The sequence below is a fragment of the Nicotiana tabacum genome, chromosome 6 (assembly GCF_000715075.1).
Source record: "Nicotiana tabacum cultivar K326 chromosome 6, ASM71507v2, whole genome shotgun sequence".
In the NCBI taxonomy this organism is placed as follows: Eukaryota; Viridiplantae; Streptophyta; class Magnoliopsida; order Solanales; family Solanaceae; genus Nicotiana; species Nicotiana tabacum.
Genome location: NC_134085.1, coordinates 46704867 through 46776955, shown reverse-complemented (window position 1 = coordinate 46776955; position 72089 = coordinate 46704867). Strand labels below are relative to the sequence as shown.

Below are 72089 nucleotides of genomic sequence, written 5' to 3'. Positions count from 1 at the left end.
CATTTTTTATCAAAACTTGGAGAGAAGGTTAGAGTCTGCTTAACAAAATGGCTCAGAATTCGGGGTGGACGACGAGGAATGCACCTATCACTCTAGTAGTGAACTTAGTGCCTTTTGACCCATCAAATTCCATGGTTGAAAATGTGGCAACCCTCTTGACACAGATGAGCATACTCACCAAAAAGGTGGAGGAATCAGGGCAGAAACAACAAGTGCACATTGTAGATACTACCAATAGGGGCTTGTGCACATCTTGCATTAGCCAACCAGTTGGTAATCCTTGGAATGCAGAACATGATCATCATCATCAGCACCTTGAAGACATGAACTATGTGTCAAACTATGGAGGCCAGAGATAAGGCAATCAGAACTGGAGTCAGCAAACTCAGCAGCCATACAGACCACCTCAGCCACAGTACAACGCTGGAAGCATGGGAGGTATGAGACCTCCCAACAATATGGCACCTTATCCAAGGCCACAGGGGTACAACAATCAGCAGCAAGGGTATCCCCCACCTCAGCAACAACATGGTGGAAGGCAAGAAGATGGGTTCACTAGACTTGAAGCAATGATGCAGCAGGTTATTGGGTCCAATGCAAAAATAAATGAAAGAGTAGATGCACATGACGCAGCAATCAAAAATATTGAAGTGCAATTAGGCCAAATTTCAATGTCTCTGAACAATTGTCCTTAGGGGACATTACCTGCAGACACCCAGATTAAACCAAAAGATCAGGGCCCAAAGCAGCTGATGGCGGTAAGTCTCCGTAATGGCAGGGATCTAGATGTAGAACAAGAGAGAGCTCGAGAAAATATACAGGCTGAGACATTCATTCCAGTGCCCATTGAGCTGGATGAGTCTACGATATTGACAGAGGTGACAGTCCAGCCTGGTCAGGAAGAAAAGAACATTCAGCAGGAGACCGAGAAAGTAGCTGAGCCAGTTAAAGAGCCAGTAGTTGAAATAGTAGCTAATAAAGAGAAGTCCCAAGTGATTGGGAAGAAGAGACCTCCTACACCCTTTCCACAGAGGCTGGCCAAACATCAAAAGGAGGAGCAGTATAAAAAGTTCTTTGAAATGATCAAACAAATCCAGGTAAATATTCCACTGATTGAAGCTTTAAAGGAGATGTCTGGGTACGCAAAAATGATGAAGGACTTGATGTCCCGGAAATTTGATTTTCAAGACTTGGCTACGGTTACACTTAATCAGACCTGTAGTGCAGTGGTGACGAGACCTATTGCTGAAAAGCTGTCTGATCCAGGTAGCTTTACAATTCCATGCACTATTGGGAATTTCGCCTTTGCTAAGACGCTATGTGATTTAGGGGCCAGCATTAATCTTATGCCCCTGGCTATCTATAAGAGGTTGGGCATTCGGAGAGCTAGACCCACCTCCATGTTGTTGCAGCTGGCCAACAGGACTGTGAAGCGTCCGGTATCCTTGATGATGTGCTTATTCAGGTGGGAAAATTTGTGTTCCCTGCAGATTTTGTGATCTTGGATTGCAAAGTGGATAAAGAGATTCCTATAATCTTAGGAAGACCATTCTTGGCCACGGGGAGAGCTTTGATTGACTGTGAGGCTGGGGAGCTCAAAATGAGACTCAATGATGAGGAAATAACATTCAATGTGCAGAAGTCTATGAGGCGACCAAGCGAGTTCGCCAATTTCTCTCTTATTGATGCCGTGGATGTAATTGTAGAGTCTGATGATGAGGTGTTGACAATTGAGGACCCCCTTGCTGCATGTTTGATGAACTTAGATGAAGTGAATGGTGAGGATTTGGCAGAATGGGTGTTGGCATTGGAAGGTAGAGGGTTCTGGGAGAGAAATCTAGAGTTTGAGCCCTTGCACATAGAAAAGAGAGAAACTCCTCCAGCTAAGCCATCCATTGAAGAACCACCAAAGCTAGAGTTAAAGCCATTGCCACCCCACCTCAGGTATGAATTTCTGGGACCTGACTCCACATTACCTGTTATTATCTCATCTAGTTTGTTAGATGTGCAGGTTCAAAAACTTTTACAGGTACTAAAGGAGTGCAAAACTGCCATGGGGTGGACTATGGCAGATATCAGGGGGATCAGCCTCGCCTACTACATGCACAAGATTTTGCTGGAAGAGGGGCACAAACCTTCCAGGGAACATCAGAGGAGGCTGAACCCCAACATGAAGGAAGTGGTGAAGAAGGAGGTGATAAAGTGGTTGGATGCGAGAATTATTTTCCCAATCTCTGACAGCAGCTGGGTGAGCCCAGTGCAATGTATTCCTAAAAAGGGTGGCATTACAGTTGTGATAAATGACAACAATGAATTGATCTCAACAAGAACCGTTACAGGCTGGAGAATTTGTATGGACTATCGAAAGTTGAATCTAGCCACCTGGAAAGACCACTTCCCACTTCCCTTCATTGATCAGATGTTGGAAGATTGGCAGGGAGGTCACACTTCTGTTTTCTGGATGGGTACTCAGGGTACAATCAGATCTCCATTGCACCGGAGGACAGAGAGAAGACCTCTTTCACATGCCCGTATGGCATTTATGCCTTTAAACGGATGCCCTTTGGCCTATGCAACGCACCTGCCACATTCCAACGGTGCATGATGGCCATATTCACTGACATGGTTGAGGACATAATGGAGGTGTTCATGGATGACTTCTCAGTGGTGGGGAATTCATTTGATGAGTGCCTGATAAATCTGACGCGTGTGCTGAAACGGTGCATCGAGACTAACTTGGTTCTGAACTGGGAGAAGTGCCATTTCATGGTACAAGAAGGCATAGTCTTGGGGCACCGGGTGTCAAGCAAGGGAATAGAGGTGGATCGCGCGAAATTTGATGTAATAGCAAAGTTGCCTCCACCAACTTCAGTCAAAGACATCAGAAGCTTCCTGGGACATGCCGGTTTTTACCGGAGGTTCATAAAAGACTTCTCCAAAATCGCCAACCCTCTCTGTAAGTTGTTAGAAAAAGATCACCCATTTTTGTTTTCTGATGATTTCAGGATAGCATTTGAGGAGTTGAAAAGAGACTGGTCACATCACCCATCATTGTTGCCCCCAACTGGGAGCAACCATTCGAACTAATGTGTGATGCCAGTGACTATGCAGTGGGAGCAGTGCTGGGCCAGCGGAAAGACAAACTGATGCACCCAATCTATTATGCTAGTAGAACTCTGAGTGGAGCCCAGTTGAACTACACTGTGACTGAAAAGGAGATGTTGGTTGTAGTGTTCGCGTTTGACAAGTTCCGATCCTACCTGATAGGGTCCAAGGTAATTGTATATACTGACCATGCAGCTCTCAGGTACTTAATAGAAAAGAAAGAATCTAAGCCATGCCTGATTCGTTGGGTGTTGCTATTGCAAGAGTTCGATCTTGAGATTCGTGACCGTAAGGGCACTGAGAATCAAGTCGTTGATCATCTATCACGACTTCAGGGAGCTGAAAATGTAGTTAAGGTTGAGGAAATACTGGAAACTTTTCCAGACGAGCAGCTGCTCGCCACTACTCATCAGGAAGCGCCATGGTATGCAGACTTTGCTAATTATCTGGCCAGTGGTATAGTTCCTCACGACCTTTCATCGGTCCAAAGGAAAAGATTTTTTGTGAAAGCCGCAAGTATTACTGGGATGAACCTTATCTGTTTAGAATATGCCTTGATAATATGATCCATAGATGCGTCCCCGAGATAGAGCAATTTTCTATTTTGCAGGCTTGTCACGCATCGGCGTATGGTGGACACTTTGGAGGGGTTAGGACAGCGGAAAAAGTGTTAGAGGTTGGATTCTTCTGGCCGACAGTGTTTAAAGATGAGCACCTATGGGTGAAGGGATGCAATGAATGTCAGCGGACCGGGAATATTTCCTGATGCCACGAGATGCCCATGTACCCAATTCAAGAGGTGGAAGTGTTTGACGTCTGGGGGATTGACTTCATGGGTCCCTTCGTCAGCTCCTATGGCAATAAGTACATTATTGTTGCTGTAGACTATGTGTCCAAATGGGTGGAAGCTGCGGCGTTATCCACCAATGATGCAAAAGTGGTGGTGGAATTTCTAAAGAAGAACATATTCACCCGCTTTGGGACACCACGAGCAATTATCAGTGATGGAGGCACTCATTTCTGCAACAGGGCCTTTGAAAAGTTGCTTGCTAAGTACGATGTGCGCCACAAGGTGGCTACTCCTTACCACCTGCAAACTAGTGGGCAGGTTGAAGTGTCCAACAGAGAAATCAAGAGTGTGTTAACTAAAACTGTGAACGCCACAAGAACTGATTGGGCGAGGAAGCTAGATGATGCACTCTGGGCTTACAGAACTGCCTTCAAAACTCCAATTGGTATGTCAACATACAAGTTGGTGTTTGGGAAGGCCTGCCACCTGCCAGTGGAACTTGAACATAAAGTGTGGTGGGCATTGAAACAGCTGAACTTAGACATGGAAGTTGCGGGCACGTCAAGAGTCACTGAATTGCATAAGCTCGAGGAGTTCAGATATCTTGCTTTTGAGAGCACAAAATTGTACAAGGAGAGAATGCAGAGGCTGCATGACCAGAACATTGTTGAGAGAAATTTCAAACCCGGGGACATGGTATTGCTATACAACTCAAGACTACGTCTGTTCCCAGGTAAACTTAAGTCATGATGGTCTGGACCATTTCGAGTAGTTGAAGTTTTCCCTTCAGGAGCTATTGAGATTGCCACAGAGAATGACTCTCGTACATTCAGAGTCAATGGTCAAAGATTGAAGCCATATTTGGGCATAAGCGAGAAAAAGGAAGTGTCTGAGCTGCACTTGACTGAACCACAGAGGTCGAGCGAGCCTTAAATGCGCTCATCCTGCGTCGTGCCGCGACGTTAAATCAGGCGCTGTGTGGGAGGCAACCCACGAAACTGTTGTAAGTGTAACACATTATATGAAAAAAAATCAAAAAAATCAGACAACTGCCCAGACTGCGGTTCCACCGCGACCGTGGTCAAATTGCGGTCAGAGAACCCCTCTGAACTTCGTTCACCGCGTTTCCACCGCGACCGCGGTAGAACCACGGTGGGAACCCCTCTCTGAACTTCGTCTACCGCGGTTCAACCGCGACCGTGGCAGAACCGTGGCAGACCCCGTCGGGCCCAGGTATGCAGAAATTTTTTAATTCACCCCCCCTTTCTAATTCACCTAACCCTGCACCCACCCCAAAATAATTATTCCCCCTCCCTATTCAGAAACAGAATGCCCCCCCCCCCCAAAATAAAACCCAAATCCTCTCTTCTCTTTTTCTCTCAAATTCCTCCCTCACTCCCAAAGAAACCGCCATTGTTATCTTCTCCACACCTCCTTTCACTACTACCCACCCCTTCCAACCTTCATCAAGTAAGTGTTCTCTTCTTTTTTATTCTATTTCTTCTTCTAATTAGTGTAATTTAGTCTAAACTAGTTTAGTTAAACTCTAGGTAGGAATAGTGTAGATTTTCTTTCAATTTTTGCTTCTTCTCTATTTTTATTGTTGTATTTGCTTCTTGTGGATTTGTTTGGTGCTAAAATGGTTGGTCGTTCTTATACTTCGATTGTGGGGGTTGTTTAGATGATTGGAGACCTAGAAATAATTTTTGCGGTATAGTTTGGTGGAGGGCCCTTTTTGGCCGAAAATTTGGGGCTTGTGGTGCTATTTTGAGGCATTTTGTGCCTATCCTAGGTTGTGGTGGTGTTGTATTTGGTGAATGGTGGTGTTATATTTAACGTGAATCACTTGAGGGAGTAAGTGTGGGGTGTTGTATGCCAGAATTTGTAAGAAAGTTGTGGGGCCATTGTGGAGGTTGTAACCTGGAACACCTCACTAGTTGGGGGTTTGGCATAGTGTATGAATGGAATAAATGGGGGATATTATTTGGTGCCATCGGGTGGTGAAGTCTGAGTAACCATCCGACTGACACATGTAGGATATATTTGATGGTTCTCTTGTATTCTTTGCAGGTCATATGGCTCGTAAGAAGCAAAAGAGATCGGCAGGCACGTCCCAACAGCCTACATATGATGCCTCACGGTTCGAATCAGAATTGGCAGAGGACGACTTTCATGCCAAGGCCTCAAAGAGCTTCATCCCTGAGATTCCGATTGACAGGGCAACCCTCCATGCAGAAAAGGAGGAGATGTATGAGGAAATCCGGCGGAGGGAAATGGAGTTCTTATTTGATGAACCTGAAATAGTGAACAGGATGCTTGTAAGAGAGTTCTACGCGAACTGCCCATCACATACGTTGCGGGAGGTGACTGTGCAGGGCAAATGGGTAGATGCCTCAGTTGAAACTATTCAACAGGTGTTGCGGCTGCCCCAGTTTACTGGTGATGTCGACTATTACCAGGACGCACCAGGAGTCACTTGGGATATTATGACTGATGCACTCTGTGCAGGGGGGCAACCAATCTGAATACGTGACCATATCACCCTGAACTCCAATTCATTCACCCATTTGGCTAAGTGTTTGGCTCACTGTCATTTGCAGCCGGTTCTTGCCCTCAGGTAACACGACTGACGTGAACTTCCAAAGAGCCCTCTTGACGTAGTGCTTCGTCACAAAGAAAGATTTTGATGCGGCAAGACTTATTGGTGATGAAATGATCATACGGTCCCCGATGAGGTCAAAGGGATTCTACTTCCCCTCCCTAGTGACTACATTGTGCCTGCTGAAGAATGTCCCCACCAATCCTACTGATGGAGCGTTGCCCCCTAAAGCAGCTTTCAAAGCTTCGGGCATCAGAGTGGGCAGGAGTGCACGCACAACCATTCAGATCGATGATAAGGATGATGACCCGGTTCCCATGGCACCATCCAGGAGATCCTATGACAGTGCCAGACTCAGTCGGCGCCCCCATGCTGGGGCAGGCTTATCCAGATCGCAGTCCACCCAGCCTATGTTGCATACTATGGAGGAAGAGGTCACGGATCTCCTCACCTCAGTGGAGGGCCTACACACGCATATGGATACCATGTCTCAGCGGCAGGCCAGGTCAGAGAGCCGGTTTATGTCCTGGTTCCGTGCTTTGGAGAGAGCTTGCCATGTGGACCACAGTATCGTCTCCGGCTCTGATTGAGGCTCAAGAAAGTCTTCTTACCCTTCTGCTCGTTATTTTTTATATGACATGGGGACATGCCATAATTTTTAAGTGTGGGGTGGGAGACTTGCTCGGGTAATGTATTATAGTGTATATAGACATGGTGTATGTTGTAGTATTTGATTGGTGTTGTTGTGTATAATTGATTGTACTCACACTAGAAGTAACTGACTTGGCCCAACGACGGACACTTGTCGACGGGTCTCTTGAGGGTCAAAGTCGGATTTAAAAAAAAATGTAGAGGACTCTTCCTGAGGACGGACCACTTGGACAGTACTCTTGAGGGAAGTAGTCCATGTAGTTTCTTTATTTTATTTTATTTTTTCTTTTTTAGGTAGTGTAGTAATTTTTCCTTGGTTTTTCTTTTGACCACGGTTCTTTTCCAAGGGCTTTTCTTGAACCGGGTTAGGTAGATTTTTCGTTTGTAGTTTTAGGACCAAAATGGGTGAAGGCTAGAATGCAACCCTTGATGTACACACCTGAGAATAACAAAAACGAACATGAGGGTGCGACGTCTAGGCTCGTTTGTAGACTCGTAAATCTATGCCTTAATTTGCACATCATGTCTTGCTTGAACGCTCGTATGAGTGTGTTGATAAACTGATTCGGAATGAGTTACATGCCAAGTGTGTGTGAGCTATTACTTGTATTCTGTGCTTGCATGTGATACCTAGAACTTGCCCTGTGTGTTTGCAAAGCGAAATAGAAGCTGTTTGGTTTTAGAGATGATTGAGGCATTTCTTTGTGTAGCCTGTATATTTGTGAATCCACCTGTATATATTGCCATAGTTAACCCCTTTGAGCCTGAAGCCTGTTCTTTGATCACCCTATAATGACCTATATCCCTGTGTTTGAATAGTTTGACTGTTTGAACCTGTACCTCCTAGAAGCACTTGAATTACTAAAGAACGTACAAAAGTCAAAGTGCGGGGTGGTAAGGAAGTAGGAAAAAGGGGAATCAGGAAAGAAATACTTGAATGGTGCAATGGATTTGTAAAAGTCTCAAAAAAAAAAATAGTTGCACCTAAAGAAAAGTGGGGATCACCTATGAACTAAAATATGGAAGAACGAGTAGGCTGAGCATGAAAATTGAAATAAAAGGAAGTGTGTAGTAAAAGTACTTAGGGAGGTTAGTCACTATATCCAAATATATCCTACTCGTCCCTTAACCTACATTACAACCAAATAAAGACCTCTTGATCTTTGACTGAATAGCTCGATTAGTAGAGTACTACACTAGGGGCAAGCTTATGGTGTGTTTTTGTGGCATGTGAATGTTCTTTGCTGAGAGTGAGTGAATTCTTCCTATCTTTGGTTCCTTGTTGCTTGAATTTTATGTGTGTGGAACTTCTCTCAGAATTATGATGTGAGGGCATGTGACTCAGGAAGAAAAAGTGAGATTTCACCTCTGTTAGAGTAACTAGAGTGAGCATGAGTATTTCATGGTGTTAGAGTCTTCATCTGAGGCGTGACTGTTGCACTGCTTAGGTTGCTCCTTCATAATGGCGAGTGTGGCATAAAAAAAAAATTGGGTAATGCATCGAACGATTAGGCCTAGAAGTGTGGTTTAACTTGCTCGAGGACGAGCAAAGGTTTAAGTGTGAGTTGTTGATAATAGGTGAATTTAACTATAATTGGGCCCTAAATAACCACCTTCTTGTATAGTTTGGATGATAAAAGTGATAACAAAATGCTTTTATTAGTGTTTTTCATGCTTTGCAGGTTATATATGACCAGAGAAGGCTATAGAGTACTTTTGGGATCAAATATGGAGAAAAAGAGGCCGATCATAAAATTCCGTCAAGTAAACCATGCGAAATAGCTCAAGTCAGAACTGAAAGAGGACTGCCGTGGTTCCACCGCGACCGCGGTAGAACCGCGGTAGAAGATGGCTGCAGACAAAGTGAGAATCAGAGAACATGTTTGGCCGCGGTTTGACCGCGACCGCGGCAGAACCGCGGCGGAGGCGGAGAACTTCAGGGACTAAAGTGCAAAATACGGGATTTTTAGCCCAAAACCCTATTTTAAACATTAGACTTCGCCCAAGAGAGACATGTATTGATTTGGAGAGTATTTTGGCAAGGAAAAACAATTGTGAGAGATCACCCAAAACATCTTTCTTCTTTTCTTTGATTTTTCTTGCAAGTTTTATGATGAATATTGTTTTAGTTTGTTTACCCATAGTTATGAGTAGCTAAATCCTTTGTCTAAGGTTTTGATGGAACCTATTGGGGGATGAACTTCTTGTTTATGTGAATACAAATTGCTAGTCTCAATCTTTATTTGTTCAACTTTGTGCATGTTGTAGTTAATTGACAGGATCCTCAATTAGCTGTGCCTATTTAGTGTGCATAACTCGGGAGAGAGTGCATATTTAGGTTATTGTTGAACAACACCACTCCCAAAGTATAAGAGGGATCTATAACTATGGGTTTAAAGGCGAGATTAGGGATAACGAAGCCTTGAGTGCAATCTAAAGTGAACCGTGTTAATTAGAGCTAGCTAGTGTATCTCGGGAGAGTGCATTGAGTATATTACTGTGATTACTCGGGAGAGATTTACGGTAAGATGAGCGTTCATGATTGATAGAAAGGTGTTGGTCAATTTGTATGAAGCATAAACAAAAGGGATTCCATCAATAGGGGAAGTCATTACCTTAGCGTTTTCTCATTATTGTTTACAACCTTAGCATCCTTAGTTTACATCTATTTATTTACTTGCAATTTTAGTTATTGAAGACACCATCAACTGTGATTCAAACGTTTGGGGAAATTGGTTCTCAAGAGTTTAGTGGGTCTAAAGATAGTGATTGATAGGTTAACTCTCTGTGGATTCGACTCTGGGCAGAATACTCCGGTTATATTTGCAACGTCCGCAGAGTCCTTTTTATAAGGCATAGTTGGGCGTGATCACCTATCAAAACAAGAAACGTGCTTCTTCAGTGCCCAAACAAATCCCCACTCCTCTTATCTTTCTTAATTAATGTTAAAGGAGTTAATTACATTGAAATCAGAAACGGAAAATTCTCATATTCATAAATTGATTCTACTGCCTCTTCAAATTAAAGAATGTAGCAACACATTTTTCTTGTATTATCTGCTACGTTTTAGACATTGAGGACTCCAGCAAGAAAAGAACATTTCTGCTCAAGGCGGCTTTGTTTTAGATCATTTTCACGTTCAATTGTTGAGCTTTATTTGAATTTCATTATTTTCCTCACGTATTTTTTCACTTCAGGTGAAGTATTTGTTGCCTTCTTTCCTTAGTTATCATGGAATTTTCTTTTTTAATATTTTACAATTTTATTCAGAATTGGGTTACTTATCAATTATATGGTATATCGATATATTGTTGTCGTATGTGTGATTCAACTTCTTAATGCAGGAAAAAAGTATTTGAATAAGATTTTGTGCTATTTATTTAATTAGCAACATCTATTTTCATGTCAAGAAACCCTTTTTAATGTTGATATAGTATTGTTGTATGTGGGATTTAATTTCTAAATGCTGGAAAAAATTATTTCAATAAGATTTTATGCTATTTACTTAATTGGCATCATTTACCTTCATGTCAAATAGCCCCTTTTTTGCCAGCATATCAAGTACGCCCACTATTGTTGTAATTAAAGAGAGCTAAGAAACTGATGTCAATATTTTACATAAATATTTTTAAAATAAATAAAAATTAGAAGTACTGAATTTTTTTATGTATTTTAGAAGCAATATTTTCTAGCAATGATGAGGTTTATATCTCGAAATATTCTGATTTAAGTAATAATCTGTGATCTTCTTTCTTTTTATTTTAGGTTGACACTCTCAACGAGATGTTCAACCGTTCAAGGGTAACAAACATATGGTTTGATGTTACTTCTTTTTTGTGTTTTGTTTCTCTGGATTTACACAATTTATATTCTTATTTGCATGTTGATTATGTTCTTGAGACTTGACATCTCTCATAGGCCAAAAAAACTAATTATCTTCTTTTCTCTAGCTTTTATATTTTTTCACTTCATGTTAGAAGCTCATTAGAAAATTAATCCTTTCATAAGAACTATTTCTTGCATAAGTCTCATCAAGGAATTAGGATTGTTTTGTGGTATGCCTTTATATTTTCTTTTACTTTTTTAATTCGCGTGAGGCAAGTTTTGTTTGTTATCTTAAATTTCGTTACGTTATACTTATATTGGGGTGTTATTTTTTTTTTGTTTCAGCATGTGATATACTCTTATATCTTCTTTATCTCTTCTTCCTACTAAAACAACTGAAAATCTTTTAAGTTGAAATTACATTATAAAATATGATCTTCCAAATCACTACCCCTACATATAAATAGGAACATGGACATTTAGAGAGATAGAGACATTAATTTCTAACGGAACATAATTTAGATAGAGACATTAATTTCTAACGGAACATAATTTAGATAGAGACATTAATTTCTAACGGAACGTAATTTAGAACGGTTGACGGTAAAAAAGACGAGGAAGATAAGAAAATAGAATTGAGATAAGATTATGTTTTTGAGTTGGAAAAAAAAAAGGGCTGATGAGTTGAATTTCTTTTGGGTTTATATAAAGTCATTATAACCTTCATGATCAAATTCCTAAAAGTATCTGGTAAAGGCTAAAATGGAATAGAGAGATTAACTTGAGATACTTGTGTCTTTTTATATATTCCAAAATCTATTATAAAATTATCTTATTTGTTTTATACTATCCGATTTCATTTTGCCAGACAATCAATTTCGTGAATTTTACTTTTAATCATGGAGATTCTTCTCTTTCAAGAAAGTAAATTTCTTGGAGAAAATAGAAGGTAAGGCAACATTAGTAAAACTTTCACAAAAAGACTGCTATTCACTACATTACTAGAACCAGGAACACAAGAAGAAAAAGGGTTGAACATTCACAACAGAATTCAGTCATGCATTAATACTCGTAACTATTGCAATTAATTTATTATCTACTCATATGAGAAGTTGAATAATCATTCAAGAATTAATGAGAACACTTCAGTGGCGGATGACTTTTGCGCTTCCTAAACAAATCAATTATTATTTTTCATTTAGTAAGAGAATTCTAAGGGTGGGGGATGGGGGTTAATTAATATATATCAAGAGCAAGGAATGAGAGAATAAAAAGCAAAATAAAAAAGAGAAAAAACAAGCAAACACCTTTCTTGGTTTATGAGGTGTGTCACGTTATTAATGCAATGACCAACTTCATATTATATAGATATGGATATTAGTATATGATTTCATAAATTTACTTATATGATTTTTATGACCGCGCGAAGCGTAGATAAATTTACTAGTTATTAGTATAAAAGTTGCAGTAATCAATAAAGTCACAAAATTTACTAGCAAAATTAATTAAACTTTGGTTGGTGGAATTTTATTTTTCAAAAGTTGAAGGCAGTAGATTATTAGTATTTGACCTAAAAAAATAGAAAAGAAAATTTTTAACTCATAAAATTAAAACTCTATATCAAAATTATTCAAATTCGTGTGTATACATATATTGTTTTCTTCAAATTCAATGATCGTTTTTTCAACTATTTTAGCGATTATGATAGAGATAAAGCTCTTTAACTCACAAAATTAAAACTCTGTATCAAAATTATTCAAAAGCTATATTTTTCTAAATATCAGAGGACAAAAAACAAATAACATTGGGTTTTTGTTTAATATTAATTAGTATGTATATTAATTAATTAGATTCATGTATATTATTTTCTTCCACAACAAAAAAATATATATGAATTTTGTCACACCCCTCTTTTTAACAAGCCTCACTTAACCCTCTTAAAAAAAAAGATTTAGTAAAGAGCTTGAAAAGGATTTTTCAATTAGAACGTGACAAAAATTGTATTCAAAAGGAAAATAACTCAGAGTCGCCACCTGACTTTAATTCGGTGTGTCAGGTCACCGTTTTTAAAAAAAATAATTTTTCCTTTTAAAATATTTTAGACTCTAAAACCAAGTCCGCACCAGAGATTCGGGTAAGAGGGTTCATTTGACTCGGGGAGAGGTGTTAGGTACTCCCTGAGTCCCGTAACTAGTACGGTTGCATACTCGATCTAGTTGGCTTTCAGAATATTCGAATTGAGGTAAACAAACACAGCAAAAATAAACACACAAAAGGGCTCGAGGTCGTCCCCTCCTAATAAAAGAAAAAAAAATAAAAATAAAACAAAATACTATAAGCTCTACCTTGGCCTCCAAATACAAGTTCTACGGGACATTCCCCGGAATAAAATATATGCAAGTCCTTCGGGGCATTCCCCGGATAAATTTAACTAAGGAACGACCTCTCACCTCAAAATCCAAACAAAATTCTAAGGTTTGCCTACCCGAATATGGTCAGCCTAAGCAAGCTCCTAGCGGATAGTGTATAAAATAAAGTAAATGAAATAACTACATAAAAGAAAACTCTAAACCATGCTCATGTTTTGTTTTTAACTTCTTATTTCATGCATTTGACCGAGCCCAATCCTAAAACATGAGAGCAATTAGTTACTAATGGGCTTTGGTCATTCTCCCTCCCATGAGCCAACAATCATTCAAAGAAACAGATAAGCCAAGAAAAACGAGACCCAAATCACACGGGAACAGAGCCAACAAAGTGACAATAAGATAAATATATGATGGATTAAATTACGATAAGGGCCACTTGGAGTTTCGCTAAACCTATTTGCACATCACATTCCTCAATTTAAGGCCCGAATTGCAACAAGATTCTTTTAGCCTAAACCTCACTAATAGCCAAGTTCGCATACCCAAATATTACAAATTAGCGCAAGTAAAGATTGTATGCTAGAAAGAATTCTCAATGCATTGTTATTATCTCTAAAGAAATAAAACTTATCCTGACATGAAGGAGCAATTCCAACTATTCACAGGGAATACACCGAAAGTGCAGATATGACACCCTTTCAATACAAAATTGTTCACATTAGCACTGTCAATTGTGAGAGTCCAATACAATAGTAGATTAGGCGTTGCTTCAAATAAGAGCTAATTCATGGCTTAAAATCACTAGCTTAAATCATATGAGCTTGAGTGACTGCACTCCAAATTAACGTGAATAGCAGAGGCAAAAATGCACATGCCAAACCTTAACCAATAATTTTCTTTTAAAACCAAGGACACTTAAGGTGGACACAAAGGATATTCACTCATGAATTTCAATCCAAAACACATGATAACCCCATAAAATGAGTAATTCACTCAATATTCGAGAAAACATCATATATTAAGGAAGATACTACTTCTGAGCAATTCCAGAATCAGACAAAACTTAACCCATTAACACTTAAGCCTTAAACGGATATGAGCATACTCAAACAGTGAGGGAAAAATCATTTAAATTAACCTGTGGCACCTAACTGCTCATATGAGCAATGAAAGCATGGCAGTCATCTTTACACAAGTTAACCAATTCTATGACCTTAAAGCCGACTAAACCCCAAAGATCTTTTCATAATTTAATCCATCATATACAAAGTAAAGAGAATAAGGAAAGAGATGAACCTGAAATCACAGCTTTCCAATATATTCAATTCTCCAACGATTACAACTTCGTTAGAACTTCGACGGCCGAACTCGAACAGGAAATAGAACAAAATAACATCAACTGGGTTAGCGAACACCCAATTAGAACCGCAAACTCCGAACCGGCAGGCAAACCTCGACTCCTCAACGTTTCAGTTTAACTCCATGTTTAAGAATCACAACCAAAATGTTGGAAAGAAGAAACAGAAGTGCGAAATTAAAATAAGTAATCAGAAAATCTTTTTTCTTTTTTTTTTGAATTAAAGGCAAAACACACGAAAAATCTGAAAAATAGAATGATGAAAGGAAAAACCCACTTCGAAGAACCCCCCCCCCCCCCCCCATCTCTGTCCAGGCCCAAATATATAGCCCTCTCCCGAAGCTTCTCTCCTTCCTTTGCAAGAAATCGCAAAAGCCCTTCAAAAATTCGAAAATCCCACTAAAATTATGAAAATCTCCTTCTTTTTGGTAAAAATCTGGGCAAATAGAGGGGTATGATTAATTTCATTAATCATATCCTACCCTTCGTCCATCATCTACCGTTGAAAGAGATTCACGTGTGAGAGAGCAAAACAAGACGCGGATTCGAACCAAAATCGGTTATTTGTCAGGCCACGTGGAAGAAAGAGAGAAGGGAAAGGGGACCATGAGTTAACCCGGCCGATTCCAGTGAGTTTGGAGGCGGGCAGAGGCTGGAAAAAGGGGGGCGCCGATTTGGGTAGTCTTTAGGGTTAGGGATTTGGGTTATAAGGTCGTATTTATATGGGGGTGGGATAAGACATGGGCCATTGGATTATATGAGATGAATGGCTAAGATTTAGAGGGGGAAATGGGCAGGTATATGGGTCGTTTGGGTTAAAAACGGGTCAGGGGTGTTGGGTTGCTGATTTGGGCTTCAAAATGTGCGAAATTGGGCCAAAAAGGACTGAAAATTCAAATTAAATACCTATAAAAACTCTAAATTAATTTTGATAAACTATTAGTATTAAAAATAAAACTAAAAATTAAAGTTGGAACTATTTTTGGTATTTTCAAAGATTATATTAGGATTAAAATATGCTAAAAGTAATATATCTTTCTAAAAATACCTAATATTAAATTAAATAGAAAGTGAAACTATTTCTATATTTTTTTTCAATTTTTTTGTGCCTTAAAATAGAATTAAAATTAATAATAAATTAAAATCCTATAGAAATAAACCCAAATAAATATCCTAAAAATACTATGACTATTAGAGGTGATTCTAATGCGTGGGTCAAAAATATATGTCTATAGCTGCCCCTCTTTGACGGAAAACACAAAGTGTTTTCAGAAAAAGAACAACAAAATATGTTTTTTGACTGACCCTTATTTAGAGAGACCAAAACTAAAAGAAAAAAGAGCGTGACCGAGCCCTGGTGTTTGAGTTGCCTACATATCCTTGGCTATAAAGGAATCAGCCACGTGTAGTTCAGAAGTGCGTGAGATGATGGAGTATACCGAGGTGGAGAGTTGAGTGAAGTGACGTCGGAGTTCCGGTCCGCAGTACCTGCCATTACATAAAAAATAAAAGGGAAAAATTACAGCAAAAGTAAAAGAAAAATACAAGATCCTATCTGCTTCTTGTCTTGAATCTTCCTTGAATCTCTATTTGATCTTCAACATAAGACTGAAAAGTGGACCCTGTTCTTCAGGCGGGCTCCTGATGCTTCTTGAATTTGCGAATTGAAAGTAACTCTGAAATAAATTCCCTCGTTCTCCATATGAGTGTCTGATTTCCAAAACTTGAATTGTATTCCCTCGTTATCCAGGTGGGCGCCTGATTGCTAAAACTTGAACTGTATTCCCTCGTAATCCAGGTGGGCGCCTGATTACTAACACTTGAACTGTATTCCCTCGTTATCCAGGTAGGTGCCTGATTGCTAAAAGTTGAACTGTATTCCCTCGTTATCCAGGTGGGCACCTGATTGCTAAAACTTGAACTGTATTCCCTCGTTATCCAGGTGGGCACCTGATTGCTAAAACTTGAACTGTATTCCCTCGTTATCTAGGTGAGCACCTGATTGCTAAAACTTGAACTATATTCCCTCGTTATCCAGGTGGGCGCCTGATCGCCAAAAACTTGAATTGTATTCCCTCGTTATCCAGGTGGTTACCTGATTACCAAAAACTTGAATTGTATTCCCTTGTTATCCAGGTGGGCGCCTGCCATTACAACAAAACAGATAAAACAAAAGAAATTTTCTGCCCCAGTTCGGAATTTGGGCAAATCTGTGAGCGTTAATCGAATCATATTACCTAAAGTGATCTAAGAATTTAAAAGCTAAATCCCATTATCCAGGAGGGCCTTGAAAACTTCAAATTAAATCTCATCTTAAGAGTGACAACTTTAAAGCTAAATTATATTTCCTAAAGGTAGAACTTACGCTAAATCTTGTTATCTATGAAGGTCTTTAAATTTAACTAGGTCCCATTCTCCAGGAGGGTCCTGAACCATGCTCTCTTCTTGGAGGATTCTGAATAGAATTTCTTACCCCTGAACCACGCCTTCTTCGTGGGAGGGTCCTTGTGGATTAAAAAATTTTCTTGCCCCTGTTTCAGACAAATAAAATCTTGTTAGTTTGAAAACGTGGTAGTTAGTTTGTGGCATCATTGCTGAGCATCTGCTTCTGCCATTGCCATGCTTCATTCTGATTAGCTGCTTCGGGCTAGCAAGGAGTTGTTTGAACTTTTGATTGGAACTGGGCCACAAAACCTCTGAATGACTTGAATCTCTTAAACTCATTTGTTGCGTTGTGTTTTCATTCTGAAAGTTACTGAATCCTTGCATTTTCTCAAAATTCAAGATTCACTTGATTGCCTGAACCCCAGTTATCACCATACTTCTTGTTCTAAATCATGTCAATTGTGATGGGCCTGGCTGAACTCCGCTTTGTGCAATTTAGAAGTTGGTAGTAAGCTTTGAAATCATTTCCTGCTTGTTCAACAAAGGCTAATTCGAAAGATACTCATAAAGATAGGCTCAAAGAGCAAAGAAATGATTTTTGACAAAAGGAACAAAGGAAAATTTGAGCACAGATGACTATGTGAAGAAGAATGGGAAAAAGAAGATTTACTGAGTGAAGCGGCTAGCTCCAATGATCATGACATGCATTTCGGACTGATCAGTCTAATCTGTCCAACCAATCATAATTCAGTTCATGTCGTGTCTTCATACCTCAAAAACCGGGCTTTCACTAATCCAATTTCTCTGTAAAGTCATGAGCCTCATTCGACTTATAGTGTCCCGAAGGGTTTTCACCAACAAGCCTCTCTCATTTGTTCATCTCTCAACTCACCATCGCCTTACGGTGCCTGCGAGATTTTCACCAATAAGACTCTCTTATTTTAAATTTTCTCTCAGCTCACCATCGCCTTACGGTGCCCGCGAGGGTTTTTACCAATAAGACTCTCTCATTTTAAATTTTCTCTTAGCTCACCATCGCCTTACGGTGCCCGTGAGGGTTTTCACCAATAAGACTCTCATTTTAAATTTTCTCTCTTGTGCCCATGAACAAAGTGTTACCCATGATGTAAATCATACCTCTATCTCGCTTGACCTGGCATTCTCAAAGATTGATCGGAAGGCCTTTCTTTGGACCGTAATGTAGGCTTTTGGACAAGGTTAGAAAAAAAGGGCGGCATAAAGGCTCAAAATAATTTAAGATTAAAAGGGGTCAAAATTACGACTTTTGGAATCAGATCTTTTCAAAACCAAAACTTCTGCCCCAGTTTCTTTGGGTCTGGGGAATTTTAATTTTAATTTTGGGTCTTTTCTTTTTTCTTTTTTCTTTTTTCTTGTTTTTCTCTTTTTTTTCTTTTCTCTTCTTTTTCTTTTCTCTTTTTTTCATTTTTCTTATTTTTCATTCATTCATTCATTTTTTTTTCATTCTCTAATTCTATTACTGATTCCAAAAGAGGGGTATGAAAGAAAATAAACAAGGCTCAAAAGAGGTAGCAAAGGATGAAAGTGTTTGGGCAGCGGAACAAAATGCATTCGTCATTTCAACTTTGAACATACCAAGTACGAAATACAACTGAAGGTAAGCAAAGAAATCATACATAGTACCTCTTAACTGCATCAAAATTGATAGCCATATCTACACATTTGCCTTCTATGCTGTTAAATACAAAGCACCATTGGGCAACACTTCTTTCACTATAAACGGCCCCTGCCAGTTTGGGGCGAACTTTCCTTTAGCTTCCACCTGATGAGGAAAGATGTGTTTCAATACCATCTGGCCCACTTCGAATTTCCGAGGACGCACCTTTTTGTTGTATGCTCTTGCCATTCTCTTCTGATACAATTGACCATGACATACTGCAGCCAATCTTTTCTCATCAATCAAACTCAATTGCTCGAGCCGGGTTTTGACCCACTCATCATTAATTTCAGCTTCTGCAACGATCCGAAGGGATGAAATCTCAACTTCTGCAGGTATAACTGCCTCAGTTCCATATACTAGCAAATAAGGAGTTGCACCTACTGAAGTGCGAACAGTAGTGCGATAACCCAGTAAGGCAAAAGGCAACTTTTCATGTCACTACCTAGAACCTTGAACCATCTTACGAAGTATCTTCTTTTGTGTTCTTGTTAGCAGCCTCAACAACTCCATTTGCCTTGGGGTGATACGGAGTGGAGTTCCGATACATGATCTTGAACTATTGGCATACCTCTTTCATCAAATGACTGTTGAGATTAGCAGCACCGTCTGTGATGATCACCTTGGGAATTCCAAACTGAGAAATGATATTTGAATGAACAAAATCCACCACTGCCTTCTTGGTCACGGACTTGAAAGTTACAGCTTCGACCCACTTGGTAAAGTAATCAATGGCCACCAGGATAAACCTATGCCCATTTGACGTTGCTGGCTCAATTAGTCCAATGACATCCATGCCCCAAGCAACAAAAGGCCAAGGTGCAGACATTGTGTGTAACTCAGATGGGGGAGAATGAATCAAATTAACGTGTACTTGGCATTGATGACATTTGCGAACAAAGCTGATGCAATCTCGTTCCATGGTGAGCCAATAATAACCTGCTTGAAGTATCTTCTTTGCCAAGACATACCTGTTCATATGCGGCCCGCAAAATCCAAAGTGCACTTTGACCATGATAGTTGAAGCTTCTTTAGCATCTATGCATCTTAGCAGTCCTAAATCTGGAGTCCTCCTATACAAGATTCCCGCACTCAAGAAAAATCCACTAGCTAGACGTCGAATGGTTCTCTTTTGGTCACCTGTAGCATGTAGTGGATATACCTATGGCCTGATGTATTCCTTGATATCATGGAACCAACGTTCGCCATCGATTTCCTCTTCTACCACATTACAATAAGCATGTTGATCACGAACTTGGATATGCACGGGGTCGACATAGGCCTTGTCCGGATGATGTAACATTGGCGCCAAAGTAGCCAAGGCATCATCAATCTCATTATGAATCCTGGGAATATGTCTGAATTCTACTAACCTGAATCGTTGACAAAGATCATTCAGACACTGTCGGTACAGTATAAGCTTCAAGTCCCGAGTCTCCCATTCTCCTTGAATCTGATGAACCAACAAATCCGAATCTCCCAGAACCAGTATTTCCTGGACTCCCATGTCTACAGCTAACCTTAAACCCATAATGCATGCTTCGTACTCGGCCATGTTGTTGGTGCAATGAAATCAAAGCTGGGCTGTTACAGGGTAGTGTTGCCCTATTTCAGAGATAAGTACAGCCCCTATTCCAACACCTTTCATATTAGCAGCTCCATCAAAGAAGAGTTTCCAACCTGGATTTTCATCATGGTCAACCTCGTCAACACACATGACCTCTTCATTAGGAAAATAAGTCTTCAGCGGCTCATATTCATCATCCACCAGATTCTCGGCCAAGTGGTCGGCCAAGGCTTAGGCTTTCATAATGGTCTAAGTCACATAGATGATGTCAAACTCTGTAAGTAAAATCTGCCACTTTGCCAGTCTTCCCGTGGGCATAGGCTTCTGAAAGATATACTTTAAAGGATCTTTGCGAGAAATAAGATAAGTAGTGTAGGACGAAAGATAATGCTTCAACTTTTGCGCCACCCAAGTCAGGGCGCAACATGTCCTTTCAAGCAGAGTCTACTTAACCTCATAGGGAGTGAACTTCTTACTGAGATAATAGATTGCTTGCTCCTTCTTTCCCGTGATGTTGTGTTGACCCAATACATAACTGAAAGAATTATCCAAGACTATCAAATAGAGAATTAAAGGTCTTCCGGGCTCTAGTGGGACCAACACAGGTGGATTGGACAGATACCTCTTAATTTTATCAAATGCTTCTTGAAACTCATCAGTCCACTTGATTGCATCATTCTTCTTCAGAAGCTTAAAGATGGGCTCACAGGTTGTCGTGAGCTAAGCAATAAACCTGCTGATGTAATTTAACCTTCCAAGCAGGCTCATCACCTCTGTTTTGTTCTTTGGCGGCAGTAACTCTTGGATGGCTTTGATCTTCGATGAATCTAACTCAATGCCGTGTTTACTAACCACGAACCCCAGCAGCTTCCTAGAAGGGACACTAAATGCACATTTCACTGGATTAAGCTTGAGGTTATGCCTGCGGAGCCTTTAGAAAAACTTCCTCAAATCCTTGACATGGTCAGACTGCTTCTTTGACTTTATGATCACATCATCTACATAAACCTCGATCTCCCTATGTATCATGTCATGAAATATGGTGGTCATCGCCCTTATGTAAGTTGCCCCATCATTCTTCAGACCAAATGGCATTATCTGGTAGCAATATGTTCCCTGTGGAGTGATGAATGCTATTTTTTATGAATCTTCCCCATCCATCAAGATCTGATGATATCCCTCATAACAATCCACAAAAGACCCAATCTCATGCTTGGCACAATTATCGATCAGAATGTGAATGTTCGGAAATGGAAAATCATCCTTTAGGCTCGCTTTGTTAAGATCACGGTAATCAACACATACCCTAGTCTTACCATCCTTCTTTGGTACTAGCACAACATTAGCTAACCAAGTGGGATATCACGTGACCCGAATGACCTTTGCAGTAAGCTGTTTTGTGATTTCTTCTTTGATCTTCACACTCATATCAGTCTTGAACTTTCGCAACTTTTGCTTGATAGGAGGGAATGCTGGATCAGTTGGTAATTTATGAACTACCAGATCAGTGTTCAGGCCCGGCATATCATCATATGACCATGCAAAGACATCTTTGTACTCAAACAATATCTTGATTATTTCCTCCTTAACTTGCGGCTCTAAATGCACACTTATCTTGGTTTCCCTAACATTATCCTGGTCCCCTAAATTGATTGCTTCAATTTCACTCAGATTAGACTTTGGTTTTTCTTCAAATTGTTTTATCGCTTTACTGATTTCCTCAAATGCTGCTTCTTCATCATATTCTATTTCATCATCATATTCTACTTCTTGGATTATTATTTTAGAATTATATTGTCTTTTAAGACTCGACTTATAATTCTTCATGCATGTCATATCATTGCAACCAGCATAAAAAGAATTGTACAAAAGAAAAAGAATAAAATAAAACACTATTAAGAATAACGGACAAACGGGAAATTGGATTTCATTGAAAATAAAAGGATAGAAGGGTTTGAACTTCAAAACAAGCAAAAACTAAAAATCTGGATTACAACCCTGGAATAACCCAGATAACAGAAAGGAAAACAAAGCAAACTACCAAAACTCCTTCCTGGTGGGGAGAGGAGTACTTCCCAATTGCTAAGCTTCACATTTGGGCCAACGAGCTGCACATCTGCTTTACTAGAGCCTTCACCAACTTCTACCATATTGACCTCTTCGAACATACTTTGGAACCTCTTGATCAACTCTTCATCAACATCGACCATAGGTTTTGGGATTGAGGAGGTTGGAGGTTTTTCGGCCCCTGGCTTGACAAAAGACTTAGAGATGTGTGGGACAGGCTTGGGGAGTGACCATACCTTCTGTTTCAGATTTTTAACCCTTCTTACATCCTTCTCTATAGGCATGAATCCCAAACCAAATGTACCAGGATTCCCACTGGGGCGCACTGGATGCACAATACCCTACAGAGATAAGCCCAGACCCTTGCCTGACACGAAACCATTCTTCAACATTTTATTCGCAACCATGATAGACGCGGAAGATAACTTAGGACCCGGAATGAATTTTCCTTCAGGAATCTTCTCAACAGACACTGTTTCGAAAGTTTGATAGACCCAAGGTCCCTTATCATATTCAGCTTCGATAAAGGGAACAATTGTGTCATTACAAGCTGACAGGTCCTCATCAACGTGCACAAATATTTCCTGCATGTCCCATTCGAACTTCACCATTTGGTGGAGAGAAGACGGGACCGCCTTAGCAGCATGTATCCAGGGCCTGCCCAGTAGCAAATTGTAGGAGATATTCACATCTAATACTTGGAATTCCATGGTGAACTCAATTGGCCCTATCGACAATTCGAGCATTATATCTCCGACAGAATCTTTACCTCCCCCATCAAAGCCTCGAACACACACGCTGTTCAAGTGGATTCTTTCGGTGCCAATCTTCAATTTTTGCAGAGTAGATAGGGGACAAATATTCACACTATAGCCATTGTCAACCAAAACCCTTGAGACAACAGAATCTTCGCACTTCACCGTGAGATAAAGAGCTCGGTTGTGTTCTGTACCCTCCATAGGAAGTTCATCATCTGAGAAAGTGATCCTTTTTACTTCGAAGATCTTGCTAGCTATCTTTTCCAAGTGATTCACTGTGATCTTATCAAGAATATGTGCCTCATTCAAAATCTTCATCAAGACCCTGCGATGTTCATCTGAATGTATAAGCAAAGACAAAAGAGAAATCTGAGTTGGTGTTTTCCTTAACTGCTCTACAATGGAATAATCCCGCACTTTCATCTTTTTCAGGAACTCCTCAGCCTCTTCCTCGGTGACCGATTTCTTTACTGGCATTTGGCTATCTTTAAATGGCTTGGCTTTCCTTAATTCTTCTAGGGTGAAACATCTCCCAGAACGAGTCAATACTCTAGTTTCATTAACATCTTCCTCTATTTATTTTCCTTTGTATGTCACTATAACTTGTTTGTAATTCCACGGAACAGCCTTGGCATCAACCACTGGCAGCTCGGTTACTGGTTTAATGATGATAGGGGTAATATGAGCCCCCTTCACAACTATGACATGCTTACTTGGAATCCCTGGCACTACCAGTTTTGAGCTTTCCGGACTTGCCCCAATATCTTTCGAAGGCACTTTCACGACCAACACCGGTGGCTTCAAATTGAGCGAGCTCAACTTTCTGTCGCCCCTTCAACTGTCAAAGGCTTTGCTTTGGTAGAGTCTGGAGCTTTAACCAAATTACTTTCACTGGCCTGAATCATCATGACGAACTTAGAAGACTTCTTGGGCTCCCCATCCTTGTGAACTATTTCAATTATATGCGTCTCAGCATGAGCTGACAAAGGATTTTGATTGATGTTCGACGTGTCTGGGCTTTGGACTAAAATTTAATTTGTATCAATGAGCTCCTGGATTGCCCTTTTCAAATGCCAGCATTTCTCTATGTCATGCCCTGGAGCATCAGAACAATAGGCACATTTAAGAGAATAATCGAGGTTCTTGGGAGGGGGATTTGGTATCTTTGACTCAATCGGCCTCAAGACGTCCAACTGCCTTAACCTTTGAAACAGACTAGCATAGGACTCTCCAAGCGGGGTAAAGGTTAGTTTCTGCTACTGCCTCTCTCTTCTATACTCCGGCCTTGATCAAAAATTTGAACCATTGGGGTTTTGGTAGGGTTGTGGAGGTGGATAGGTATTTTGTGGAGCTGGGTAGGTATTCTGTGGGGCTGGGGCACGCCATTGAGGGTAAGGAGGGGGTTGAACATATGACTGTGCATGATAAACAAGTTATTGGGATGGCCTAGTTGAGTATTGGGGGTTTTGCGGGGAAAACTAATGTTGCGGTGGATTATATGGAGCTTGGGCGTAGGTTTGAGGTCGGGGTCGAGGATGGGTGTATTGATGAGGTGAACCCCTCTGGCCATGCCATGGTCCAGAGACAGCCATGGCGACATCGTCCTTCTTCTTCTTGCCTAGAAAACTTCCAGTACCACTCTGGATTGCCTGGGTGGTTGCTTTTATAGCAGAATAGCTCATGATCTTGCTCGATTTGAGCCCCTCTTCCACCATTTCTCCCATCTTTACCACATTATTGAAAGATTTACCAATGGCTGAGATCAAGTGACCATAGTAAGTGGGCTCCAGGACTTGAAGAAAGTATTCAACCATCTCATCTTCTTTCATCGGAGGATTGACTCGTGCAGCTTGCTCCCTCCATCGGAACCCATATTCTCTAAAGCTTTCACTGGGTTTCTTTTCCACCTTGGTCAAAGATAGGCAGTCTGGGACAATGTCTATATTGTACTGAAAGTGCTGGGCAAAGGCCTGAGCCATATCGTCCCATGTGTACAATCTGTTAGTGTCCTGGCGGGTGTACCATACTAAAGCTGCTCCACTCAAACTCTGGCTGAAGTATGCCATCAGTAATTCGTCTTTTCCCCCGCCGCCTCTCATTTTACTACAATAACCCCTCAGATGAGCTACATGATCCCCATGTCCGTCGTACAAGTCAAACTTGGGCATCTTGAACCTGGCAGGCAGTTGGACATAGGGGAACAAACACAAATCCTTATAGGCCACACTCACCTGGTTTCCCAACCCTTGCATATTTCTCAATGATTGCTCCAGACTCTTTACCTTCCTAAACATCTCCTCTTGCTCTGCGTTCTTGGGTGGTTTGTCAATTTCAATATGAGGCTCAAACTGGGGGGGGGTGTAAGAGTAAGGATCTGGGACTTTGAAGGTGGGCTCCAGTGCATAGTAGGGGGCATCAGGAGCTGGGAATGCGGGTTCACTAGAGGATCGTTGGAGGGTATCTTGTAGAGGGGATACAAAAATAGGAGTAGATGTCGGAGCAGGGTACGAGGTTGTTTTGGCTGGTGGAGCATGAAAAGTTTGGGCCAAAGTGCTGGGATGGTTGTGGTAAGGGGTAAAGCCAGGTGCGTGTTGTGGGGAAAGATCAATGGTATTGGACGTCTGGGATTGAGAGAGTGGTGGAATGGAAGCAAGGTTTTGTGTGTAGTTGGTAGGGAACGAGGGTGGATGGTGCCCCTTAATCCAGTCTTGATACATTTCCGCCATCTGATGCTTCAACCTCCGGACCTCCTCTTGCAGTTCCGATTCCGACTCAACAATCTCCCTTGGTAGGTCTACAACTCCAGTGTTTGTTTCCTTGCTAGCCATGACTGTTTGACGCTTTGATCGGGTGTTGTATGGATGACTTGCCAGGATGCCAACAAACTAACCACCTTCCTATTATTAAACAAAGATAACAGAGGACAACAACACAAAACCACCATGTTAGCGTTAGGGCATCTATCAAATAATAATATCACGTTACGTGCAATGCACCTAACAATAATTAACGGTTCTAAAATGGCTTTAAGGGTCGCAGGGTCATATGGCATCATCCCAATTGCTCATTTCAATCCTTCCTTCTCTTTCTTTTCCAACACCTCTTATCACTTTTTTCCCTTTTTTTTGTTTTTTTGTTTCAACCCAAAATGATTTGATCGAACTCGCTGTAGGTTGCCTACGTATCATGTCCCTCATGAATCAGACCAAGCGTAGTTCTGGAAGAGTGGTAGAAAATAAAATAAAATCTTTTTGGGATTTTCATTTAAAAACTTTTCGATATTAAAATATAATGGGAAGTACGATAATGAAAGACATGACAGACTCAACTACACTACGACAAACTTTGACACTACCTAAAGGACTTGGTACTCCTAGACAAGACACGAAAGTAAAAGACAACATAAGACAATCTCAAAACACCTAAATAGAATGACTCCTCAAGCTGCTCCTGAATGCGACGGTCCTGGTTGGGATGGTCCTGGGCTGTCCGTCATGCTCAAACTCTGTAATATGCCTCATAAAGAAACACCGATGCCGGAAATAAAGGCCTTGGCGTGTGCCCCCGCATCCTGAAGGGCGACCCTAAACAAATACTGGCCATGTTGCTCCACGTTTGCTACCAATCCCGTTAATGGAGACTTTATTAACTCAAGCTTATCCCAAGGATCTTGGTCTGATGCCTCCTCAAAATCATCTGTCTGAACTGCCCGACCCCTAAGTTGTGCTGGCAATGGGGTGCTGACCCCTGGTGGGACGGACTGTAACCAAATCAGGTACTCCTGAGTACACTCGGGCCTGCCAACGTCCTCTACTAATGTAATTTTCTTCATCCTCTTTGCATTGTTCCAGTATTGCACGTACTTGATTTCGTCAGCCGCTTTTTTGCTAAAATTCATGATGTGTCTCCGAAGATTTAAAGTTGGAGGCTCCTCTAGTCTTATGCCCAACTATCGCATTATCCTAACGGGAGTGTACGACCTGACACTCTTGAGTCCTATCAGCATCAGGAAAGGCTGCATGAGGCATCCTACCAAGATATCATCTAAAGGTAGCCAAAGGTAAGCCCACAAAACATTCCCATTTGTCCTCGAACCAAGGAACTCAATCCAAGATGTGACGCCTATTGGGTATGTAAACTTAGGAGATTTCATCCTACGCTCGATGCATACTACCCGATCCCTCAAGGCACGATCGATAGGACAAAGTAAGGAAGCGGTGTGCAAATTCTCCATCATCCACAATTGTAGCAAAAGGTTACTTCCCTCAAAATACCATATACATCCTATAACCTCATTCAGGGCTCGGTACAACTCTGCTAAGATCATCGGCACAACGGTAACGGTTTTGCATTGCTTCTCATGAAATAATGCCATTACCACTGACTGTAGAGGGGTGCTAATGTGCCTCTCATCTAATGGAAAAACCAATAATCCCAACAAAGCAAGGCTGAAAGCTTCGAGGCGACGTCTTTGCCACTTTGCCTTAGTTGTGCAGAACTCATCCCAAAAGACGTCAAAACTATCTTGTGGTCCAAATCTAGCAAACAAATAATCCAAGGATATCCAAGACTGCTCGAGGCATTTTAAATGCTTGTTATCTTTCAGGCCCAGGTTGCTGAGGAGTCTTGTCCTAGAATGGTCTCGGGGAAGTATCATGTCCTTGCCTATATAGCTTAAACGAGTGAGACCAGACATTTCTGCCAAGGTAGGGGTTTTCTCACATTCTCCAAATCTGAAAATCAAATTTTGCGGATCCCAATAAGTCAGCATCGCCTCCACTATGTTTGGGCGAGGTGTGATATCAAAAAGGGAAGTTAGGGTGCCCAATTTGTGCATTAACTCATGTTGCTCTAACAATGAAAACATTTTCCACCACCTGATTAATTTCCTAGGAATCTTTACTACCATCAGCACTTTGGATCGAACCAGCGGTTCCATACCTGAGTGAAGAGGACATGGTTAGTGACTTGGGACACTACGTGACACCACAATATTTCCTAGTGGACAAATGCAAGACATGATTTGGCTATATTTTGCAAAATGGCCTAAGTGGCTGAAAGTGGCTGTTAGTGAAAACTTGACAAAGTTGACCCCTAATGCATGAAAAATACTCCATTTGAAGCTTACATGACTCCAACATCCCAATGATCAGGGCCTTAAAAATTACTTTGCAGAAATGGCCCATTTTGCAAAACTGGCCGAATGTGGCTAGGGACGCAAATACGACATGGTTGGACCTTAAAGTGATATGACACCGAGTTGTAGACTCAAGACCCTAAGACATGGGTAATTGAACCACTTTTGCGAAAATAACCCTATTTTGCAAGAATGACCGATGTGGCCAAAAGTGGCTAAACATGCAAGATATGGCTAAGTCCTCGCAAAGCCAAAAACCTAAGACTTACTAGGAAGACCGGACCCTATGTGGGTTGCCTACGTATCTTACCCCGAAAGACGAGAATCAGGTATGCATAGTTCGGGAGAGGATTGGAAATGGGAGAAAGCTTTTTTTAAAAAATGCAACTAATTTGTAAAAACTATATTTTTTTTGTCCTTTTGAAAAATGATGCAAAATGTAAAATCTTTGTGGATTTTCTTTTTCTCTTTTTTTTTTTGGAAAATGCTGGGAAAGTGTAAAATCTTTTTGGATTTTCTTTTTCTTGTCATTTTCATTTTTGATTTTTGGAAAACTATGAAAGAAAAATGCGAGTGGGCCCAATTTGCTTCATCTTTCACCCTTCTTTCCCAAGCATCGGTTCGCCAAATGACCTTTCTACCCTCACAAATGCAACATTTAGCACATAGGATGATTAAATGTCATTTTGGGCCACGTGCCCATTTTTGACATAATTTGGATAGGCTTCCTACAACGGGACACGGTACTTGGGACCGAGCCCTGCTAGGTTTAAATGACATGATGCAAATAAGAATGACCTAAAGGCTGACTTAAGTTTGGGGTTCACTAACAAGGCAATTCGGGGGAGCGTATGGTCGATGGTGGCTGCTCAAGCTTTCCACCCACTCCATACGTCTGACGGCCCCCCCTCCTAAAATAAGGGTGACTCAATGAAGATTTCGTGTATGCGACGCGTACTCCAAAATTTGTTGCAGAAAGAATTGACCGGGTAATGCATATGATGACAGTTATAAAGCAGTAAACACATAAAAAGAAAACAGTAAACACATAAAACAACTAGCAAATAAAGCGACATAAACAAAAATAAATCAAATAAAGCAAATAAAGAAAACATAAAAAAAAATCTCAACCGAATATTCTAAAAAGCCAACAAAATCAAGTACTAGCTCGAACCTGCAAATCCCCAGCGGAGTCACCAGAGATGTCACACCCCTCTTTTTAACAAACCTCACTTAACCCTCTTAAAAAAAAGATTTAGTAAAAAGCTTGAAAAGGGTTTTCCAATTAGAACGTGACAAAAATTGTATTCAAAAGGAAAATAACTCAGAGTCGCCACCTCACTTTGATTTCGGTGTGCTAGGTCACCGTTTTTAAAAAAAATAATTTTTCCTTTTAACACATTTTAGACTCTAAAATCAAGTCCGCACCAGAGATTCGGGTAAGGGGGTTCATTTGACTCGGGGAGAAGGTGTTAGGCACTCCCTGAGTCCCGTAACTAGTACGGTTGCATACTCGATCTAGTTGGCTTACAGAATATTCGAATTGAGGTAAACAAACACAACAAAAATAAACACACAAAAGGGCTCGAGGTCGTCCCCTCCAAATAAAAAAATAAAAATAAAAATAAAACAAAATACTATAAGCTCTACCTTGGCCTCCAAATACAAGTTCTACGGGGCATTCCCCGGAATAAAATATATACAAGTCTTTCGAAGCATTCCCCGGATAAATTGAACTAAGGAACAACCTCTCACCTCAAAATCTAAACAAAATTCTAAGGCTTGCCTACCCGAATGTGATCGGCCTAAGCAAGCTCCTAACGGACAATGCATAAAATAAAGTAAATGAAATAACTACATAAAAGAAAACTCGAAACCATGCTCATGTTTTATTTTTAACTTCTTATTTCATGCATTTGACCGAACCCAATCCTAAGACATGAGAGTAATTAGTTACTAATGGGCTTTGGTCATTCTCCCACCCATGACCCAACAATCATTCAAACAAACAGATAAGCCAAGAAAAACGAGACCCAAATCACACGGGAACAGAGCCAACAAAGTGACAATAAGATAAATATATGATGGATTAAATTACGATAAGGGCCACTTGGAGTTTCGCTAAACCTATTTGCACATCACATTCCTCAATTTAAGGCCGAATTGCAGCAAGATTCTTTTAGCCTTAACCTCACTAATAGCCAAGTTCGCATACCCAAACAATACAAATTAGTACAAATAAAGATTGTATGCTAGAAAGAATTCTCAATGCATTGTTATTATCTCTAAAGAAATAAAACTTATCCTAACATGAAGGAGCAATTCCAACTATTCACAGGGAATACACCGAATGTGCAGGTATGACACCCTTTCAACACAAAATTGTTCACATTAGCACTGTCAATTGTGAGGGTCCAATACAATAGTAGATTAGTGTTGCTTCAAATAAAAGCTAATTCATGACTTAAAATGACTAGCTTAAATCATATGAGCTTGAGTGACTGCACTCCAAATTAACGTGAATAGCAGAGGCAAAAATGCACATGCCAAACCTTAACCAATAATTTTCTTTTAAAACAAAGGACACTTAAGGTGGACACAAAGGATATTCACTCATGAATTTCAATCCAAAACACATGATAACCCCATAAAATGAGTAATTCACTCAATATTCGAGAAAACATCATATATTAAGGAAGATACTACTTCTGAGCAATTCCAGAATCAAACAAAACTTAACCCATTAACACTTAAGCCTTAAACGGATATGAGCATACTCAAACAGTGAGGGAAAAATCATTTAAATTAACCTGTGGCACCTAACTGCTCATATGAGCAATGAAAGCATGGCAGTCATCTTTACACAAGTTAACCAATTCTATGACCTTAAATCCGACTAAACCCCAAAGATCTTTTCATAATTTAATCCATCATATACAAAGTAAAGAGAAAAAGGAAAGAGATGAACCTGAAATCACAGCTTTCCAATATATTCAATTCTCCAACGATTACAACTTCGTTAGAACTTCGACGGCCGAACTCGAACAGGAAATAGAACAAAATAACATCAACTGGGTTAGCGAACACCCAATTAGAACCGCAAACTCCGAACCGGCAGGCAAACCTCGACTCCTCAACGTTTCAGTTTAACTCCATGTTTAAGAATCACAACCAAAATGTTGGAAAGAAGAAACAGAAGTGCGAAATTAAAATAAGTAATCAGAAAATCTTTTTTCTTTTTTTTTTGAATTAAAGGCAAAACACACGAAAAATCTGAAAAATAGAATGATGAAAGGAAAAACCCACTTCGAAGAACCCCCCCCCCCCCCCCCCATCTCTGTCCAGGCCCAAATATATAGCCCTCTCCCGAAGCTTCTCTCCTTCCTTTGCAAGAAATCGCAAAAGCCCTTCAAAAATTCGAAAATCCCACTAAAATTATGAAAATCTCCTTCTTTTTGGTAAAAATCTGGGCAAATAGAGGGGTATGATTAATTTCATTAATCATATCCTACCCTTCGTCCATCATCTACCGTTGAAAGAGATTCACGTGTGAGAGAGCAAAACAAGACGCGGATTCGAACCAAAATCGGTTATTTGTCAGGCCACGTGGAAGAAAGAGAGAAGGGAAAGGGGACCATGAGTTAACCCGGCCGATTCCAGTGAGTTTGGAGGCGGGCAGAGGCTGGAAAAAGGGGGGCGCCGATTTGGGTAGTCTTTAGGGTTAGGGATTTGGGTTATAAGGTCGTATTTATATGGGGGTGGGATAAGACATGGGCCATTGGATTATATGAGATGAATGGCTAAGATTTAGAGGGGGAAATGGGCAGGTATATGGGTCGTTTGGGTTAAAAACGGGTCAGGGGTGTTGGGTTGCTGATTTGGGCTTCAAAATGTGCGAAATTGGGCCAAAAAGGACTGAAAATTCAAATTAAATACCTATAAAAACTCTAAATTAATTTTGATAAACTATTAGTATTAAAAATAAAACTAAAAATTAAAGTTGGAACTATTTTTGGTATTTTCAAAGATTATATTAGGATTAAAATATGCTAAAAGTAATATATCTTTCTAAAAATACCTAATATTAAATTAAATAGAAAGTGAAACTATTTCTATATTTTTTTTCAATTTTTTTGTGCCTTAAAATAGAATTAAAATTAATAATAAATTAAAATCCTATAGAAATAAACCCAAATAAATATCCTAAAAATACTATGACTATTAGAGGTGATTCTAATGCGTGGGTCAAAAATATATGTCTATAGCTGCCCCTCTTTGACGGAAAACACAAAGTGTTTTCAGAAAAAGAACAACAAAATATGTTTTTTGACTGACCCTTATTTAGAGAGACCAAAACTAAAAGAAAAAAGAGCGTGACCGAGCCCTGGTGTTTGAGTTGCCTACATATCCTTGGCTATAAAGGAATCAGCCACGTGTAGTTCAGAAGTGCGTGAGATGATGGAGTATACCGAGGTGGAGAGTTGAGTGAAGTGACGTCGGAGTTCCGGTCCGCAGTACCTGCCATTACATAAAAAATAAAAGGGAAAAATTACAGCAAAAGTAAAAGAAAAATACAAGATCCTATCTGCTTCTTGTCTTGAATCTTCCTTGAATCTCTATTTGATCTTCAACATAAGACTGAAAAGTGGACCCTGTTCTTCAGGCGGGCTCCTGATGCTTCTTGAATTTGCGAATTGAAAGTAACTCTGAAATAAATTCCCTCGTTCTCCATATGAGTGTCTGATTTCCAAAACTTGAATTGTATTCCCTCGTTATCCAGGTGGGCGCCTGATTGCTAAAACTTGAACTGTATTCCCTCGTAATCCAGGTGGGCGCCTGATTACTAACACTTGAACTGTATTCCCTCGTTATCCAGGTAGGTGCCTGATTGCTAAAAGTTGAACTGTATTCCCTCGTTATCCAGGTGGGCACCTGATTGCTAAAACTTGAACTGTATTCCCTCGTTATCCAGGTGGGCACCTGATTGCTAAAACTTGAACTGTATTCCCTCGTTATCTAGGTGAGCACCTGATTGCTAAAACTTGAACTATATTCCCTCGTTATCCAGGTGGGCGCCTGATCGCCAAAAACTTGAATTGTATTCCCTCGTTATCCAGGTGGTTACCTGATTACCAAAAACTTGAATTGTATTCCCTTGTTATCCAGGTGGGCGCCTGCCATTACAACAAAACAGATAAAACAAAAGAAATTTTCTGCCCCAGTTCGGAATTTGGGCAAATCTGTGAGCGTTAATCGAATCATATTACCTAAAGTGATCTAAGAATTTAAAAGCTAAATCCCATTATCCAGGAGGGCCTTGAAAACTTCAAATTAAATCTCATCTTAAGAGTGACAACTTTAAAGCTAAATTATATTTCCTAAAGGTAGAACTTACGCTAAATCTTGTTATCTATGAAGGTCTTTAAATTTAACTAGGTCCCATTCTCCAGGAGGGTCCTGAACCATGCTCTCTTCTTGGAGGATTCTGAATAGAATTTCTTACCCCTGAACCACGCCTTCTTCGTGGGAGGGTCCTTGTGGATTAAAAAATTTTCTTGCCCCTGTTTCAGACAAATAAAATCTTGTTAGTTTGAAAACGTGGTAGTTAGTTTGTGGCATCATTGCTGAGCATCTGCTTCTGCCATTGCCATGCTTCATTCTGATTAGCTGCTTCGGGCTAGCAAGGAGTTGTTTGAACTTTTGATTGGAACTGGGCCACAAAACCTCTGAATGACTTGAATCTCTTAAACTCATTTGTTGCGTTGTGTTTTCATTCTGAAAGTTACTGAATCCTTGCATTTTCTCAAAATTCAAGATTCACTTGATTGCCTGAACCCCAGTTATCACCATACTTCTTGTTCTAAATCATGTCAATTGTGATGGGCCTGGCTGAACTCCGCTTTGTGCAATTTAGAAGTTGGTAGTAAGCTTTGAAATCATTTCCTGCTTGTTCAACAAAGGCTAATTCGAAAGATACTCATAAAGATAGGCTCAAAGAGCAAAGAAATGATTTTTGACAAAAGGAACAAAGGAAAATTTGAGCACAGATGACTATGTGAAGAAGAATGGGAAAAAGAAGATTTACTGAGTGAAGCGGCTAGCTCCAATGATCATGACATGCATTTCGGACTGATCAGTCTAATCTGTCCAACCAATCATAATTCAGTTCATGTCGTGTCTTCATACCTCAAAAACCGGGCTTTCACTAATCCAATTTCTCTGTAAAGTCATGAGCCTCATTCGACTTATAGTGTCCCGAAGGGTTTTCACCAACAAGCCTCTCTCATTTGTTCATCTCTCAACTCACCATCGCCTTACGGTGCCTGCGAGATTTTCACCAATAAGACTCTCTTATTTTAAATTTTCTCTCAGCTCACCATCGCCTTACGGTGCCCGCGAGGGTTTTTACCAATAAGACTCTCTCATTTTAAATTTTCTCTTAGCTCACCATCGCCTTACGGTGCCCGTGAGGGTTTTCACCAATAAGACTCTCATTTTAAATTTTCTCTCTTGTGCCCATGAACAAAGTGTTACCCATGATGTAAATCATACCTCTATCTCGCTTGACCTGGCATTCTCAAAGATTGATCGGAAGGCCTTTCTTTGGACCGTAATGTAGGCTTTTGGACAAGGTTAGAAAAAAAGGGCGGCATAAAGGCTCAAAATAATTTAAGATTAAAAGGGGTCAAAATTACGACTTTTGGAATCAGATCTTTTCAAAACCAAAACTTCTGCCCCAGTTTCTTTGGGTCTGGGGAATTTTAATTTTAATTTTGGGTCTTTTCTTTTTTCTTTTTTCTTTTTTCTTGTTTTTCTCTTTTTTTTCTTTTCTCTTCTTTTTCTTTTCTCTTTTTTTCATTTTTCTTATTTTTCATTCATTCATTCATTTTTTTTTCATTCTCTAATTCTATTACTGATTCCAAAAGAGGGGTATGAAAGAAAATAAACAAGGCTCAAAAGAGGTAGCAAAGGATGAAAGTGTTTGGGCAGCGGAACAAAATGCATTCGTCATTTCAACTTTGAACATACCAAGTACGAAATACAACTGAAGGTAAGCAAAGAAATCATACATAGTACCTCTTAACTGCATCAAAATTGATAGCCATATCTACACATTTGCCTTCTATGCTGTTAAATACAAAGCACCATTGGGCAACACTTCTTTCACTATAAACGGCCCCTGCCAGTTTGGGGCGAACTTTCCTTTAGCTTCCACCTGATGAGGAAAGATGTGTTTCAATACCATCTGGCCCACTTCGAATTTCCGAGGACGCACCTTTTTGTTGTATGCTCTTGCCATTCTCTTCTGATACAATTGACCATGACATACTGCAGCCAATCTTTTCTCATCAATCAAACTCAATTGCTCGAGCCGGGTTTTGACCCACTCATCATTAATTTCAGCTTCTGCAACGATCCGAAGGGATGAAATCTCAACTTCTGCAGGTATAACTGCCTCAGTTCCATATACTAGCAAATAAGGAGTTGCACCTACTGAAGTGCGAACAGTAGTGCGATAACCCAGTAAGGCAAAAGGCAACTTTTCATGTCACTACCTAGAACCTTGAACCATCTTACGAAGTATCTTCTTTTGTGTTCTTGTTAGCAGCCTCAACAACTCCATTTGCCTTGGGGTGATACGGAGTGGAGTTCCGATACATGATCTTGAACTATTGGCATACCTCTTTCATCAAATGACTGTTGAGATTAGCAGCACCGTCTGTGATGATCACCTTGGGAATTCCAAACTGAGAAATGATATTTGAATGAACAAAATCCACCACTGCCTTCTTGGTCACGGACTTGAAAGTTACAGCTTCGACCCACTTGGTAAAGTAATCAATGGCCACCAGGATAAACCTATGCCCATTTGACGTTGCTGGCTCAATTAGTCCAATGACATCCATGCCCCAAGCAACAAAAGGCCAAGGTGCAGACATTGTGTGTAACTCAGATGGGGGAGAATGAATCAAATTAACGTGTACTTGGCATTGATGACATTTGCGAACAAAGCTGATGCAATCTCGTTCCATGGTGAGCCAATAATAACCTGCTTGAAGTATCTTCTTTGCCAAGACATACCTGTTCATATGCGGCCCGCAAAATCCAAAGTGCACTTTGACCATGATAGTTGAAGCTTCTTTAGCATCTATGCATCTTAGCAGTCCTAAATCTGGAGTCCTCCTATACAAGATTCCCGCACTCAAGAAAAATCCACTAGCTAGACGTCGAATGGTTCTCTTTTGGTCACCTGTAGCATGTAGTGGATATACCTATGGCCTGATGTATTCCTTGATATCATGGAACCAACGTTCGCCATCGATTTCCTCTTCTACCACATTACAATAAGCATGTTGATCACGAACTTGGATATGCACGGGGTCGACATAGGCCTTGTCCGGATGATGTAACATTGGCGCCAAAGTAGCCAAGGCATCATCAATCTCATTATGAATCCTGGGAATATGTCTGAATTCTACTAACCTGAATCGTTGACAAAGATCATTCAGACACTGTCGGTACAGTATAAGCTTCAAGTCCCGAGTCTCCCATTCTCCTTGAATCTGATGAACCAACAAATCCGAATCTCCCAGAACCAGTATTTCCTGGACTCCCATGTCTACAGCTAACCTTAAACCCATAATGCATGCTTCGTACTCGGCCATGTTGTTGGTGCAATGAAATCAAAGCTGGGCTGTTACAGGGTAGTGTTGCCCTATTTCAGAGATAAGTACAGCCCCTATTCCAACACCTTTCATATTAGCAGCTCCATCAAAGAAGAGTTTCCAACCTGGATTTTCATCATGGTCAACCTCGTCAACACACATGACCTCTTCATTAGGAAAATAAGTCTTCAGCGGCTCATATTCATCATCCACCAGATTCTCGGCCAAGTGGTCGGCCAAGGCTTAGGCTTTCATAATGGTCTAAGTCACATAGATGATGTCAAACTCTGTAAGTAAAATCTGCCACTTTGCCAGTCTTCCCGTGGGCATAGGCTTCTGAAAGATATACTTTAAAGGATCTTTGCGAGAAATAAGATAAGTAGTGTAGGACGAAAGATAATGCTTCAACTTTTGCGCCACCCAAGTCAGGGCGCAACATGTCCTTTCAAGCAGAGTCTACTTAACCTCATAGGGAGTGAACTTCTTACTGAGATAATAGATTGCTTGCTCCTTCTTTCCCGTGATGTTGTGTTGACCCAATACATAACTGAAAGAATTATCCAAGACTATCAAATAGAGAATTAAAGGTCTTCCGGGCTCTAGTGGGACCAACACAGGTGGATTGGACAGATACCTCTTAATTTTATCAAATGCTTCTTGAAACTCATCAGTCCACTTGATTGCATCATTCTTCTTCAGAAGCTTAAAGATGGGCTCACAGGTTGTCGTGAGCTAAGCAATAAACCTGCTGATGTAATTTAACCTTCCAAGCAGGCTCATCACCTCTGTTTTGTTCTTTGGCGGCAGTAACTCTTGGATGGCTTTGATCTTCGATGAATCTAACTCAATGCCGTGTTTACTAACCACGAACCCCAGCAGCTTCCTAGAAGGGACACTAAATGCACATTTCACTGGATTAAGCTTGAGGTTATGCCTGCGGAGCCTTTAGAAAAACTTCCTCAAATCCTTGACATGGTCAGACTGCTTCTTTGACTTTATGATCACATCATCTACATAAACCTCGATCTCCCTATGTATCATGTCATGAAATATGGTGGTCATCGCCCTTATGTAAGTTGCCCCATCATTCTTCAGACCAAATGGCATTATCTGGTAGCAATATGTTCCCTGTGGAGTGATGAATGCTATTTTTTATGAATCTTCCCCATCCATCAAGATCTGATGATATCCCTCATAACAATCCACAAAAGACCCAATCTCATGCTTGGCACAATTATCGATCAGAATGTGAATGTTCGGAAATGGAAAATCATCCTTTAGGCTCGCTTTGTTAAGATCACGGTAATCAACACATACCCTAGTCTTACCATCCTTCTTTGGTACTAGCACAACATTAGCTAACCAAGTGGGATATCACGTGACCCGAATGACCTTTGCAGTAAGCTGTTTTGTGATTTCTTCTTTGATCTTCACACTCATATCAGTCTTGAACTTTCGCAACTTTTGCTTGATAGGAGGGAATGCTGGATCAGTTGGTAATTTATGAACTACCAGATCAGTGTTCAGGCCCGGCATATCATCATATGACCATGCAAAGACATCTTTGTACTCAAACAATATCTTGATTATTTCCTCCTTAACTTGCGGCTCTAAATGCACACTTATCTTGGTTTCCCTAACATTATCCTGGTCCCCTAAATTGATTGCTTCAATTTCACTCAGATTAGACTTTGGTTTTTCTTCAAATTGTTTTATCGCTTTACTGATTTCCTCAAATGCTGCTTCTTCATCATATTCTATTTCATCATCATATTCTACTTCTTGGATTATTATTTTAGAATTATATTGTCTTTTAAGACTCGACTTATAATTCTTCATGCATGTCATATCATTGCAACCAGCATAAAAAGAATTGTACAAAAGAAAAAGAATAAAATAAAACACTATTAAGAATAACGGACAAACGGGAAATTGGATTTCATTGAAAATAAAAGGATAGAAGGGTTTGAACTTCAAAACAAGCAAAAACTAAAAATCTGGATTACAACCCTGGAATAACCCAGATAACAGAAAGGAAAACAAAGCAAACTACCAAAACTCCTTCCTGGTGGGGAGAGGAGTACTTCCCAATTGCTAAGCTTCACATTTGGGCCAACGAGCTGCACATCTGCTTTACTAGAGCCTTCACCAACTTCTACCATATTGACCTCTTCGAACATACTTTGGAACCTCTTGATCAACTCTTCATCAACATCGACCATAGGTTTTGGGATTGAGGAGGTTGGAGGTTTTTCGGCCCCTGGCTTGACAAAAGACTTAGAGATGTGTGGGACAGGCTTGGGGAGTGACCATACCTTCTGTTTCAGATTTTTAACCCTTCTTACATCCTTCTCTATAGGCATGAATCCCAAACCAAATGTACCAGGATTCCCACTGGGGCGCACTGGATGCACAATACCCTACAGAGATAAGCCCAGACCCTTGCCTGACACGAAACCATTCTTCAACATTTTATTCGCAACCATGATAGACGCGGAAGATAACTTAGGACCCGGAATGAATTTTCCTTCAGGAATCTTCTCAACAGACACTGTTTCGAAAGTTTGATAGACCCAAGGTCCCTTATCATATTCAGCTTCGATAAAGGGAACAATTGTGTCATTACAAGCTGACAGGTCCTCATCAACGTGCACAAATATTTCCTGCATGTCCCATTCGAACTTCACCATTTGGTGGAGAGAAGACGGGACCGCCTTAGCAGCATGTATCCAGGGCCTGCCCAGTAGCAAATTGTAGGAGATATTCACATCTAATACTTGGAATTCCATGGTGAACTCAATTGGCCCTATCGACAATTCGAGCATTATATCTCCGACAGAATCTTTACCTCCCCCATCAAAGCCTCGAACACACACGCTGTTCAAGTGGATTCTTTCGGTGCCAATCTTCAATTTTTGCAGAGTAGATAGGGGACAAATATTCACACTATAGCCATTGTCAACCAAAACCCTTGAGACAACAGAATCTTCGCACTTCACCGTGAGATAAAGAGCTCGGTTGTGTTCTGTACCCTCCATAGGAAGTTCATCATCTGAGAAAGTGATCCTTTTTACTTCGAAGATCTTGCTAGCTATCTTTTCCAAGTGATTCACTGTGATCTTATCAAGAATATGTGCCTCATTCAAAATCTTCATCAAGACCCTGCGATGTTCATCTGAATGTATAAGCAAAGACAAAAGAGAAATCTGAGTTGGTGTTTTCCTTAACTGCTCTACAATGGAATAATCCCGCACTTTCATCTTTTTCAGGAACTCCTCAGCCTCTTCCTCGGTGACCGATTTCTTTACTGGCATTTGGCTATCTTTAAATGGCTTGGCTTTCCTTAATTCTTCTAGGGTGAAACATCTCCCAGAACGAGTCAATACTCTAGTTTCATTAACATCTTCCTCTATTTATTTTCCTTTGTATGTCACTATAACTTGTTTGTAATTCCACGGAACAGCCTTGGCATCAACCACTGGCAGCTCGGTTACTGGTTTAATGATGATAGGGGTAATATGAGCCCCCTTCACAACTATGACATGCTTACTTGGAATCCCTGGCACTACCAGTTTTGAGCTTTCCGGACTTGCCCCAATATCTTTCGAAGGCACTTTCACGACCAACACCGGTGGCTTCAAATTGAGCGAGCTCAACTTTCTGTCGCCCCTTCAACTGTCAAAGGCTTTGCTTTGGTAGAGTCTGGAGCTTTAACCAAATTACTTTCACTGGCCTGAATCATCATGACGAACTTAGAAGACTTCTTGGGCTCCCCATCCTTGTGAACTATTTCAATTATATGCGTCTCAGCATGAGCTGACAAAGGATTTTGATTGATGTTCGACGTGTCTGGGCTTTGGACTAAAATTTAATTTGTATCAATGAGCTCCTGGATTGCCCTTTTCAAATGCCAGCATTTCTCTATGTCATGCCCTGGAGCATCAGAACAATAGGCACATTTAAGAGAATAATCGAGGTTCTTGGGAGGGGGATTTGGTATCTTTGACTCAATCGGCCTCAAGACGTCCAACTGCCTTAACCTTTGAAACAGACTAGCATAGGACTCTCCAAGCGGGGTAAAGGTTAGTTTCTGCTACTGCCTCTCTCTTCTATACTCCGGCCTTGATCAAAAATTTGAACCATTGGGGTTTTGGTAGGGTTGTGGAGGTGGATAGGTATTTTGTGGAGCTGGGTAGGTATTCTGTGGGGCTGGGGCACGCCATTGAGGGTAAGGAGGGGGTTGAACATATGACTGTGCATGATAAACAAGTTATTGGGATGGCCTAGTTGAGTATTGGGGGTTTTGCGGGGAAAACTAATGTTGCGGTGGATTATATGGAGCTTGGGCGTAGGTTTGAGGTCGGGGTCGAGGATGGGTGTATTGATGAGGTGAACCCCTCTGGCCATGCCATGGTCCAGAGACAGCCATGGCGACATCGTCCTTCTTCTTCTTGCCTAGAAAACTTCCAGTACCACTCTGGATTGCCTGGGTGGTTGCTTTTATAGCAGAATAGCTCATGATCTTGCTCGATTTGAGCCCCTCTTCCACCATTTCTCCCATCTTTACCACATTATTGAAAGATTTACCAATGGCTGAGATCAAGTGACCATAGTAAGTGGGCTCCAGGACTTGAAGAAAGTATTCAACCATCTCATCTTCTTTCATCGGAGGATTGACTCGTGCAGCTTGCTCCCTCCATCGGAACCCATATTCTCTAAAGCTTTCACTGGGTTTCTTTTCCACCTTGGTCAAAGATAGGCAGTCTGGGACAATGTCTATATTGTACTGAAAGTGCTGGGCAAAGGCCTGAGCCATATCGTCCCATGTGTACAATCTGTTAGTGTCCTGGCGGGTGTACCATACTAAAGCTGCTCCACTCAAACTCTGGCTGAAGTATGCCATCAGTAATTCGTCTTTTCCCCCGCCGCCTCTCATTTTACTACAATAACCCCTCAGATGAGCTACATGATCCCCATGTCCGTCGTACAAGTCAAACTTGGGCATCTTGAACCTGGCAGGCAGTTGGACATAGGGGAACAAACACAAATCCTTATAGGCCACACTCACCTGGTTTCCCAACCCTTGCATATTTCTCAATGATTGCTCCAGACTCTTTACCTTCCTAAACATCTCCTCTTGCTCTGCGTTCTTGGGTGGTTTGTCAATTTCAATATGAGGCTCAAACTGGGGGGGGGTGTAAGAGTAAGGATCTGGGACTTTGAAGGTGGGCTCCAGTGCATAGTAGGGGGCATCAGGAGCTGGGAATGCGGGTTCACTAGAGGATCGTTGGAGGGTATCTTGTAGAGGGGATACAAAAATAGGAGTAGATGTCGGAGCAGGGTACGAGGTTGTTTTGGCTGGTGGAGCATGAAAAGTTTGGGCCAAAGTGCTGGGATGGTTGTGGTAAGGGGTAAAGCCAGGTGCGTGTTGTGGGGAAAGATCAATGGTATTGGACGTCTGGGATTGAGAGAGTGGTGGAATGGAAGCAAGGTTTTGTGTGTAGTTGGTAGGGAACGAGGGTGGATGGTGCCCCTTAATCCAGTCTTGATACATTTCCGCCATCTGATGCTTCAACCTCCGGACCTCCTCTTGCAGTTCCGATTCCGACTCAACAATCTCCCTTGGTAGGTCTACAACTCCAGTGTTTGTTTCCTTGCTAGCCATGACTGTTTGACGCTTTGATCGGGTGTTGTATGGATGACTTGCCAGGATGCCAACAAACTAACCACCTTCCTATTATTAAACAAAGATAACAGAGGACAACAACACAAAACCACCATGTTAGCGTTAGGGCATCTATCAAATAATAATATCACGTTACGTGCAATGCACCTAACAATAATTAACGGTTCTAAAATGGCTTTAAGGGTCGCAGGGTCATATGGCATCATCCCAATTGCTCATTTCAATCCTTCCTTCTCTTTCTTTTCCAACACCTCTTATCACTTTTTTCCCTTTTTTTTGTTTTTTTGTTTCAACCCAAAATGATTTGATCGAACTCGCTGTAGGTTGCCTACGTATCATGTCCCTCATGAATCAGACCAAGCGTAGTTCTGGAAGAGTGGTAGAAAATAAAATAAAATCTTTTTGGGATTTTCATTTAAAAACTTTTCGATATTAAAATATAATGGGAAGTACGATAATGAAAGACATGACAGACTCAACTACACTACGACAAACTTTGACACTACCTAAAGGACTTGGTACTCCTAGACAAGACACGAAAGTAAAAGACAACATAAGACAATCTCAAAACACCTAAATAGAATGACTCCTCAAGCTGCTCCTGAATGCGACGGTCCTGGTTGGGATGGTCCTGGGCTGTCCGTCATGCTCAAACTCTGTAATATGCCTCATAAAGAAACACCGATGCCGGAAATAAAGGCCTTGGCGTGTGCCCCCGCATCCTGAAGGGCGACCCTAAACAAATACTGGCCATGTTGCTCCACGTTTGCTACCAATCCCGTTAATGGAGACTTTATTAACTCAAGCTTATCCCAAGGATCTTGGTCTGATGCCTCCTCAAAATCATCTGTCTGAACTGCCCGACCCCTAAGTTGTGCTGGCAATGGGGTGCTGACCCCTGGTGGGACGGACTGTAACCAAATCAGGTACTCCTGAGTACACTCGGGCCTGCCAACGTCCTCTACTAATGTAATTTTCTTCATCCTCTTTGCATTGTTCCAGTATTGCACGTACTTGATTTCGTCAGCCGCTTTTTTGCTAAAATTCATGATGTGTCTCCGAAGATTTAAAGTTGGAGGCTCCTCTAGTCTTATGCCCAACTATCGCATTATCCTAACGGGAGTGTACGACCTGACACTCTTGAGTCCTATCAGCATCAGGAAAGGCTGCATGAGGCATCCTACCAAGATATCATCTAAAGGTAGCCAAAGGTAAGCCCACAAAACATTCCCATTTGTCCTCGAACCAAGGAACTCAATCCAAGATGTGACGCCTATTGGGTATGTAAACTTAGGAGATTTCATCCTACGCTCGATGCATACTACCCGATCCCTCAAGGCACGATCGATAGGACAAAGTAAGGAAGCGGTGTGCAAATTCTCCATCATCCACAATTGTAGCAAAAGGTTACTTCCCTCAAAATACCATATACATCCTATAACCTCATTCAGGGCTCGGTACAACTCTGCTAAGATCATCGGCACAACGGTAACGGTTTTGCATTGCTTCTCATGAAATAATGCCATTACCACTGACTGTAGAGGGGTGCTAATGTGCCTCTCATCTAATGGAAAAACCAATAATCCCAACAAAGCAAGGCTGAAAGCTTCGAGGCGACGTCTTTGCCACTTTGCCTTAGTTGTGCAGAACTCATCCCAAAAGACGTCAAAACTATCTTGTGGTCCAAATCTAGCAAACAAATAATCCAAGGATATCCAAGACTGCTCGAGGCATTTTAAATGCTTGTTATCTTTCAGGCCCAGGTTGCTGAGGAGTCTTGTCCTAGAATGGTCTCGGGGAAGTATCATGTCCTTGCCTATATAGCTTAAACGAGTGAGACCAGACATTTCTGCCAAGGTAGGGGTTTTCTCACATTCTCCAAATCTGAAAATCAAATTTTGCGGATCCCAATAAGTCAGCATCGCCTCCACTATGTTTGGGCGAGGTGTGATATCAAAAAGGGAAGTTAGGGTGCCCAATTTGTGCATTAACTCATGTTGCTCTAACAATGAAAACATTTTCCACCACCTGATTAATTTCCTAGGAATCTTTACTACCATCAGCACTTTGGATCGAACCAGCGGTTCCATACCTGAGTGAAGAGGACATGGTTAGTGACTTGGGACACTACGTGACACCACAATATTTCCTAGTGGACAAATGCAAGACATGATTTGGCTATATTTTGCAAAATGGCCTAAGTGGCTGAAAGTGGCTGTTAGTGAAAACTTGACAAAGTTGACCCCTAATGCATGAAAAATACTCCATTTGAAGCTTACATGACTCCAACATCCCAATGATCAGGGCCTTAAAAATTACTTTGCAGAAATGGCCCATTTTGCAAAACTGGCCGAATGTGGCTAGGGACGCAAATACGACATGGTTGGACCTTAAAGTGATATGACACCGAGTTGTAGACTCAAGACCCTAAGACATGGGTAATTGAACCACTTTTGCGAAAATAACCCTATTTTGCAAGAATGACCGATGTGGCCAAAAGTGGCTAAACATGCAAGATATGGCTAAGTCCTCGCAAAGCCAAAAACCTAAGACTTACTAGGAAGACCGGACCCTATGTGGGTTGCCTACGTATCTTACCCCGAAAGACGAGAATCAGGTATGCATAGTTCGGGAGAGGATTGGAAATGGGAGAAAGCTTTTTTTAAAAAATGCAACTAATTTGTAAAAACTATATTTTTTTTGTCCTTTTGAAAAATGATGCAAAATGTAAAATCTTTGTGGATTTTCTTTTTCTCTTTTTTTTTTTGGAAAATGCTGGGAAAGTGTAAAATCTTTTTGGATTTTCTTTTTCTTGTCATTTTCATTTTTGATTTTTGGAAAACTATGAAAGAAAAATGCGAGTGGGCCCAATTTGCTTCATCTTTCACCCTTCTTTCCCAAGCATCGGTTCGCCAAATGACCTTTCTACCCTCACAAATGCAACATTTAGCACATAGGATGATTAAATGTCATTTTGGGCCACGTGCCCATTTTTGACATAATTTGGATAGGCTTCCTACAACGGGACACGGTACTTGGGACCGAGCCCTGCTAGGTTTAAATGACATGATGCAAATAAGAATGACCTAAAGGCTGACTTAAGTTTGGGGTTCACTAACAAGGCAATTCGGGGGAGCGTATGGTCGATGGTGGCTGCTCAAGCTTTCCACCCACTCCATACGTCTGACGGCCCCCCCTCCTAAAATAAGGGTGACTCAATGAAGATTTCGTGTATGCGACGCGTACTCCAAAATTTGTTGCAGAAAGAATTGACCGGGTAATGCATATGATGACAGTTATAAAGCAGTAAACACATAAAAAGAAAACAGTAAACACATAAAACAACTAGCAAATAAAGCGACATAAACAAAAATAAATCAAATAAAGCAAATAAAGAAAACATAAAAAAAAATCTCAACCGAATATTCTAAAAAGCCAACAAAATCAAGTACTAGCTCGAACCTGCAAATCCCCAGCGGAGTCACCAGAGATGTCACACCCCTCTTTTTAACAAACCTCACTTAACCCTCTTAAAAAAAAGATTTAGTAAAAAGCTTGAAAAGGGTTTTCCAATTAGAACGTGACAAAAATTGTATTCAAAAGGAAAATAACTCAGAGTCGCCACCTCACTTTGATTTCGGTGTGCTAGGTCACCGTTTTTAAAAAAAATAATTTTTCCTTTTAACACATTTTAGACTCTAAAATCAAGTCCGCACCAGAGATTCGGGTAAGGGGGTTCATTTGACTCGGGGAGAAGGTGTTAGGCACTCCCTGAGTCCCGTAACTAGTACGGTTGCATACTCGATCTAGTTGGCTTACAGAATATTCGAATTGAGGTAAACAAACACAACAAAAATAAACACACAAAAGGGCTCGAGGTCGTCCCCTCCAAATAAAAAAATAAAAATAAAAATAAAACAAAATACTATAAGCTCTACCTTGGCCTCCAAATACAAGTTCTACGGGGCATTCCCCGGAATAAAATATATACAAGTCTTTCGAAGCATTCCCCGGATAAATTGAACTAAGGAACAACCTCTCACCTCAAAATCTAAACAAAATTCTAAGGCTTGCCTACCCGAATGTGATCGGCCTAAGCAAGCTCCTAACGGACAATGCATAAAATAAAGTAAATGAAATAACTACATAAAAGAAAACTCGAAACCATGCTCATGTTTTATTTTTAACTTCTTATTTCATGCATTTGACCGAACCCAATCCTAAGACATGAGAGTAATTAGTTACTAATGGGCTTTGGTCATTCTCCCACCCATGACCCAACAATCATTCAAACAAACAGATAAGCCAAGAAAAACGAGACCCAAATCACACGGGAACAGAGCCAACAAAGTGACAATAAGATAAATATATGATGGATTAAATTACGATAAGGGCCACTTGGAGTTTCGCTAAACCTATTTGCACATCACATTCCTCAATTTAAGGCCGAATTGCAGCAAGATTCTTTTAGCCTTAACCTCACTAATAGCCAAGTTCGCATACCCAAACAATACAAATTAGTACAAATAAAGATTGTATGCTAGAAAGAATTCTCAATGCATTGTTATTATCTCTAAAGAAATAAAACTTATCCTAACATGAAGGAGCAATTCCAACTATTCACAGGGAATACACCGAATGTGCAGGTATGACACCCTTTCAACACAAAATTGTTCACATTAGCACTGTCAATTGTGAGGGTCCAATACAATAGTAGATTAGTGTTGCTTCAAATAAAAGCTAATTCATGACTTAAAATGACTAGCTTAAATCATATGAGCTTGAGTGACTGCACTCCAAATTAACGTGAATAGCAGAGGCAAAAATGCACATGCCAAACCTTAACCAATAATTTTCTTTTAAAACAAAGGACACTTAAGGTGGACACAAAGGATATTCACTCATGAATTTCAATCCAAAACACATGATAACCCCATAAAATGAGTAATTCACTCAATATTCGAGAAAACATCATATATTAAGGAAGATACTACTTCTGAGCAATTCCAGAATCAAACAAAACTTAACCCATTAACACTTAAGCCTTAAACGGATATGAGCATACTCAAACAGTGAGGGAAAAATCATTTAAATTAACCTGTGGCACCTAACTGCTCATATGAGCAATGAAAGCATGGCAGTCATCTTTACACAAGTTAACCAATTCTATGACCTTAAATCCGACTAAACCCCAAAGATCTTTTCATAATTTAATCCATCATATACAAAGTAAAGAGAAAAAGGAAAGAGATGAACCTGAAATCACAGCTTTCCAATATATTCAATTCTCCAACGATTACAACTTCGTTAGAACTTCGACAACCGAACTCGAACAGGAAATAGAACAAAATAACAGCGACTGGGTTAGCGAACACCCAATTAGAACTGCAAACTCCGAACCGGCAGGCAAACCTCGACTCCTCAACATTTCAGTTTAACTCCATATTTAAGAATCACAACCAAAATGTTGGAAGAGGAAACAGAAGTCCGAAATTAAAATAAGTAATCAGAAAATCTTTTTTTTTTTTTTTGAATTAAAGCCAAAACACACGAAAAATCTGAAAAATAGAATGATGAAAGGAAAAACCCACTTCGAAGAACCCCCCCCCCCCACACACAATCTCTGTCCAGACACAAATATATAGCCCTCTCCCGAAGCTTCTCTTCTTCCTTTGCAAGAAATCGCAAAAATCCTTCAAAAATCCGAAAATTCCACTAAAATTTTGAAAATCTCCTTCTTTTTGGTAAAAATCTGGACAAATGGAGGGGTATGATTAATTTTATTAATCATATCCTACCCTTCGTCCATCATCTACCGTTGAAAGAGATTCACGTGTGAGAGAGCAAAACAAGACGCGGATTCGAATCAAAATCGGTTATTTTTCAGGCCACGTGAAAAAAGAGAGAAGGAAAAGGGGGACCATGAGTTAACCCGGCCGATTCCGGCGAGTTTGGAGGTGGGCAGAGGCTGGAAAAAGAAAAGGGGGGCGCCGATTTGGGTAGTCTTTAGGGTTAGGGATTTGGGTTATAAGGTCGTATTTATATGGGGGTGGGATAAGACATGGGCCATTGGATTATATGATATGAATGGCTACGATTTAGAGGGGGAATGGGCGGGTATATGGGTCGTTTGGGTTAAAAATAGGTCAGGGGTGTTGGGTTGCTGATTTGGGCTTCAAAAATGTGCGAAATTGGGCCAAAAAGGACTGAAAATTCAAATTAAATACCTATAAAAACTCTAAATTAATTTTGATAAACTATTAGTATTAAAAATAAAACTAAAAATTAAAGTTGAAACTATTTTTGGTATTTTCAAAGATTATATTAGGATTGAAATATGCTAAAAGTAATATATCTTTCTAAAAATACCTAATACTGAATTAAATAGAAAGTGAAACTATTTTTGTATTTTTTTTTTCAATTTTTTTGTGCCTTAAAACAGAATTAAAATTAGTAATAAAGTAAAATCCTATATAAATAAACCCAAGTAAATAGCCTAAAAATACTAGGACTATTAGAGGTGATTTTAATGCGTGAGTCAAAAATTACATGTCTACAAATGTATCTATCTATCTATCTATCTATCTATCTATCTATCTATCCATTTTTTTTAATAAGAAACATGTGTTATGTAAATTGAAATAAGGAAATAATATTATATAAATTTTTTAAAATTTATATCTCACTAATATGTACCCTAAAGTTAGTATATATATATATATATATTCTCTGCCGAGGCCATCTAGCGAGATCGAATCCTTGACAAATGTTCATACACATATATGATCACCATACATCGGCTAGTGAAAGAAAAACATGAGATTTTTACATCACTTTTAAAATATTTTGATTTAAGAAATACACATTAATAATGTAAATATCATTTTGCACTATTAGTGATTCTTAATGCGATAGTAGGGTAATTAATATTGTTTACCCTTAAAAACGGATAACACTTGAATTTATATGCAGTTTTAAAGATACATGGGTTAATCCAGTGCAAATGATTTGTGACGTTAGATAAGCAATTAAAAGATAGAGTAAATAACAAAACCAATGATGATACTGAATCCGGGCTTGGTTAAAGGCTTAACAAGAAGCTCGCCTTCGGTTTTGAACCAATGTTTATGAAGAACTTATGAACCAAAACAAGAACTTTAAATAACCTTTAGAAACAGAGAAAAATAGATGTATGTTGCCTTGGTATGCATGTTATAGAGTGTTTAATTGATAATCATATTTTCTTATATATAGTAGGGGAGTTTTACCCTATCTACAATTCTAAAAAAAGGTAAAAATCTTCCTTTTCACTAATCACTGATTTACTGCTGATATGGGCACGCCGTGATATCCGGTTGGACATGGATATCACGACCCTTTATTAATAGTGGGTGGTCATTCGGTAATGCTCGCTGAGGTCTTGGAACTCGAACCAGACCCGGGGCATGGTCTCAATGGCTTCGAGGCAGGTGTTTTGCTTGGGCCTTGATGTGAGAGGCTCCTAGCTTCGATTTCAATTTCCTGCAGTCATGTCCTTGCTTCGTTTGCCTCACCGAAAAATCAGGGTACTCACTATCCTCGGTTTTACCCGTGTACTGACAGTCCCCTTGTTTCTCAGAGAATAGGTTTGCCGAAACGATGAAAAACGATAGTTGTTCTCCGATTTCTTCCTCCGTACGTTTCAGCGAAGGAGCTGAAACATCCTATCAGTCGCATCGTTTTGACTTTGGACACATGTTAATAATCGGTTGGTTGCCCTCGAATGCGAAATGTCGCCTACTTCTCTATAGAAACTTCCATCCTTTAATCTTTTTCTACTTTTCGACCAAGCTTTTACTTTCGAGCTTCCCAACTATCATCAAAGTTCTTTCACACCTTCATACCTCCATCTTTTGATCTTTAAATCTTCATAGTGATTTCCAGGATTTTAATCAGACTTCTTTCAAATCTTCATACTCCGTTCTTGATCCTTCAAACTCGTTCTTTCAAACCTTCGTATTCTGTCTTTAAATCTTCAAACTGTCACGACCCCGGTTCGCCCTCCGTGAACCATCGTGACAACACCTAGTCTCTACGACTAGATAAGCCTAAATTACGAAAGATAACCAAACTTGCGGAAGTAAAGCAATTTAAAAATAAAACAGTAATAGTGTTTAAATGTGCCGCTCGGCATACACCATATATAAGTCTCAAAAATCAATATCTAAATCCAAGACCCGGAAACCCACGAATCACAAGCTAAGAAAAGGAAATATACATAGCTCTAACTCCGAAATTTGTCTAATGAGAACAGAAAGTACAGAAGGGCTAAATACTAAAAAGCAGGAATAGAAAGGGACTCCTATGTCTGCGGACGGGGCAGATGTACCTCGAAGTCTCTAAGTAGTCGCCTCCATCAAGGATGGTAGCCCTGATCAACGGTACTTGAATCTGCTCATGAAAGACATGCGCAGAAGGGGCATGAGTACACCACAACGGTACTCAGTAAATGCCAAGCCTAACCTCGGTTGGGTAGTGACAAGGAAGGTCAGGGCCCTACTGAGGTTAAACAAATATAAAGATCAACAGTATAGGATAGAATAGTATAAATAAGTACAGCAGTAAAATAACATAGGATATACAGAACAACAACAATTATACAGAACACGGTAAACATGGAAAGGAAATACAGCTCAACACCAATAGTAACAATCGGGGATCTCCTAGGATACCGTCCTGTAGTCCCATCTTTACATATCCAGTGAATCTCCCGGGATACAGTCCCGTAGTCCATCATATATATGTCCGAAGGATCTCCCAGGATTCCGTCCCATAGTCCAACTCATAATGCGCGGGGATCTACCGAAATCCCTTTGCGTAGTCCCAAATGTAAATACCTAGTACTGGGGAAATCTACCGGGTGCATTCCTGTAGTTCCATATAACTATGTAGGGGGATCTACCGAAAATCTAATCCGTAGTCCCAAAGTAAACAGACAAGGCGGAGCTACCGAAATCCCACATCCGTAGTCCCAAAATAAATACACAGCAGCAGTAGGAAGATAAATAGAAATAGCGAAATTCATATTAAGGCAATAAGTGATTCTAGCCTAGCATGCTGCACATAATTCAAGTAAGGCAGGTTAAATCAAATGAAGCAATTAAGTCACTTAGACATGCTTTCCTAAGCTAACAACAGGCTTAATAGTGCAAGTAGTAGAAATAGGAAAGGAAACATACTAGTAAGTACATAAAGAAAATCGGATTTCTAACAATTAGCACAAGTACGCACTCGTCACCTCATGTACAAGGCATTTCAATTACTAAATATACCAATTCTAAGGGAAAGGTCCCCCACACAAGGTTAGACAAGCCACTTACCTCGAACCGACTCAAAATCAACCCAACACCACGTCTTTGCCATGAGTACTCGACTCCAAATGACCTAAATCTATTCAATTCAATTGCATAATGTAAATAACACTTCAAGTAACTGATTCTACAATTAAATTCTAAGCTAATACGCGAAATTATGTAAAATGATCAAAATGCCCCTCAAGCCCACATCTCGGAATTGGGTGAAATTTATATTTTCAGAAACCGCGTACTCTCACGAGTTTATACATAACAAGAACACTGAAATCAGAGTTCAAATGACCCCTCAAATACTCAAATAAAGGCCTCTTAAACTCAAGCCATAATTACCCATTTTTCCCAAATTTCTCACCACTAATTAGGTCTTTAATCACATAAAAATAAGTTATGAAGTCATGGACGTTACCTCCAAGTAATTCCCCTTTGTTTTCCTAAAATATCTCTCTAAAAAGCTTCAAACTCGGATGAAAATAGTGAAAGAATCCCTCAAATTCGCGAAGGCAACTATTTATATCTTCTGCCCAGCGATTTCCGCATTTGCGGCCCTGGGACCGCATCTGTGGTCCCGCTTCTGTGGACACAACATCGCATTTGCGACTTTCATTAAAATACCAGCTTCTACATCTGCGGACCTCTAACCGCAGGAGCGGTTCCACTTCTGCGAGCCCTTTACCGCATCCGCCGTTCCTAAGGAATTGACACAAAACCGCTTCTGCGGCCCTTTAGCCACTTCTGCGGTGCCGCATCTACGGTCCCCAAACCACAGATGCGAAAATACCAGAAGACCAGCTGCTGCAGCAACTTCAACTCCAAAATTTCCTCCGTTAACCATTCGAATTCATCCCGAGGTCCCCGGGACCTCAACCAAAGGAATCAACATATCCAAAAACCTTATTCATACTTGTACAAATCTTCAAAACACCGCAAACAACATCAAAACAACTAAAACGCATCGGATTCAAGCCTAAGTTTCTAAAATCTTCTGAATTCCACTTTCAATCAAAAACCCAACCAAAACACGTCCGAATGACCTGAAATTTTGCACACACATCCCAAATGACATAACGAAACTACTGCAACTCTCAGAATTCCCTTCCGGCCCTTGGATCAAAATCTCACTATCGAACCAGAAACTTCCAAAATTTAACTTTCGGCATTTCAAGCCTAAATTTGCTATGGAGCTCCAAAACACAATCCGAACACGCTCCTAACCCCGAAATCACCCAACGGAGCTAACAGAACCATCAGATTTCCGTTCCGAGGCCGTCTCCATACTATTCTGACTAAGGTCACTTTTCCAACACATAAGCTCTCATTTAGGGACTAAGTGTCCTAAAACTCTCCGGAACTCAAAACCGAACATCCGAACAAATCAAAATAGCAGAATAAACTTGGGGAAAACAGTTAATAGGGGATGGGGGCATTAATTCTTAAGACGACCGGCCGGATCGTCACATCTTCCTACACTTAAACATTCGTTCGTCCTCGAACGAGCATAGAGATATACCTGAAGTAGTGAAAAGATGAGGGTAACAACTGCGCATATCCTGCTCGGTCTCCTAGGTCGCCTCCTCGACCGGCTGACCCCGCCATTGAACCTTCACTGATGCAATGTTCTTTGACCTCAGCTTTCTAACCTGCCTGTCCAATATTGCCACCGGCTCCTCAATATAAGATAGATCCTTGTCCAACTAGACCGAACTGAAATCCAACACGTGCGATGGATCACCGTGATACCTCCAGAGCATCGAAACATGAAACACCAGATGAACTCCGGCCAAGGTGGGAAGTAAGTCAAGCTCATAAGCAACCTCCCCAACACGCCTCAATATCTTAAAAGGGCCAATAAACCTCAGACTCAACTTTTCTTTCTTCCCAAATCTCATAACGCCCTTCATAGACAAAACCCGAAGCAGAACCCGCTCTCCAACCATATAGGAAACATCACGAACGTTCCGGTCCGCATAACTCTTCTGTCTGGATTGGGCTATACGGAGCCTATCCTGAATCACCTTAACCTTCTCCAAAGCATCCTAAACTAAGTCTGTTGATCTCACTCGGCTCAAACCAACCCACCGGGATCTACACCGTCTCCCATATAAAGCTTTATACGGTGTCATCTGAATGCTGGACTGATAGCTATTGTTATAAGCAAACACCACCAATGGCAAGAACCGATCCCAAGACCCTTCAAACTTAATCACACACGCATGGAGCATATCCTCAAGAATCTTAATAGTGCGCTCGGACTGTCTGTCCGTCTGAGGGTGAAATGCTGTACTCAACTCCACTCGAGTACCCAACGCTGAACAGCTCTCCAGAATAGTGATGTGAACTGAGTACCTCTATCTAAAATGATGGAAACCGGAATACCATGCAGACGAACAATCTCCCGGATATAGATCTCCGCCAGCCGCTCGAGGAATAAGTAGTACACACAGGAATAAAGTGAGTGGACTTGGTCAGTCAATCCACAATCACCCAAATAGCATCAAACTTTCTCAACGTTCGTGGGAGCCCAACTACAAAGTCTATGGTGATCCGCTCCCACTTCCACTTCAGAATATCTATCTGCTGAAGCAACCCACCCGGTCTCTGGTGCTCATACTTCACCTACTGATAGTTGAGACACCGAGCTACGAATCTAACTATATCTTTCTTTATTTGCCTCCACCAATAGTGCTTTCTCAAATCCTGATACATCTTCACGGCACCCGGATGAATGGAATACCGCGAACTATGGGCCTCCTCTAGAATCAACTCTCAAAGCCCATCAACATTGTATCTGACCCTGCATCCTTAATACCCCATCATCACCAATAGTCACCTCTATGGCATCCCCGTGCTGAACCTTGTCCTTGAGGGCAAGAAAATGAGGGTCATCATACTGTCGCTCCCTGATACGATCAAATAAGGAAGACCGAGAAACCACGCAAGCTAGAACCCAACTAGGCTTCGAAAGATCCAATCTCACAAACTGGCTGGCTAAGGCCTGAACATCCATCGCCATAGGCATCTCCGATGCTGGTAAATAAGCCAAACTTCCCAAACTCTCTGCCCGACGACTCAAAGCATCGACCACCACATTGGCCTTGCCTGGGTGATACAAAATAGTGATATCATAGTCCTTTAGCAACTCTAACCACCTCCTCTGGCGCAAATTTAGATCCTTTTGCTTGAACAAGTGTTGCAAGCTCTGATGGTCAGTATAAATCTCACAGGGAACGCCGTATATGTAATGACCAAATCTTCAGGGCGTGAACAATGAAAACTAACTCAAGGTCGTGAACAAGGTAGTTCTTCTCATGTATATTCAACTGTCTGGATGCGTAGGCAATCACCCTACCATCCTGCATCAACACCGCTCCGAGGCCAACCCTCGAGGCATCACAATAGACTGTATAAGACCCCGAACCTGTAGGCAGTATCAAAATTGGGGTTGTGGTCAAGGCTGTCTTGAGCTTCTGAAAGCTCGCCTCACACTCCTCCGTCCACTGAAACGAAGTACCCTTCTGGGTCAATCAGGTCATAAGGGCTACAATCATTGAAAACCCCTCCACAAAGCGACGGTAATAGCCCGCCAAGCCAAGGAAACTGCGGATCTTCATAGCTGAGGATGGTCTGGGCCAACTCTGCACGACCTCTATCTTCTTCGGATCCATCTAAATACCCTCACTCGATACCACGTGGCCGAAGAATGCCACTGAATCCAACCAAAACTCACGTTTCGAGAATTTAACATATAACTTCTTCTCTCTCAAAGTCTGAAGCACAGTCCTCAGGTGCTGCTCATGATCTTCCCCACTCTGGGAATACACCAGTATATCATCAATAAAGACAATGACGAACGAGTAAAGATACAACCGGAACACACTGTGCATCAAATGCATAAAGGCTGCTTGGGCATTAGTCAGCCCAAATGACATAACAAGGAACTCGTAATGACCATACCGAGTCCTGAAAGTAGTCTTCGGGATATTGGGCTCCCGAATCTTCAACTGATGGTAACCTGAGAGCAAATCAATCTTAGAAAACACTCGTACACCCTGAAGCTGGTCAAACAGATCATCAATACGAGGCAAAGGATAACAGTTCTTCATTTTAACCTTGTTCAACTGGCAATAATCAATACACATACGCATAGAACCATTCCTTTTCTTCACAAACAAGACAGGAGCACCCTCAAGATGATACAGTGGGCCGAATAAAACCTTTATCAAGAAATTCCTGTAACTGATCCTTCAACTCCTTCAACTTAGGAGGAGCCATACGATATGGAGGAATAGAAATGGGCTGAGTGCTCGGCAACAGATCAATGCCGAAATCAATATCTCTATCAGGCGACATGCCTGGAAGATCAGCTGGAAACACATCGGGAAAATCCCGTACTACTGGAACTGAATCAACTGAATGGGTATCAATACTCACATCTCTCACATAAGCTAAATATGCATCACACCCCTTCTCAACCATACACCAAGCTTTAAGAAAAGAAATAACTCTACTAGGAGTGTGATCTAAAGTATCCCTCCACTCAACACGCGGTATACCTGGCATAGCCAGTGTCACGGTTTTGGCGTGACAATCAAGAATAGCATAATGGGGCGGCAACTAGTCCATGCCCAAGATAATATCGAAATCTACTATGCTGAGTAACAATAAATCGGTTTTACTCTCAAAACCACTAAGAGCAACCAAACACGACTGATAAACGCGGTCCACAACAAGAGAATCTCCAACAGGAGTTGGAACATAAATAGGGGAACTCAAAGAATCCCGAGATACACCTAAATGCAGAGCAAAATAAGAAGACACATAAGAGTAAGTTGAGCCTGGATCGAATAGAATCGATGCATCTCTGTGGCAAACCAATATAATACCTGTGATGACAGAATCAGAGGCAACAGCCTCGGTATGAGCAGGAAGGGCATAGCATAGTATCTGGCCTCCCCCTCTAGGGCGACCTCTACCTCCCCAACCTCTACCTCTAGCTGGATGAGCAGGTGGGGTAGCAACTGGAGCAATAACCATAGCCTGAGAACTCTGCAGGGCACGCTGTGGCTATGAAGTCTGTGGAGGTGCACCCCTCCCAAGTCTGGGGCAATCCCTCACCATATGGTGTGTGTTACCACACTCAAAAAAAGCTTTGGGAGGACGTGGCGGCTATGACTAGCTCGGGCCAAGTCTACTGGACTGACCTCTGAAAGCACCCCGCGAAGGAGCTGAATGAGGCTCCTGAGGTCTAGGAGGAGCTAGAGCACTACCGGCTGCTGGAAGAGCTGAATGAACTGGGAGACTCATATAACCCCTACCATAATGACCTGCAGCTGGGGTACGGGCACCAGAATAATGGCTTGACTCTCGAGATCTCTTGACCTTCCTCTCCTCTCTCTCCCTAGCATGCATACCCTCGATCCTCCTAGCAATGCTCACCACCTGCTAATAAGAAATATCCATCTCTAACTCACGAGCCATGCTAGATTTGATGCTGGGAATAAGGCCCTGCGAACCGTATCACGGATAGTAGAAACCCAGGTTGGCGCATGCCTAGCCAAACTGGTGTAATAGACAACATACTCTGATACAGTCATAGCGCCCTGGAGCAAATACTCAAACTCTGCGCGCCATGCGTCCCTGAGGCTCTAAGGAACATACTGTCTTAGGAACAGATCTAAAAACTGAGTCCAAGTCAGTGAAGCAGCCTTATCTGGACTGTCTAACTCATAGGTGCACCACCACTCATAGGCGGCTTCTCGAAGCTGGAAGGTAGTGAAAGAAACCCTGCTCGATCCTAAGATACCCATGGTACGGAGAATGCAGTAACACTCATCAAGAAATCCCAGAGCATCGTCCGATGCTAGACCACTAAATACAGGGGGCTTGTACTTCTTGAACCTCTCAAGCCTTAGCTGCTCATCCTCGGAAGTCGCTGCCCTGTCCTCGGGCTGAACTGGCACTGCAGGCGGCATAGGAATAATATCAGGGACCTGCTCAACATGCACTCACTGCTTAAGAGTGTGGGCGGTAGGGGTCTGTGCTCCTCCCCCGCCTGAGACATAGCTGCACCAAGGGGAAGCAACCCTGCCTGAGCCAAGGTGGTATACATGCTCATGAACTGTTCCAAAGTCTCATGAAGAGCTAGAGTGGTAGTAGAAGTAGGTGTGTCAGGTGCCTGAACTCTAGCTGAATCCACTGGTGGTACCTCGGCGGCAGCTCGCGTAGGTGCCCTAGCTGCACCACATGTGTATCCTCGGCCTCTACCCCAACCCCGGCCTCTAACGACTGCAGTAGGGGCGCGGGTGCCTGATCGTCTCGGGTAGCACATGTCCTCACCATCTATGATAGAATAGAAGACAGAAGTTTAGAATTGTGATGTCAAAATACCACACGACAAGGAAATCAAATGAAGTGGAAATTTTCCTAACAGTTACATAGCCTCTCGTAGATAAGTACAGACGTCTCCGTACCGATCAGCGAGACTCTAATAAAGTGATTTGTGATCCATGACTCCTATGAACCTAGAGCTCTGATACCAACTTGTCACGACCCCGATTCGCCCTCCGTGAACCATCGTGACGGCACCTAGTCTCTACGACTAGGTAAGCCTAAATTGCGAAAGATAACCAAACTTGCGGAAGTAAAGCAATTTAAAAACAAAAATAAAATAGTAATAGTGTTTAAATGTGCCGCTCGACATACACCATATATAAGTCTCAAAAACCAATATCTAAATCCAAGACCCAAAAACCCACGAATCACAAGCTAAGAAAAGAAAATACTACATAGCTCTAACTCCGAAATTTGTCTAATGAGAACAGAAAGTACAGAAGGGATAAATACTAAAAGGCAGGAATAGAAAGGGACTCCTTGATCTGCGGATGCGGCAGATGTACCTCGAAGTCTCTAAGTAGTCGCCTCCCTCAAGGATGGTAGGCCTGATCAGCGGTACCTGAATCTGCACATGAAAGACATGCGTAGAAGAGACATAAGTACACCACAGCGGTACTCAGTAAGTGCCAAGCCTAACCTCGGTTGGGTAGTGACGAGGAAGGTCAGGGCCCTACTGAGGTTAAACAAATATAAAGATCAACAGTATAGGATAGAACAATATAAATAAGTACGGCAGTAAAATAACACAGGATATACAGAACAACAACAATTATACAAAACACGGTAAACATGGAAAGGAAATACAACTCAACACCAATAGTAACAATCGGGGATCTCTTAGGATACCGTCCCGTTATCCCATCTTTACATATCCAGTGAATCTCCCGGGATACCGTCATGTAGTCCATCATATATATGTCCTAAGGATCTCCCAGGATCCCGTCCCATAGTCCAACTCATAGTGCAAAGGGATCTACCGAATATTGTTCCGTAGTCCCAAATATAAATACCCAGTACTGGGAAAATCTACCAGGTGCATTCCCGTAGTTTCATATAATTGTGCAGGGGGATCTACCGGGAATCTAACCCGTAGTCCCAAAGTATATATGTAGGGGGATCTACTAGGAATATAACACGTAGTCCCAAAGTAAACAGACTAGGGGGAGCTACCGGAATCCCACATCCGTAGTCCCAAAATAAATACACAGCAGCAACAGGAAGATAAACAGAAATAGCAAAATTCATATTAAGGCAATAAGTGATTTTAGCCTAGCATGCTGCACATAATTCAAGTAAGGCAGGTTAAATCAAATGAAGCAATTAAGTCACTTAGACATGCTTTCCTAAGCTAACAACTGGCTTAGTAGTGCAAGTAATAGAAACAGGAAAGGAAACATAGTAGCAAGTACTTAAAGAAAATCGGATTTCCAACAATTAGTACAAGTACGCACTGGTCACCTCACGTACAAGGCATTTCAAACCAAATATACCAATCCTAGGGGGAAGGTCTCCCACACAAAGTTAGACAAACCACTTACCTCGAACCGGCTCAAAATCAACCCAACACCATGTCTTTGCCATGAGTACTCGACTCTAAATGACCCAAATCTATTCAATTCAATTGCATAATGTAAATAACACTTAAAGTTACTGATTCTACAATTAAATTCTAAGCTAATACGCAAAATTATGTAAAATGACCAAAATGCCCCTCGAGCCCACGTCTCGGAATCGGGTGAAATTTATATTTTCAGTAACCTTGTACTCTCACGTGTCTATATATAACAAGAACGCTGAAATTGGAGTCCAAATTGACCCTCAAATCCTCAAATAAAGGCCTCTTAAACTCAAGCCTTAATTACTCATTTTTCCCAAATTTCTCACCACTAATTAGGTCTTTAATCACATAAAAATGAGTTATGAAGTCAAGGACATTACCTCCAAGTGATTCCCCTTTGTTTTCCTTAAAAATCTCTCTAAAAAGCTTCAAACCCGGATGAAAATGGTGAAAGAATCCCTCAAATTCGCGAAGGCAACTATTTATATGTTCTGCCCAGCGATTTTCGCATTTGAGGCCCTGGGACCGCATCGCGGTCCCGCTTCTGCGAACACATCGTCACATCTATGACTTTCATTAAAATGCCTGCTTTCGCATTTGCGGACCTCTAACCGCAGGAGCGGTTCCGCTTCTGCGAGCCCTTTACCGCATCTGCGGTTCCTGAGGAATTGACACAAAGCCGGTTCTGCGGCCCTTTAGCCTCTTCTGCAGCGTCGCATCTGCGGTCCCCAAACCGCAGATGCGAAAATACCAGAAGACCAGCTGCTGCAGCAACTTTAACTCTAATATTTCCTCCGTTAACCATCCGAATTTATCCCGAGGTCCCCGGGACCTCAACCAAAGGCATCAACATATCCTAAAACCTTATTCAAACTTGTACAAATCTTCAAAACACCTCAAACAACATCAAATCAACCAAAACACATCAGATTCAAGCCTGAGTTTCTAAAATCTTCCGATTATGCTTTCGATCAAAAACCCAACCAAAACACGTCCCAATGACCTGAAATTTTGCACACACATCCCAAATGACACAACGGAACTACTGCAACTCTCAGAATTCCATTCCGGCCCTCGGATCAAAATCTCACTATCGAACCGGAAACTTCCAAAATTCAACTTTCAAAATTTCAAGCCTAAATTAGCTACGGAACTCCAAAACACAATCCGAATACGCTCCTAACCCTGAAATAACCCAACGGAGCTAACATAACCATTAGATTTCAGTTCCGAGGCCATCTCCACACTGTTCCGACTACAATCACTTTTCCAACACTTAAGCTCTCATTTAGGGACTAAGTGTCCCAAAACTCTCCGAAACTCAAAATCGAACATCCCGTCAAATCAAAATAGCAGAATAAACTAGGGGAAAGCAGTTAATAGGGGATCGGGACAATAATTCTTAAGACGACCGGCCGGGTCGTCACACAAACTTCTCCAGATAACAATGGCTAAAAGATCTAAATCTGTCCCTCAACAAGCTGCCTCCTCATCTTCCCAACCGGCCGCTAGTGAAGTAGTTGCCCTTGAAACGGCTATTCCCGAGGTGGCTATCGACGAACTGGCCCCCAAGACTCACTTGAAAATGTTTATTCCCGAGGCCTGCTCATTTGTAGATGACTTTAAGGTCGAGAAACCCTCATGCAAATAGGACTGGGGTAAAGGAGCATCAAGGTACATATGCTCCATGACCAAAGACGTCCTTCCCGTGGTCCGAAGGGACTGTAATTGGGAAGGTAATGATGTTGTAGTCCCCGGGCCTGAGGATTCCATTACTACCCATGTTGAGGGGTACTTAAGTTTTTATATTTACCCCTTCACACTGGGCTCGGTGGACCCATTTCTTTTGGAGTTTTGCAAGAGGTACGAGGTGTGCCTCGGTCAAATCCATCCGTCTCTATGGAGTATCGTGATCCTCCTTCGTTATTTCGTGAACAAGACCGAGTCTCGTCGGTTGAACATCGATCATCTACTCCGTTTATACGGTCCTCGAATTTTTTGAGGGGGAATAATCAAGCTCACCCGCCGGGCCAACAAAGCCTCTTTTGGAGCATTGATGAAGACCGAGACCGATGCTGGGAGGCATGCTTCATTCGGGTGAAGACTGAAGACTTGATCCCTCTCGAGTTCATTTCATTTCCTAAGAAGTGGAATGCATCTCGTAAGTGCAATCTCTCCTTAAGCGTCAATTTTATCTTCATTTTCTTTCTTCTCATTCATACTCGTGGTTGCGCAGCTGTTTCTCGGGTCCCAAATGCGGTCTCTCGGCTAAAGGAGTGGATCGAGGGCATCTACACACAAATGACCTATTCTGAGCGTGCATGGCGCAAGCTTTTGAAGGGAATATGGGAGGCTCGTTCTCAGGGTAAGGTCTTTCCCCGAACAGTTAGCTTTTTAATTTAGATCATACTAACTTTTCTTCCCTTCCCCCCTCCCGTTTTCGTAGGTTTGCCTAAGACCACCGAACTTCGGCCTCTAGAAGGGGAAGAGGACATATCCTTGTCTGTTGATCCCCCCATTACGGGACATCCCGAGGCTGCCATGGGAGAAAAAAGAAGAAGAATAGAAAGGCTTCTGGCTCCCTGAGCTCCGTGGTGAAGCCAAAGAAAAGAGTGGCTCGTAAGCCCAAGAGGAGCTCCAATTCTCGGGTGCTAGATTTTGATTCACTTTTTCGGCTTAGAGATGAGCCTAAAGAAGACAACATTTTTATTGCTTGTGGATCGACCCCTCCTAGGGAGCAGACAGCAGTCGAGGAGGAGATTCGTGAGTCCGACCTCCCTCAGATACGGGAGGTCAATGTGGAGATGGAGGTTAAGACCTCCGGGACATCGGTTCCGCTCTAAAGGAAGTGCCCGGTATAATAGATATTACAGGGATTCCCTCCTACACCGAGTCCATGCTCGAGGAGGCTCAAGCAGGAAAGGAGAAGTCTAATGGAAGGGTCCATGGCACGGACAAATTTATTCATTCCGTTTTTGATGGTGTGGACTTGTCCGCTTTGGAAGCTTTTTCCGGGCTGAGCGACTTAGAAGTTCCGAAGAAGGACACACCCTTGGAAGTTGGCAGTTTAAGCCTAATATTGATCAATCAGTTCCCTGCTCCGAGTCTGGACCCCGGTCGCAAGAGATCGATTATTCTTACCGTCCCGGAGGATGCCCGGGTTCTATCTGCTCCCATGGGGATAGCCAGCTACCTCCGATGCCTGGTGGCCAAGGAGGATAGGAAAAAATGAATGAGGTGAACATGTCATTCCTTGTCAATGAGTCGTAGCAAGCGCTGAACCGAGTAAGACATCATTACGTTCTTTTCTACTTTACTTAGGCTTTGATATTTCTCACGTCTTTCACCTTTTTGCAGGACTCGATACTTCATCATAAGAGCTTCCTCCGATACCGTGTCGAGGTCAACCAACTTGAGCTCGAGGTCAAGAAGCAGGCCCAAAATAGGGATATGTACAAGCTCCCCAGCGAGCAACAAGAAGGGGGCATTAAGGACCTTCGGGCCGAGCTGGATAGGGCCTAGAAAGAAGAATCGGTCCTGAGGCGGGAGCATAACGACTTTGAAATTAGAAACGAGGAACTAGTAATGGTGGCTAACGACAAAACCTCACAGGTCCACCAGAAGATTGACCAGATCGACCAACTCCGAAAGGAGATGGACAAGATCCAAGTCATGGCCAATGGGTGGAAGAGCAAGATGGATCTGATAGCCTCGGAGAAGGAAACCGCCAAGGTAAAGCTATCTTCGGTGGAGGTTCAACTTCAGGTGGCGAAGGAGATAGTTGATAAATGGGCTCAGTTAAATAAAGATCTTAGAGCATAGCTGAGCTCCGTTGCCGTAGAACGGGATGCCCTTGGTAAAGAGCTCGAAGCAACGAGGTCCAAGCTGGAGACAACCTCTGCTAATGCTGACGAGATGGTGTCCCAATAAAAGGCCGATGTTGAAGGAGCCGAGGATCGCCTGAAGGCCAATGCCGAATATGTGAGGCGGCTATCTCGAAGGGAGACCCCTCGAAGAGATCCATGCCCGAGGCTTTGGCTTGTCAGCCGAGATCGAGGAGGCTAAAAGCCTTGAGGCCGAGGCGAAGAAACTATCTGAGCCCGAAGGTGCGTAGGGCTCCGAGGGTTTTGAAGGATTCGAAGGCACCAATGATTATGGCGACGAGTCAGGCTCCGGCGAAGATCAGATGTGAATGCCTTAGAATTTTTTAGTTTTTGTGTACATATTTTTTGTTTATTTTGAGTCCGTTTTTGTTGGGCTTTTGTAAAGATATTCCGGAATATAGAAAATTTTCTTTTTGGCATTTTCAAGTTTTTTAGCATGTTTTCTCAATTTCTATTCTTGCAAATATTTCTAATGCCTTAGCATAGAACCAAATGTAATGATAAGTCATTTGTTTTTCGGAGGTCTAACCAGAACCTGACCTCGATGCAATTTTTTATTTGCTCGAAGCTTTGAAAACTTAAAGTGACCGAAAGTTTTCGAAAAATGCTTAAATGTTCTTAGACGTTGCTTTTGCCGAGGGTAACCTTTTGGTAGGTTTTGAATTTTTATTGAAGACCTTATGTTTTGATTACAGGTTTCGGATATCTACGAGCCATTTTTTTACCATGGCCATAGCCTTTTGGGTTTAGGCACTACCTAATATATTTTGTGCCTCAGTGATTTGATTGCCCGAGATGCTCGAACTTATTTCAGATGACAGTCCCCAAGCGGGGGTAGCCCTTGGGCTCGATAGTCCCCAAATAGGGATAGCCCTTAGGCTCGAGTAGGGGTAGCCCTTAGGCTCGATAGTCCCAGAATAGGGATATCCCTTAGGCTCGATGTTTTAAAAGGCAAAAATGTGTAATAACAATGTGAGAAATTTCTTTCATTTCTCTGTTTTAAGTACATGATCGAAGTGTGTAAAAGCTTGTATTATGGCTATGGTGGCCTACACGGGCACGATTTATTTGACCATTTGGCCCTTACAATAAATCCTAACCACCGGGCCGAAGCTGTTCAAGTACAAAGTTCCCTTCTTCCCTTTCTAAGAAGTCTAACTCGAGGGTGATGGCCTCTAGTATTCAAGGTTGATCTTGAAAGGGCTCGGATAATGTTGATGCGATCATTGACTCCGATTTAAAACCGGTTTTCAAATCTAAGTTAGCACGATTTACTGTTTGTGTTCAGTAAAATCAGGTGCCCCCAATTTAGTAGGCTCGAGATGTCGCACCGAGGGTAGAAGTTCAATAAAGATCGAGCTCGGGCTCGAAGGAAGAATAAGAGGCTCGAAGACCTAAATGTTCGAGGAATATCGGAGCCAAGCATGACAGACTCCGAGATAGTGCCGTTGTGAGTTTTTTACAAAAGGAAAAAATTCTCGCCACGTCCCCAATATCAATGCGTAAATTTCGGAATAGATTTGTACGAGTTAGTACAAATTCGTACCACGCTGTTATACAACTGTTCTAATAAGATTCTTTACTGTAAATGGGAATGTAACTTATTTAGGGTTCCCCTTTTATATAAAGGGGACCCCAATCATTTGTAAACATCATCTAATCATTGGCAAAGAATATACTATCTTAACTTTTTGTTCATTGTTCATTAGAATTATCCTTTAGTTTTATTGTCTTTGTTTACTGCTCTTGCCTCATTGTTCTTATCCCTCCTCGGGGTCACTGGTCTCGGGGTCGACACTGCTTAAGTAACACTAGTTTGATTCATTCATTTCTTCCATTCATACTTTATACTTCTTGAATATTAATTTGTATTGAACTAAATCATGTATCTTTAAAACCACAAATCAAATTTAATTGTTACTCGTATTTTTGAGGTAAACAGTTTAGCGCCCACCGTCGGGCTAAAGATAATAGTGATTATTTCATTACTGATTCTCATAACACACGTTATTTTTACACTTTTTCTTGTCAGGAATTTTTGATTTCCAGGCTGAAACATGTCTAGCTCACAAAACACACATGTTCATGACAATGAAGGTCTTGGAGAAAACAACAATATAAGGGTCGATATACCACCAATAAACCCTGGGGAAGTGCCAAATATGGAGCTGTAGACATGTAAATTTTGACCCTCCCCAAGATTTTACTCATTTTAGTGTTAAATATTTAGTTTAGGTCTAGTATGGTTATTTCAACTAGTTTTGACTCTTTTACTTTATTTTGTCACAAAAACAAACATTACAAAAAATACTTTCTTTTATTTAGCTAATTAATATTTCATCTAGTTATATATAGTTTATCTTACTTCCTATAAGGTGAAAAATCACAAAAAAAGAGTCATATTTTGTTTTCAAAAAATAAAATGAAAAGTTTTAAAAAATATTTTCACTTAGTTTAGTGTTACTTTTAAGTTTTAGGTCGTTAATGAAATATAGAGTAGTGTTTAGATTTTAAAATATAGTTATTTTATTTCTTTGTTTTAATGTCCTATTAGTTTAGATAAGCATCAATTTTGTTTATTTTCATAATAAAAAAAAATGAAAAAAAGAAGAAGAGGAAAAGAACGTCTGAAGCAAAACAAAGAAATGAAATGATTCCTTTTATCTTTTCACAAGGTGATCACATCCATTTTCATAATTTCCTTATTCTATCTTTGTCCCCTTCTTTAAAATATTATTATCACATTGACTTCTACTTCATTTTATTATATTTGCACTCATAATATTTTCTTCTAGATATTCCACATGTACAACTATTCCTTGTTCTTTCTTTTCATCAACTAATATCACCTCGACACCTCATCATTGTCACATGCGCTCACATTTCCAATCCTGCACATTCTACTCATGCCATACACATCCGAGAATTTGGATTTTAGCATTTTTATCCCATAGGGACCACACGGTTTGTGGGCATGGTTTTGCTTTCTCCCCAAGATATTTTTGGGATAAAGAACCACACACAGAGAATTAGGGAGGGGGGACGGAAAAGCAGAGAGCAAAAAAGAGAACAGAAGCGGCGAGATTAGCAACGAGAAAAACCTAGCACCGCAACCTCTTCATCCCAAAAATCTATCTCTATAGCTACACCACCATGAAAATACCATGGCTAATCCTCATTTTCTCCATTGAAATAGCTTACGTTTCCAGCACTAAAATCAGTCACAAAACCCATTTATATTACCATTTCGGATCAAGAGTTTAGTGATTTCAAATCTTCGGCTCTCTGAATCAGAGTCAAGTTCGATTTCCGGTCAAGAGTGTTGAGTTTCTTTTTAATATAGAAAGGTATTAAAAAAAGGGTGAATGGGAAATGGAGGGAAATGAAAATTTTGAGTAAAATTTTAAGTTTCCCTCTCCTTTTAATGAGACATTGTCCCTCATTGGTAGAGGGATAGGAGTTTGGTGGGTTTATATACAAATGCACTTCATGTAGCTCTTAAAGAGTTAAGAAGAAGGCAAGCCTCGCGCCATCGTCGCTCGCTCGGCTACGACTACGGCTTCGACTTCGGGTTCGGCTTCGGATTCGGATTCAGATTTGGTCAAATGATTGATTGATTAATTTTTTGGACCAAATTTATTTGTTAATAATAGATATTAACATAATATTATCTGTGCAATAGCAGCTGCCTAGTGCTCCTCCCACCATGGCTAAGTGCTTGCTCCATAACAAGCTAGTGCATGCTCCACCATGGCTTGCTCCATAAAGAGTTAGTGCATGCTCCACCATGGAGAGGGGGAGAGTCTCACAACTGACTGCTATAAATGTGAACAACAGCAGTTGGAGAATAGACACACCGAAACAGAATTGAGAGCTATGTGATCTTTTCTTCACCGAAAACTCAACGTTGGCTATAATTTGCATTCCTTCCTCTCAGAATTTCCATTCGACTTCTGAGTTTTCCTCCCTTGTTCTACATTGTTTAAAACTACAAACAAAGCATCCAAAAATATGGCGAATGACAACGGAAATCAAGCTGTTCCGATGGTGACTGTCAACGCATCGACAAGCCGAACATCGGCTTTAGCACCGGCAGAAAAACCCGGAAAATTTTCCGGGATTGATTTTAAGTGCTGGAAGCAGAAGATGTTCTTCTACCTGACTACGTTATGTCTACAGAAGTTCATCAAGGAAGATGTTCCTGATCTGCCAGATGAAACTCCAGAGAATGAAAGCTTTCTCGTGATTGAGGCGTGGAAGCATTCTGATTTTTTGTGCAAGAATTATATTCTTAGCGGACTGGATGATAATCTGTGTAATGTATACAGTGGCGTGGAGACATCAAAAGAATTGTGGAATGCGCTTGAGAAGAAATACAAAACTGAAGATGTCGGGATGAAGAAATTCGTCGCTGCAAAATTTTTGGACTACAAAATGGTAGATAACAAGTCTGTTATTACCCAAGTCCAGGAATTGCAAGTAACTATTCATGATCTACTTGCTGAAGGTATATTTCAAAAGAATACTGATATTGAAAGTAAAATTTTTAGTAATTTTACTAACGGAATTTTCATTGAAGGTCTTGTCATCAATGAAGTATTCCAAGTAGCAGCAATAATTGAGAAGTTGCCTCCATTGTGGAAGGACTTCAAAAATTATTTGAAACACAAATGAAAGGAATTGTCCCTTGAAGATCTCATTGTTCGATTGAGAATCGAAGAGGACAATAAAGCTGCTGAAAGGAGAGGCCATGGAAATTCAACAATAATGGGAGCAAATATTGTTGAAGATAACAAAAAGAGAAAGAAGGCTTCTGGTCCGAAATACAACCCAAGCAAGAAGCGGTTAAGTTGAAACTGCTACAACTGTGGGAAAACCGGACACAAATCTACGGAGTGTCGTGCTCGGAAGAAAGACAAGAAAAGGGGTCAAGCAAACATGGTAGAAAAGTATGATGATTTTGATGACTTGTGTGCCATACTTTCTGAATGCAACCTGGTAGGAAATCCTAAGGAGTGGTGGATTGATTCTGGAGACACTCGCCATGTTTGTGCTGTGAGGGAAGCATTTTCTACCTATGCTTCTACTGGACCCGAAGAGATGCTTTCTATGGGAAATGCTGCTACAGCAAAAATTGAAGGATATGGGAAGATATTTCTCAAGATGACTTCTGGCAAGGTCATGACTTTGAACAACGTCCTTCATGTTCCCGAAATTAGAAAGAATTTAGTCTCTACTGGACTTCTTGTAAAGCACGGTTTCAAGTGCGTTTTTGTATCCGACAAGGTTGTAATAAGTAAGAATGAAATGTTTGTAGGAAAAGGTTACCTCACCGAGGGCCTTTTCAAGCTCAATGTAATAGTTGTTGACAATAATAATAAGACTTCAGCTTCTTCTTACTTACTTGAGTCAAATGATTTATGACATGTACGTTTGGGTCATGTCAATTATAAAACCTTGCGGAAAATGATTAACTTGGAAATATTGCCTAAGTTTGAATGCGAAAAATCAAAATGTCAAATATGTGTGGAATCTAAGTATGTTAAACATCCTTATAAGTCGGTAAAAAGGAATTCAAATCCTTTAGACTTAATTCACACAGACATTTGTGATATGAAGTCAATACCAACTCGCGGTGGAAAGAAGTATTTCATAACTTTTATTGACGACAGTACTCGATATTTCTATGTTTACTTACTTAATAGTAAAGATGAAGCAATAGACGCATTCAAGAAATACAAAAATGAAGTTGAAATGAAACTTAACAAGAAAATCAAAATGATAAGAAGCGATAGGGGTGGTGAATATGAATCTCCTTTTGAACAAATATGTTTAGAATATGGAATTATTCATCAAACAACAGTCCCTTACACACCCCAATCCAATGGGATTGCAGAAAGAAATAATCGTTCATTAAAGGAGATGATGAACGCATTGTTGATAAGTTCTGGATTGCCACAGAACTTGTGGGGGGAAGTTGTTCTTACGGCTAGCCGAATACTAAATCGAGTACCCCATAGCAAAACACAATCCATTCCATATGAAAAATGGAAAGGAAGGAAGCCCAACTTGAATTATTTTAAAGTGTGGGGGTGTTTAGCAAAGGTACAAGTTCCTAAACCCAAAAGGGTAAAAATAGGACCGAAAACAGTTGATTGTGTTTTCATAAGATATGCGACCAATAGTAAAGCATATCGATTTCTGGTTCATAAATCATAAAATCCTGACATTCATAATAATACAGTTATAGAATCAGATAATGCTGAGTTTTTTGAAAATATATATCTGTATAAAAAGGAATGTGAGTTGTTTGGTGAATGATCTAAACGACCTCGGGAAGAAACAAAAGAAAGTACATTTTATCAGGAGGATCCAAGACGTAGTAAACGTCAAAGAACGTCTACTTCGTTTAGACCAGATTTTGTGACTTTCTTATTGGAAAATGAGCCTCGAACACTTAAAGAAGCTATGTCTTCTTCGGAATCATTGTTCTGGAAAGAGGTAGTCAATAGTGAAATAGAATCCATATTGAACGACCATACATGGGAATTGGTTGATCTTCCTCCTGGAAATAAACCTTTGGGTTGTAAATGAATTTTTAAAAGAAAAATGAAAGATGATGGCACTATTGATAAATTTAAAGCAAGACTTGTTGTCAAAGGGTATATACAACGAGAAGATCTTGATTACTTTGATACATATTCACTAGTGACGAGAATTACGTCCATACGAATGCTAGTACCTTTAGCTGTAGTTTATGGTCTTGAAATTCATCAAATGGACGTAAAGACATCCTTCTTAAATGGAGATTTGGAGGAAGAAATTTACATGGAACAACCTGAAGGGTTTGTAGTTCCAAGTAAAGAAAAGAAGGTATGTAGACTTGTTAAGTCCCTCTACGGACTAAAATAAACACCCAAACAATGGCATGCAAAATTTGACCAAACAATGTTGTCAAATGGTTTTAAGATAAATGAATGTGATAAATGTGTGTACATTAAAAATGTTCCAAATCACATAGTCATTGTTTGCCTATATGTGGATGATATGCTGATAATGAGTAATGACATTGCCAACATAAATGCAACTAAGTGTATGCTAACTAGCAAGTTTGATATGAAGGACTTGGGAGTTGCAGATTTAATTCTGGGGATTAAGATCCAAAAGACTCCTCAAGGTCTGGCATTGTCACAATCTCATTATATTAAGACAGTACTTGAAAAATTCAAGCACTTAGGCTTTAAAGTTGCAAAGACTCCAATTGACGTGAATTTTGCATTAGCAAAGAACAAAGGCCAAAGCATATCGCAATTGGATTATGCTCGTGTGTTGGGATGCTTAATGTACATCATGAATTGTACACGACCAGATATAGCTTGTGCTATAAGTAAACTGAGTCGATACACGAGCAATCCAGGTCAATCTCACTGGATGGCAATGAAACGAGTTTTGGGATATATATAACATACCCAAAACTTTGATTTGCACTACAGTAAATATCCTGCGGTAATTGAAGTATATTGTGATGCAAATTGGATCACCGGTTCAACTGATTCGAAGTCCACAAGTGGATATGCATTCACTATTAGTGGAGGAGCGGTATCTTGGAAGTCGTCCAAACAAACATGTATTGCCCGCTCTACAATGGAGGTTGAGTTCATAGCCTTAGATAAAGCCGGTGAAGAAACTGAATGGCTCCAGAATTTCTAGGAAGACATTCCATTTTGGCCTAAACCGTTGGCACCAATATGCATACATTGTGATAGCCAAGCAGCAATTGGAAGGGCTGGGAGTGTTATGTATAACGGTAAATCTCGTCATATATGATGAAGATATAAAACCGTTAGGCAATTACTCTCTAGAGGAATTATCACGATTGACTATGTAAAGTCAAGTGATAATGTGTCGGATCCACTTACAAAAGGCCTAACTAGAGAGGTAGTTGAGAAATCATCAAGGGGAATGGGACTATGGCCGAGAACAAGTCATTGTGGCGGTAACTCTACCTAGAAGACTGGAGATCCCAAGATCTAGGTTCAAGGAGATCAAACAAAGTCATTAATGATGGTTCAACATTGTCAACAAAACTTTTGGTCCATTCTCGTGATGAGACAATGTTAAATACCAAGGATAAAGCATTAAGGCTTTTTAATGATTTCTAAATTTGATACGGGGTATATTAAATAGTGTATCTACGGGATGAAACGTTTAGGAATCACCTATGTAAGTGTGAAGTGTTAGCCGCT

The 72089-nt window shown here is 40.9% G+C and overlaps 2 protein-coding genes across 2 annotated transcripts; one reads left to right on the top strand and one right to left on the bottom strand.

The window, feature by feature from the left end:
• Positions 1-14452: 14452 nt before the first annotated feature.
• LOC107807837 (uncharacterized) lies at positions 14453-48639 on the bottom strand. The gene is made up of 3 exons (XM_075254721.1): positions 47915-48639; positions 31275-33480; positions 14453-26066 (listed from the first exon to the last, which is right to left on the bottom strand). Exon 3 carries the CDS (start codon positions 25995-25997, stop codon positions 24648-24650), a length of 1350 nt encoding a protein of 449 aa, XP_075110822.1. The 5' UTR covers positions 25998-26066; positions 31275-33480; positions 47915-48639; the 3' UTR covers positions 14453-24647.
• An 18221-nt stretch (positions 48640-66860) lies between these two features.
• Positions 66861-69239, top strand: LOC142181612 (uncharacterized). Its single transcript, XM_075254720.1, has 2 exons — positions 66861-68350; positions 68423-69239. The coding sequence occupies exons 1-2, from the start codon at positions 67855-67857 to the stop codon at positions 68515-68517; spliced, it is 591 nt and encodes a 196-aa protein (XP_075110821.1). The 5' UTR covers positions 66861-67854; the 3' UTR covers positions 68518-69239.
• Positions 69240-72089: the final 2850 nt, after the last annotated feature.

Coding starts and splice junctions, on each gene's coding strand:
- LOC107807837 (XM_075254721.1), bottom strand. CDS start 25,997: ATGGCTAGCAAGGAAACAAACACTGGAGTTGTAGACCTACCAAGGGAG.
- LOC142181612 (XM_075254720.1), top strand. CDS start 67,855: ATGGCGAATGACAACGGAAATCAAGCTGTTCCGATGGTGACTGTCAAC. Junction 68,351..68,422: donor TCATGATCTACTTGCTGAAG/GTATATTTCAAA, acceptor TTTTCATTGAAG/GTCTTGTCATCAATGAAGTA.